General features: G+C 43.4%; 1 protein-coding gene and 1 long non-coding RNA gene across 2 annotated transcripts; one reads left to right on the top strand and one right to left on the bottom strand.

Moving 5' to 3' along the window:
- Positions 1-16282: 16282 nt before the first annotated feature.
- Positions 16283-45511, bottom strand: EGLN3 (egl-9 family hypoxia inducible factor 3). Its single transcript, XM_029951334.1, has 5 exons — positions 44834-45511; positions 23151-23270; positions 21446-21582; positions 19186-19259; positions 16283-17971 (listed from the first exon to the last, which is right to left on the bottom strand). The coding sequence occupies exons 1-5, from the start codon at positions 45188-45190 to the stop codon at positions 17940-17942; spliced, it is 720 nt and encodes a 239-aa protein (XP_029807194.1). The 5' UTR covers positions 45191-45511; the 3' UTR covers positions 16283-17939.
- On the top strand, positions 40592-51197 carry LOC115301443. Its single transcript, XR_003913118.1, has 5 exons — positions 40592-40657; positions 42827-42921; positions 44975-45100; positions 48534-48573; positions 51107-51197. It is a non-coding gene; the product is annotated as an uncharacterized LOC115301443 (long non-coding RNA).
- The last annotated feature ends 20892 nt before the right edge of the window (positions 51198-72089 follow it).

The following is a 72089-nucleotide window of genomic DNA, read 5'->3' as shown; positions in this document are numbered from 1 at the left end:
CATAAGACTTCAGTCTCTGTAATAACAGACTACGGCATTTGAACACGCTCTCTTGATAACAAAACTAACAAAAACGAACAAAATCTCTTGGTAAAATGTAGAAAAATAAACAGACATACATTTCTTAAAAGAAAGAGGAGCTAACAACACAGACATAACCAGAACAGGAGCGCCTGGGGGGGCTCAGTCGGTTAAGCATCGGACTTCGGCTCAGGTCATGCTCTCAGGTTCATGGGTTCGAGCCCCGCATCAGGTTCTGTGCTGACAGCTAGCTCAGAGCCTGGAGCCTGCTTCAGATTCTGTGTCTCCCTCTCTCTCTGACCCTCCCCTGCTCATGCTGTCTCTCTCAAAAATAAATAACAAACATTAAAACAACAACCACCACGAAATAACCAGAACAAAGGGAACTCTAGAGATCAAATGAACACTGAAGCCACTTTTGTCCTGAGACTTGAACTTGCCCTCATTAGACTTGAACTTGCATTGTTAAAGACTTTTGGTCACAGAACGGCCATATGTCAAAGTTCAGACTCACACAAGATGGGATGTCTAAGTGAAGACCATCCCCTCAATAAGCTAGGACCCAAAGGGGAGGGTGAACCAGAGGAATCCAGGCCTTATGCGATATCTTATAACCGAGATAGACCCAGAACTCAAGGCTTGAAGTAGGCGTAGAGTGGTCCTGGACTGGAATTGCCCTCGGGTGCCAAGTAGAAGCACTCAAATGCTCTCTGGAGGACTGTAGCTTTAGTCTAGTTCTCCACTCGTCCGAGAGGTAGTTTCAAGTACAATAGTCTGGAACCGATGAGGAGGATGTACGCTAAAAACAAGTTATCTTTAGGGAGAAAAGCAGAATCAGTCACGTATGCATGCATACACACACGCGCGCGCATGCGTTGGCACACAAATCCACTCAAGATTTCTGCTCATTATGTTTAATGAAACATGTAAGCTACACATCTGCAGGGAACAGGAAATTTTTATCAAGTGATATTGCAAATGAGAAAAAGAATCCAGTACAACTTCTGGAATTAAAAAATACGATAACCAAAGTGAAGAATTTGGTGGATGAGTCAACAGAATATTGTGAAAAAGGTTAAAAATCAAAACAAGCTATTCAGATTGTAGCCAGGGAGACAAACAGAAGAACTGGGAAGAAGTAGGAGGTACAAATGTTAAGATCAAGGTTATTAGGGCCTCAAAGAAAAGAGTAGTATTTGAAGAGATATGGCTGAAAATTTTCCTTAACCAATTCAGATTCAAGAAGCTCATAAATTCCAATTATGATAAAAAAATCAATCCATATCTAGACACAGCATAAATTTCTAAATACCAGAGTCAAGGAGGATACTCTGATATCAAGTCTGAGAAAAAGAACAACAGATTTTTCTTAAAGAGAGTGTTGGACTGACAGGAACAAGACAAAAAACAGAACAATCTTTTAGTTTGTTGAAGATCATGATCAACCTAAAATCCCCCGTGAAAATATTTCTAGAACCAAGGTGAAATAAAGACATTTTCAGAAAACAAAAACAAAGTTTATCACCCAAAGAAAGAAGAATCTAACAAACGCCCTTTAGGTAGCAGCAAATATGATCCAAAACTGATGATCAGAGAAGTGACAAGGATTTGTGAAGTCATGTAAATAAAATGAACACATAAACGAGGCCTTGTGTGCTCTAACCACAGAAAGGCCATTACTCTAAGGAGAGTAAAGTTACAAATTACCTTTAGACTTATGTTGATACACAACTTGATAGCTTGTATTTTTTAGTATAAGATTTAAAAGGAATAGAAAAAGAATGTATAATGCCAAAACTAGTAGAGGAAAACTGGAATTATAAAAAACTTAAGAGACACAAGAAAGGAAAATTTCCACAACACAGGAGAAAAACAAAGCACAAAGTAAAGTTAGATTTAAGCCAGATGAAAAAGTGATCACATTTTATTTGAAACAAAGAATGAGGAAAATCCCTATAAGCTGATAAAAATATATCCTGAAAATGGGGGCACTTGAGTGACTCAGTCGGCTGAGCATTGAACTTTAGCTCAGGTCATAAGCTCAAGGTTCACACATGGGTTCAAGCCCCGCCTGAGGCTCTGAGCTGACAGCTAAGAGCCTGGAGCCTACTTTGGATTCAGTGACTCCCTCTCTTGCTCTCTGCCCCTACCCCACTCGTGCCATGTCTCTAGCTCTCAAAAATAAACATTAAAAATGAATTATATATAAAATTATAAATTATATATAAAATTATATATATATACACATATATACATATACATACACCCTGGAAATCACCTTATACATGGAAAAAAAAGGCAAAAACATTACCTGTTACCTTGTGTGGAAGAAAGGAACAATAGAAATGAGCATACTTATTTTTGAAAAATAAAGTATAAATGAGAAATAAAATCAGTGTCCTACAGGGGTGGAGAGGGTTGGTATCTATGAAGTAGAAGGATAGAGAAAGGAATGAGACTTCTAAGTATACCTTTTCATGTAGTTTTGACTTTTGAACCATATTAATATTTTATGCATTCAAAAAATAAATTGCAACATGAATGGGGAAAACATGAAAGTTGAATGCAAATAGAAACAAAAGAACCCAACCATATATCACCGTGGCCATATCCATAATTATACACCTAATTACACAAAAGGAAAAAGACTAATCCAAACAACTTCTGAACACAGTACTGTGACAAACCCTCAACGAAATACAGTTTAGTCTAAGGACAAAAAGAAAGCTGTAAAGAAGCATTTTAAATGACTTAGCTTATTATTGACAAAGTCATTAGGCAATATTCTGAATGTATCACAGGACTCAACAAATATACTCTTGGGAACCTATGTTCCCATTGTGGGAGAAGACAAGTACAAATGTCAAAGTTGGATAGGAGAGGAAAAAAATCATGCAGTATCAGGATAGAATTAGAAACCTCATTAGCATAGGGTCACCTGGGTGGCTCAGTGGGGTTAAGTGTCCAACATTTGATTTTGGCTCAGGTCATGATCTCCTGGTTTGTGAGATTGAGCCCACTTTAGGCTCTATGCTGACAGCACAGAGCCTGTTTGGGATTCCTTCTCTCCCTTTCTCTGTGCCCCTCCCCACTTCATTCTCTCTCTCTCTCTCTCTCTCTCTCTCTCTCTCTCTCTCTCTCTCTCTCTCAGGAGTGAATGAATGAATGAATGAATACCTCATTAATGTAAATGAGATTTCTTAGCTTTCCACAGAAGGATTTAAGCAGATTTCAGACCCAGGCTGGATCCCTGCCAGAGGCCCAATCTCATGACCTCAGCCAAAGTCAAGAGTCAGGTGCTTTACCAATTGGGCCACCAGGCACCCCCTAAAACTTTATTTTAAAAGGGATGGGGCAAGAAGAGAGAGAAAGGGAAAGCTTTTCTTCAGAACACCAATTACTAGGTGGAGAAGGAAAGATGATAATCGAAAAATCATTATTTTCCAACAGTAAAAATCACCAATGGAAGGTAAAATATGGGGGAAGAGATTGCTGGGGACCACAGTGTAGGTAACCCAGCAGACACCTACCTTAACCAAGGCATCAAACTTATTATAATGGGCTAAACTATACTATTAGCCCCTAACAGCCCACTGATGAGAACACAGCCTCATCTATGTAGTATTCCTGCCAGAACTATTTCCCCAGACCTAAACTTAAAGACAGACGGGTCAGACAAATACAAATAGAGGGCTATCCTTCAAAGCAACCAAGCTGGATTCTCAACAAAAGAGAAAGACAGTAGACAGACACACAGAGATGGAAAAAAAACAAAGAAAACAAAGTCTGGGTCTCTGTTCTACATTAGTGAAAACTAAATGGAGTTCAAGAACGTTGTTTGAATCCTGAGTGGAGGAGAATTTTTAAAAGACCTTATTGGGACAACTGAGGATATCTACATATGGATATTAGAAAATAATGGATCAGTGTTAAAATTTCAAAGTGGGTAATTATATTGTGGTAGGAGGAGGTCCATGGTTCTTATGAAATAAAGGCTCAGCTCTCATCAAATTCAAAAACATTTAAGTGTATGTATTTGTGAATTTTATGAATACATGCATTTGCATACAAATTCATACGTAAAGAGAATTTGGCAAAGTGCCAATCATTGGTGAATCTGGTGTTTTTCCTTGCAAATTTTCTGTAGATTTGAAATTTTTCAAAATCAAAAGTTGGGGAAAAGGTAACTGAAATATACATTTAAAGGACACATGATTATATTAAATGTAAAAAAGAAAAATATCCAACTATATGCAGTATATAAGAGGCATATTCAAATCTCAGGATACTGAAGACTGAAAATGAAGATGTTTTAAAAAGGTAGCTCAGGTGGCTCTATAAACAAGATAAATTGTAAGCAAAAAGCATTACCAGAAAAATTCATCAATGACTTTTCAAAAAGTTCAGTTCACAAATGTATTTCAGAATTCCCAGACTGTGTATGTCTAATAAAATGGCTTCAATATAAAGAGCCAAAGTGACATAAGTACAAGGAGAAATAGAAAGATCTACATTTGTAATGAGAGGTCTAACCTAAACCTCAGTTGTTGATAGACCAAGTGGCCACAGCAGAACTCAAACGAGTGGAAATATCCACATATGCAAGAACCTGAAGTTTAGCATCCATAAACATCTTCTGAAATACTAGGAGATAGTCTCTTGCTAAAGAAAATAAATAAATCCAAAAGGAAGACCTTGAATATAGTAAACAAGGGCAATCAAGAAAGCAATTAAAAAAAAAACCCACTAAAAATTCATTACAGAAAAAAGTAATCCTAGAACTAGCTCATATATATATATATATATATATGAGAGGGGGGGGGGGAGAGAGAGAGAGAGAGAGAGAGAGAGAGAGAGAGAGAGAGAGAGAGAGAGAGAGAGGGTTTGCACACATGCAGGGGAATGGCAGAGAGAGAGGGAGACAGAATCCGAAGTGGGCTCCAGGCTCTGAGCTGTCAGCACAGAGCCTAATGCAGGGCTTGAGCTCAAGAGAGGGGAGATCATGACCTGAGCCGAAGTCGGACACTTAACCAACTAAGCCTCCCAGGTGCCCCACTAGATTATCTTAATATGAGAGGTGGATGGAATCAAAAAGGAACTAAAAGCATGCAGACATGGTTATTTTGTACGAAAGGAAGCTATAGATTCTGATTAAGTCTCCAGGATAAAAAACAAATATTTACATACACGTCAAAAGTGTAAGATTAATAACTAGAAAAATACAGTGTATTGTTTCTAAATGACGAGTAAAAAACAGGAGCAGGAACAAAAACAAAATTAGTCAAAGACAGGAAAAATAACAAAACAAGAAAATAAGAAGCATGGTAAAATATGGTATGTCAATCCAAACACGTCTGTGACTCTAACAGGCGTAGGAGGAGAAACAAAGCTAGGAGCTACTTACAAGAGATACCCCTAAAATAAAATGGCACCACAAAGTTGAAAATAAGGACATGAAAAAAAATACCAGAAAAATACTAAAAGGAACACAATAATAATCTCAAACAATACAGAGTTTGAGGTAATTATCAATAATAGAAGATAAAGAAGTCTATTTTTTAAAAATTATAATCCACAATAATCATAATAAAACATTTCTGCATTATCCCCACAATTTCAAAGTAGAGAAAGCAAAAAAGCCTCATAAAAACATAAGGAAAATCTAGAACCACAGTAGGTCTAATACCCTTAGAATCCACTCCTCTGCATCTTTTCCAAGTTTCTCCTGACCAGCAAAATCTTACTATTTTAGTGTGTAAGTTACTTTTTCTCAGGTCTCAGTAGATCTGTCCCTAGAACATGCTAGGAACTGAACCTAGTGATACAGCAAATGGTAACAAGATGACTGTGGTGGGTCTTAAGGAGAATGACAGCCCATTTCAAGACACCGGCACTGGTTGAGGTGATCACATACATTTCACGCAAAGAAGAGCACCTCTCTTCAGATTTTGCTGGACAAGATACCTCCACCGGCAAGGGAAGCTTGGGGTGACTTGGGGCCTCGAGACTTTTAGTTTCATCAAAGTCTAATAAGACATTTCTATTCCAAGTTCTGGGATCCCATTTTTGCCCAGTCAATGCCCTAAGCTTTAATGTAAGAAACTTGCCACACTGTGAATTTATTACTCACAGGTCTACAATCCACGCCATTTTGTACCTGACTTTTATTTAGCAATATCAGGCCCATAAGTACAAGAAATAATAATTCTGGCAGGGCTATAACAGACACTCTGACTTCCTATAGTCCGATCATGATTTGAGCTGAGAACTAGCGAGCCTGAGCTTGTCCTTTCCTCTCTGTAAATATTCTAGTATACGCAGGGCAAGCCACCTCCACGGTTCTGTTCTTTAGTCCTCATTACTGCCCGGACAGTCAGGTCCAGCACTTGCTTGAGATCTCAAGGCATTTGCATCCATTGGTATTGCATCACAATTAACCACAAGTGATAGCTTGATTAATTGGGATTCCACAACATGCCAGATATTACCAGCATCCCATTTTCCATGAGCAAGGATCGGAGCACTGCATTTAAGCCTAGAGAAATCCCCAAATATCGTGTGTGTGTGCGTGTGCATGTGTGCACGTGGGTGCACGCGGTATGTATCTTCTGTACCAATTCTTCCAGTACCAATTCTACTACTCAGGGGCCAGGCAAGAGACAAACTACATACGAATTTGATGAGGGAAGATTAATACGAGGAAACATCTACAGGAGTGTATACTAATGGAGAACAGGGCAGAGGGAGCGCTGCCAAGGAAGGAACAAACATGGAAGAGCAGCCCCTTCCGCAGAGTGGGATTCAAATCTCCTAGACAAGTCTACAGCCCACTGGATAGTGAGAAGCATTCTAGATGCCTAGGGCCAGACCTGGTCCAAAGTGGGTGAGCTGAGGCGGGTCCACTGTGAGGCCTCCTGCTGGGGGCCCACAAGCAAATCAGACGGGCTGGGCACAGGCAACACAACTTGCTGGAGAATAAGTACCACCCTGTGTCCTGCATATTCCACGGACATTGAGGCCAGCTGAATAGGAGCTCACTTGATTCAAACAAGGTGCCCCTGCCTCCTGCAATGTCCCTCCAGCACCCTCTACTGGCAAAGGCTGGCATCATGCCGGATGGCAGAAGAGGAAGGTTTCCAGTGGGGGGGCTCCACCATCAAGGCAGGAAAGGGCACATTTGGAGCCGAGAGGCAGTAAATTGGTAGCTAACACTTATTTACACTCGCTATTGCACCCTCTTTTCTTTCACCCAGCCCATTAGCTGTCTGGGGCTCTTTACCTGACTCACTACCCTAAACCCTCATTCCCAGTGGGGTTAGCCCCGGGTAATACTGCGTAGGGAGTTCCACTAGAGCAGTCTGCTAACCCTCATCATGGACATAGCAGTCCCAGGACAGGGCAGAGCCGAGGGGGCGCCCTAGATATCTGCCATCCATATTTCTCTACATCCTCCTTGGACAAGGAAACTCTCCCTTGATGGTTTATCAATATTCCGGTCTTAGACGTGGGTTGTGTTGTTGTTCATTTTTGTCCATTTGCCTGGTCGTGACTCCTGCAGCCACGAATGGCCAGGTGGCTCTGTCAATATCCACATTCAATAGACCTAGCCCTGTGCCTCCTGGAGGAAGCCTTTGTCCTTTGGGCACTGAAACCTCTAAGCTGGCCCAGCCGAAAATCGCAGGGACAGGAAACACTTCATGAGTTACCATATAACCATTCGAGGGAGTGGGGAGGGTCCAGAGGAGAAGGCTGAAGCACATAGAGGTTAGATACCTCACACAGGTTACACAGTTCCAAACAGCTAATCTGGAAATCAAAATTACGCCCTCCGGACTCTAAAGTCCACATTGTTTCCAAAATACCAGGCGGCCTCCCTACTATCCTGCAGGCAGCTGTGAAGCATTAGCGATAAACACCACGTCAGGCCCCAAACCTCCAGGGCTCTGTCTCAACCTCTCAGAGAATCGCCTGCATCTCACAGACACACAACGCCCAGAGCTGGGCTTAGCTGCCTGCAGGCCTCCCTGCCAGTTTGCGCGGGCGTCACCCCAAACCCAGCATCATTCACCCAAGAATGTTGAAACCGTGGGTCTTACCTTTGTGGCTAGAGTTTTCTTTCCTTAGCTCAGAGCGGCTGTGCTTTTTCCAAGCTCGAGAACATCACAGCAGCACGAGCTCATGGGTCCAGACCTTCGGCGGCTGTTTTACCACACTTTCTACCCCGCGGGCCATGGACACGTAGTCCGGCTCAACGGAGGCCATAGCAGCTTTGCATGGGGTGGGGGCGGGAAGCACAACTGGCGAGAGTGGTGGAAATTTAAGCTTCTCGGGGAGGAACAGGTGACCCTTAAGAATGCCTCCATGCGCAAGCGTGGCTATTGGGAAAAGGAGCAGCAGCTGCGAAGGAGTGAGGCGTCCTCACGAGTGGTTAACCGTCATTAATGCCTCTCCTTCGAGATGCTGGGCGTGGCTGGCCCAGCCTCAGTGATGATCTCTACCTTCATGGCAGGCTAATGGGATGGCTCAGCTCTGGGGAAAATACTAACTTACACCTATGTTAATACAGAGTCTAATACAGAGTCCTCCTTTTTTTTTTTTTTTAAGAAGCAGCTGGCCATAACCTAATGGTGAAAGAAGTGATCATAATGTAGCTACTCTCCTTGAAGATGAAACTTCATAAAAATATAACTTAATGCATACAGGTCACCCCCCAAGACCAGGCTCCACTGTGGGATTTTTTCTGTTTTGTTGTTGTTGTTGTTTTGAGAGACAGAGAGACAGTGTGAGCAGGGGAGGGTCAGAGAGAGAGGGAGATACAGAATCTGAAGCAGCCTCCAGGCTCTGAGCTAGCTGTCAGCACAGAGCCCGAAACGGGGCTTGAACCCACGAACTGTGAGATTATGACCTGAGCCAAAGCCAGACGTTTAACCAACTGAGCCACCCAGGTGCCCCCACTGTAGGTTTTAGAAACATGATCTCATGTGTGTAGCTCTAAGCACTCAGTCAGGGTCAGGCATTACTCGTCCACTTTTTCCATTTTACTACTGAGTCAAGTGAGCACACCTGGGGAAATGGTGCGAAATGAAATGAAGAAAAGTATCTTCAGCTCTGCCAGTTCCTGGAGTCTCCCCTCCCTCTGCTCTGCTTTCCACTAGTCGGAACCTATTTCCTGTGTCTCATGCTCTCAGACCTCAGACGTCAAGCAGTGGATGTGATTCACAAATCAGTGTTCGTGCAAAGAGACAAATAGGCAATGTACCATCATTTAAGTACATTGTTAGGAAAATCTAGCTCTCATTTTTATTAAGTGACTTTGGTTCTGCTTTTTAAAAAGACCAAAAGAGTGAGTGTGATGCTGTGTGTTCTGGAAGGGCCTGCTCTGCCCACATCCCCTTTCTTTTTTTTTTTTTTCCCATAATATTTTATTGTCAAATTGTTTTCCATACAACACCCAGTGCTCTTCCCCTCAAGTGCCCTCCACCATCACCACCACCTGTCTTCCCCCCTCCCCCCTCCCCCCCAACCCTCAGTTCATTCTCAGCTTTCAATAGTTCTAAAGAAGCAACTTATAGGGAACTATGTGATTCTACCCCATCCCCTCCATCCACAGCACTGACAAATGCCCGACCATAGGGTGGTCAGCCTAGACTTCTGGTCTGGCCCCAAAAGATGAACTTTGCAAATCATATTTTTTCCCCTTGGAATTGGAACACTGAAAGCAGCTAGAATGGCACATAGCTTGGGTACCATGGTCTAGAAGAGACTCTCCAGCCAAGAGAAGGGAGAACAGGAGAGAGACAGGGAGGGTGTGGCTGCCCTGGGAGTTTCCTTAGTCCCTGGCCATTTTCTAGGCTTTCAGAGCTAGTCCAATGAGACTTCCACTTCTCTTAGCCTGTTCTTGGATGTCCATGACACTTCTTCTTGAATTTCAACACCAACGAGAGCGCTACCTAGAGGGTGAACGAGCTGTCCACCAGTTAGCAGCAGAATGTCAAGCAAAATCCTGCCCTCCAAACCCACACTGATGCATCTGTCCTCAAAAGTAGGAGTGATCATGAAAATACCCAACGATTGTATGGCAGAGACCCCACTCATCAGAATGGAGGTCCCCCCTGTAAGATGCCCTCTTAGGATGGGTCCTGGCCTCTAGCTTCAGTCAGGATAATCATGGCAATTGGAAGAAGGCCATCAAAAATGACTTCACACCCTCTCTAACAGAGATGCTGCTGCAAGAACTTACCATAAATTATCAGGTGTGATACAGTCTTCACATTTTTCCCGCCCAGACTTGGCCCCTTTGGCCTCCCTGTACTTCCCATGGTGCCAGAAAGGGGAGGGACAGGCCCTTCTGAAAGACAGGGAAAGTCACCCTGGTCTGGCACACATTCCAAATCCTTAGGTGGAACTCAAGTAGTCGTTTCCATTTTGGTCAGTCTGTATCCACATGAGTTAGGAGTCAGGGTGTGGCCCTCAGAGCAGGCAGAAAAATCTCTCTGAAGCTCTTGGGGGAGATTTTATAGGTCCCTGTAGAGAAAGACATACTTCGTTGGTGGCCATGGTAAAAAGTCACGGGCATGCTGCCTCCATGTACAGGCAGAGGACCACTCACTCCTTCACACAGCCCCTGTGGAGCCCGTGGGCTCTGCCAGTGATGTCCACTTTTGCACAAACTCGAACGAAATTTGTGAAAACTAGGTACCCCTTGCATATTTCTAAGCTAATATCTAAATTTTTCAATTTGAGTTTAAAGTTAGAAACAGTGTTACTTAAAATACAAATATTGGTGATTTAAAACTATTCCATATTCTCTTAAATGTAAATGTAGAAATGGATTGTGAGATAGAATGTGACTGGAGGGTGAGAAATCCTCTTTAAGGAGCTGAGATTGTCAGTATCTGGGCAAAGTTGTTGGGCAAAAATGCTCTAAGCAGAGGGAACAAGTGCAAAGGCCCTGAGGCAGGAACAGACCTGACTTGTTTGAAGAACAGGAGACTGTTAGTGTTGCAGAAACACAGAAAACAAATAAAAGAGTGGTAAGAGAAAGACTGTAAGAGAGAGGGGTAGGCAGAGGCCAGATGGAGCAGAACTCTGGAGGCCACTTGTGTTTACTTCTTTTTGCCCCTGCACACTCTCCACCCCTATGCCTCTGCCTTGGGCCACAGGAGTCTGACCTGTGTCTCTCTCAGTGGACATTGTTGACTGGTGACTTTTAGAAGTGCTTAGCCAAAGGTGTGCTCCAGCAGGTCTGCAGAGTAAAAAGCAGGAGGGTGGGGGGTTTATCCCCCTGGCTCCCTTCTTACAGGGTCCCATGAGCCAGGTGGGTTCCTCCAGCGAGGGTCCCCGCTCCTGTCAGGGAGTCTCTCTACCCTGGCCCTGGTTCTGGTTACCACTTTCTTTCCCCGCCTCTCCAACCCCTCCATGTCTGGGGCGATGCCACTTGCTGTCACAGCCTTGAGTATGGCACTCTTGTGGTTTCCCTAACACCCTCCCCATTGGTAAAAAGTCCTCCTATTTAAGTCTTCTCCAATCAGCCTCATTTTTGTGGGTCATCTATTTCCTCCTGGGATCCCGCTTGGCACGCCATGATAAAGTGCTTACATTTTATTAGCAGTATTCTGAAATCCTTTGGTAATCATCATCTGTCCTGCGAAATTATAAAGTCGTGTTTCAGACCTTTGTTACTCTAGCTTTCACTTCCAGTGCTTCTGTGGTGTTACAGGAAATGCAGTGACTCTATACGTGATGCCTGACACAGCTACACGACACTTGAGAGACAACCGGTCCATTGAGAACAAAATGCAGTTGGAGGCCACGAAGTTCAAGTCTCGAGCGCCATTCCCATGCACAACCCTCTCTGGGGAATGCACTGCAAAGTCCATTCCCCTCTCCAGGTTAAAAACTTCCTCTTCACCCTCGTGTCGTTATTTGGAAGGCTTTCAGCCATGACCATATTTAGTCATATTTGGGGAGGGGTGGGAAGGGGTGGGCTGAGCACTCAAAAGAAAAATAAAGTCTGTATACATACTTCCATAGCTGAGTTTGGTTTGCTCCTAGCATACTTGTCTGGGAAAGCCTCAGCCAGAGGCCGAGCGACTAACAAAACAAACCAGAATGAAAACCTTTCCTCTCCGCCGGGTGGACACTGGCTGCTTTCATTCATCTCCATCCAAGAATCCTCATGTCACGTCATGGCTTTGTCACACTGCAGGAGCCGAAAGGGGCTGCGAGGCCACCGCTGATGGAAGACGGTCCACGCTAATCACTGCAAGTCACAACTGTCTTATTTTGTTTTTTTTAAAGCGTGTTTCCTTCATCAAGATAACATAAATGTACTGACAAAGGGAAGCGCACAGACAGCCCAGAGAGGAAGCAGGAGGTAAGAGCGGATTGCCCAGTTAAAAACAGGAACATGTGCAGAGGAGAAAGTGTCCGTCCCCTTGCAGGCCGAGCCAGGTTCCCAGCACCCTGAGTGGCCGCTCCAGGACGGGAAAAACCCCTGGTGCAATATACTGAAACCAGACGTTCCGCTCACACCTTCTGAGAAAGCCAGGGAAGGCCAAGAAGTGTGTGGGCTCCTGAAAATAAGAAGCGAAGAAGAAAGGATGTAGAGGCTGGTTAAAAATAAAACTTATCAGATGAGAATTAAGTCCGCAGAATGTTATCTCTCCCCGCAGGAGGGCGGAAAAAAATATAGGCATGTCAAGGAGAACACGGGCCACAGGATGAATAAGCAGAAAAATAGGAGGAAATGACCAAGCAAAGGAGTCAACCCTGCAGGGGGAGGGCCTTTCTTGAGGTGCTGACTTTCCAGGACAGGCTGATAACCCTCAAGGGCCACAAGAGAAACCAGCCAGGGCACCATTTCTCGTGCAGAGATCTATTTTTGTTCCTTCTGTACCTTTTTCAGATCGATTGCTTTTTTTCGCCCCCCCCCCATGTACATTTATTGTATTTTCAGAAGAAAAAAAATAACGGTCTGTGGAAGAGGTTCTTGGGGAATTCCTACTTCCCGGCATTCTTACAGCAGGTAACCTTGTCCCCAATGAATTTCTCAAAATCCAGAGTGTCAGCAAGTACTTGAGCCCTGGCCCAGCTGCACGCTCCTGCTTCGCTCATCCTCACCCAGCCTTCCCCCCCCACGGCTAGGAACAGCTGCCCCCACCTCCCCCCACCACCCACCTACTGATCGTCTGGGATCTGGAAGGAATTTGGGTTCCTCCCAAAACGGCCTTCCCAACAGGCCTACCACACCCAGATTCTGTTCTCTTTTCACTTCCATTCCCCTGGAAGTTCACAAATGATAAATAAAGTGCTCCTTCCATTTCTCAATCCTGAGTTACCTTCCGCCTGTACATCGGCCAGGCATCTGTCACGGGGGCTACGCCGTTCTCCCTCAAATAACAGACACAAAACAAGGACTACTTGTTAAATTAATGTTTAATGACCCAGCGTTGATCTGCTCCTAAAATAATGAATTTCATTCCACAACTGCTCTTAAATCTGTGAGGCGAAACTGTGACAATAAAACACAACCGCCATTCTCTGGGATGGTGCTCTAATTTAAAAAAAAAATAAAAGAACCACAAAAATGATCTTTCTACGTTTTCTTAAGCAATCTCAGCACTCAAGAGTATGAGCAGCAGCCACTTCCAAAAACGCTGACTTTTCTAAGTGCTAAGTTTATCAAAGGTCAAACAAACAGGATTCAAGAAAGAAATCTGGTGCTTTTTCAGCTCTCCTAGTTTTTAAGAAAGCAAAAGAGCTGGTATAAAGAAATTAAAATGACATCCTCCTAGAGGCCACCTTAAAGACACTCGGCAGAGACTGTCCAAGTGCCTCTGAGAATTAAAAATGTTTATAAATCTCCACTCGATGTCATTCAGAGGTGATGAAAGCACTGAAGACAACAGAGCCTTGCTCAGTCTCTTCCCTTAGTTGCTATTTCTCAGATGGAGAATTGTCAGCAACAGAACTACCCTGACATCTCAGCTCTAACTCAACCCCGAAGTGGGAAGGTAGGTGTGCCAAAAAAGGAAATTCTGCTCTCCTCCCCCAGAGAGCATCAAGACAGGGACAGGAGGGCAGCAGCTTACACACTGCCCAAATGTCACGGTGATGCCCTGTGGCACTCCTCCACATGGCACCCAGGGAATCCAATCTGCTTTCCCTTCGTGGCCCACCCTGCATAACTCTGCTGTATGGATGATGGCATGCCCCATCCTGCTCATGCCCCGCGTTAGCACGAGAGGCCAACATTGGACATATGCCTAAAGGCCCTCCGCCATCCTGAGGGGCAGGCACAAAGAACCCATTACAAAGTCAAGGGAGAATTCAACTATGAAGTTGGTGATGTCTGTTCATGGGGTTTACACTGAATAACCGACATTCCTTTACGAGGCGGGCACTAGACCCCTGTCGATAACCAAAACATTACGTAAAATGCAAGCAGCTAGCATTTAAAGCCCCCCTTCTCCCGACTCCACGCTTTCCTCTTCTGTTTTACCTTCCCCTCTGTGGGAAGGAGATATCACAGATAACAAGTACTGAGGAGCTGGAAGTCCCACGTCAAACCCGACCCCGTTGAGCTACTCCATTACCCTGTAACCTTGGACAAGCCACTGAACCGTCTGGAGAACACTCCCTCCTGTGTAGAGAAGAGCAGTATCACAGTGGCTGCAAAGAAGAAACACGCGAGAGCCTGAAGCACGGTCTGGCCATAGCGGTATTTCTGAGTATGCAGTCATTTTGCTGGTTGTTCTGTGTCAAGAATCTTTAACCGCCGAGCCTGGCCTTGTAAATGTAAAGGAGCTGGGCCATGATAAATGCAGCCTCGCGAACGACCTAACCTACCAACATGGAGAATCAGCAATATCTTAAAAAAAAAATCACATTCGGATGGGAGTGGGTCTGAACGTCGATTGCTTCTTTAATGTAAACCAGCGTATATGACCCAACAGAGCTCCACGATGACCAGCTTCATTTGGAGAACTATTTGTCTCCGCCGTTTCGACAACAGTCTCTCACCACTTCGTGAACCAAAATTCTTTTCATATCATCCAAAGGCTTTAAGACTGAAGCTAAGTCGATCTTCGATGATTTTTATTTAAAATAACTTTACCAAGAACAACCTTTGGGCTAGTCCTCGTCGTTAATCAAATAAAAAAGGACCTGACACGTCCAAACTCCTGTTTCATACAAACTGCTGACCCAGCCTGGCATTCCCCATCATTGCTTTCTAAAACTCGGGAAATTTCAGGACTGAATGACCCAAAGAAATTAGGAAGACCCAACCTCTAAAAAACCTGAGGTATTTAAAGAAGAAAAAAATCACGTCTGAATGGAAAATTCATGATTCAGACAGCCCAGCATTTAATTGGTATTAACTACTCTACTAAAGATCTATTTAATGCACTTAGGTAAGACTTTTTATTTCCATGAAGTAGGATCTTTGGCTCAAAATTTAATCTCCTGCCAAAGACTCTGTGCTATATAGGTGACGTAACACTGAGGTAGGCTCTTAACATTTCATTGCCAGGAATATAGAGGAAATTGATCAGATTATTTGCCAAATGATGTTTCTTCAGCAGGGCTAAGTCTTCCCCTAAGTGGGCTGTCAAAGACAGTAGCAAAAAGCAGACCCTATTAAAGTTTTATTTTCCAGGTTAAATCTTCTAGGGCTCAAATTCAACCATGAAAAAAAAATCAGTGTATTAAAAACTGATGTGATATATAGTTTATAGGACCTTTGTCTGAAAGACATAAGCAAGGCCTAAGAGGCCAGATGATCTGGCATGTCAAAATATTGGCTAAAATGAAAGATACAAGACATAGAATTAGAATGACAGGATATTCCGTCAGAATCTTGTCACTAGCACCCTCATGCCATTAGCAACCATGGGGAAAAGTTACAATTTTATAGAATATACAATTCCTAGCAAATGACGTTCTTTCCTTCTCTCTTACTGATGTATTTCACCAAAAACGGTGAAGGATGTGCTCTGTCCTATCAGAGGTTATTCTTATGTTACTCCGTAAGTCCCAGGCTATTAAAGGGAAGAATGTTTCTTGGTTCAATTTTCAGATTCACTGTGGTCAACAACCTATTCCAAAAGATAAACAAATACAGAATGACACTATGACCAAAGCTTTAGGAAACTCCTAGCATCGATTTGTACGTCAACGAGAGAAAGATGTGTGTAAAAAAATTCTAGTGAGCCCTTTCTGCCAAAGATGGAGGAAATGAATCAAACCATTAAGACACTAAGGTGGGAGAGCAAGTTTATTCAACCAGTATTTATGGAGCCCTTAATATGCCAGGCACTGTTTTAGGTGCTGGGAATACATTCCATTGATTAAAAACATACAAAAATCTCTGTCTTCATTGTGCTTACACTCTAGAGAAAGGATACAAGACAATAAACACAATAAATAAGTAAATTACATAGTAAGTTAGAAGGTGATAAGTACTATGAAAAAAATAGAGCAGTCATGAGAATGAAGAACAGCCTTATCTGGAAATTTTCCAAAACCAGAAGCGGAAAAAAGTAAGCCTCTTTCTTGGAAAGTGTATGTATGTATCTCTAAGTGACAAAAGAATGTATTTCTGGCTCTTTTAATGTTCATGAGATTTGCAAAGAAGAAATTTAAACCTATGAAAATGGAACTGAAAACCAGGAAGAATAACTTTCATAAAATAGGTGGACAATTCAGGGTTCCTGAGACAGTGGAATCTGTAGGTCTACTGTAGTGGACTCTTCCATAGTTCTAGCAAATTCCATGATTCTGGACATACTGCCAACCACAGTGGATCTGAAGAGTCAATTCTGTTGAAGAAAGGCTACTAGGGACAGAAAATGTAGACAAACTCAAATAGCTTTTCAGGATTTTTTTGTTTTATTTCCATTTCCATTTTAAAATACAAAGCCCAATTTTTTGTTATTTTCTCATTCTGTTAAAGAAGAAGGGTGAGCTCATTAAAAAGGAAAACTGAAACACAGGAAGGCCTACATTTCCAACCCCACTGGCACTCTCAAATTGTTTAAGATGCACACTTGAAGATTATTGTATTTTGTCAGATCCACATCTTTTGATACTATTTTTAGAGCTTGTGGTCTCTGAATTACCTTCCAGGTAGGTTCTTTCCCCCTTTGATTTAAATTCAAAATCCACTTCAACAAAGTAACCCAAACAATTTATGCCTAGTTTTTGCCTCTGGGGAACTAGGTTCTCCATGTAAGGAGTGGAAATAAAAAATAAATGGTGTATCATCGTTGATCAGAAAGTCCTATTTTCAGCCAAATGGGGCAGTGGCAGAAAAGTCCAGGTTAAAGACCAGGAAGAAAAAGAGTGTCCACCCACAGGATACTTACAAATTGCCCTTTCTAGAGGTAATAATGTCATTGGGTTGTGATAGTTCTCCAGAAACCCCAAAAGTCCTGGATTAAGAATATCTGGATATTGTTCCAATGACACAAATTTCTGTTTCCTGCTGTTAAGGCTTCAATGATGCCTCTCTATGGCATCTGTCACCATTGTTTTTTCTTTGCAAACCTCCTCCTTTCAAATCAGGAAGTGTACATAACGTGCAAGTAAGATTCATTCCCTTGCCCTTGCTTCCAGGATCTTGTTTTGATAGCCAGTATGACCAAACCTATCCATTAAACTGCTGGCCAGCGTCTGCAGGTGTTTCTGGAGTTAACAAATGAGTTCATCTTGCAAGGAGAGTGTCTGAAGGTGGACACAGTCTCGGCAAGAAAACAGAAAAGTACCGTATGTAAGACAGGGATGTGAAGGATGTAAGTAGGAGGGGGGTTTCTTGTCACCAAGTAACTGAAGAGGCCTTCTTTGGATTTCAACTCTTAAAGAGAATTTAGGAACCATTACTAAAATGGATGAGTCCAGCGGATTTCAGAGCACAGTCAGTCTTCAGTGAGGGCAGATTCAGTCTCCCCTGGGTTGGGGACAAGAAAGAAAATAAAAAAGGATAAGAAGCCAAATCTGATGAGTTTAATGTCATGAATGTCACCAAAAAAGCTTCCAGTGAATACCTCCCATCTTATAATACAAAGTTGAACACAGTGCCCCCTGACAGGACTTAGCAAAATGGGTTTTCTTTGGTTTTTTGATATAAATACAGTCCAAATGGGTCAGGGGTTAGCCAATGTTACATACATCTTTATTTTAATCTTAGATTAGCTTTTCTTGATTAATATGCCAATGACCACAGTGACTCTTCAAGAGAAGGGATATAGTATGTAACATTTCCCACATTTAAGGGGCCAGAAATTTATCTTTCGAAAACCAACTTGGCAAGATTGGCAAGATGTGGATTGCCACAGATTTTGGGAAATGCTGCCCTACAACTGGATGCAGGACAGGAATGGTGTTGAGGCAGGAAGGGACAGAAATGACGTGAAGTCATACTCAGTTTGTATTACCTGAACCCAGTGTCTGTACACAGAGTCACAGTCCCACACCAATAGAATAAATCAACCATTCTAACGGGCCTCCATTGCATCCCCTATGAAATGTGCCAAAATCATGGGCCACAATGAACGTTGTGATTGATGGGCAAATATTAATGATAAAAAGTTAACTATTTCCCATCTGTTATAAACTGTCACACCATCAGTGGACATTCACAGGGGATGTCCTTTGCATTTTTTCTGATGTTTTTCCAGCAGAGCTCAGGCCTGGGTTTCAGAATTAAGCCCATCAAGATGTCAGGGCATCTGAAGCTAAGCCAAGGCTGAGACAGAACAGAGTACAGATGACCCCTGAACAATATGGGTTCACTTCTACACAGATTTGTTTCAATAAATACAGCACCGTGCTGTAAATGTATTTTCTCTTCCTTAGGCTTTTTCTTAATGGCATTTTCTTTTCTATAGCTTCCTTTGCTGTAAACATATAGCACATAAATACACAGAACATATGAAAATGTGTTGACTGTTTAATGCTTCCTATCAACAGTAGGCAATAAGTAGTCAAGCTCTGGTGAGTCAAAAGGTATATGCAGATTTTCAAGTGCAGGGAGGTCGGCACCTCTAACCGACTAACCACCGCCCCCTGCATTGTTCAAGGGCCAACTGTATGTTACAACATATACAACAAAAGTCAAAGGTTGACTTGATGAAAAGTCGCCGAAAATTTTCAAACACGTACTGGTTAAATTCCTGAATTTCTTTTTGGCTTCCGCCCTTTCTTCGGCATCAAAGTACCAAACAGTCAAAGCGTATCTGTGAAAGATAAGCAGATGTAAGAAAAGAAGATGAAAAATACTACCAAAAAATTTAAAAAATGCTATGAATTTCACTCCAGAGTCATTTATAAAGCCAACATTTAAAGTTGTCCCAGTTATTAGAAATCCATCCCGATTTCAATTTAAAATAAACTTCTCCGGTTTCAATTCTATTTAAATGTAATAAAGCACGTAAGGAATTCCAAGTATGCACCAGGCATTATCCTGAGCAATGGGAATTCAAATGATCGTGTGAATACATCTGCCCCTTTCTCAAGGAGTGCAGGCTTCCACAGGGGAGACAGGCCATTTCACAAATAATGTAACAGTCAAGATGATCTACACAGAAAGGACTAGAAGGGTGTTGTTCTGCTAAAAACTGGAAGACCCAAGATGTTGGGGAGAGCACAGAGAAGAGGAGGGGTCCATTGAGTAAACCTTTGAGGAGTAATTTATTTAAATGACGGAACACTTAATGCTCTTGGCTGGCTTTCCTTAGTTTGGGATACTAAGGCAAAGATACAGCGGAATGATGATGCCCTCAAGCTGTCTACAGTGTTCCCATTAATTTGCTTTAGCCCATCTATGGGATAGACTGTAACAGGAGTCATTTCATGCATGAGTTTTCAAAAAGTTTCATTTTATAATTACTATTAGCTACTGGAATTTCTAGAATAGCATTCAAATTTCTTTTCAGGTGTTCCCCATCAGCGTCTAATGTTTCTCCTGTGACTCTGGTCATCAAGGGATTGGGGAATGACGAGGGAATTCTGGCAGAAACGACAGGTTCCAATTATCACACCCCATTAAACCAGCCACAGGCAGGCTCTGGGGGCAGAATTGGTTACCTGCTCACCTAGGGCACATTCCAGTTTGACATTTAATATGCAGCTCTGTGTGGGATGTGGGTCCATGATTTCTGGAGGGGAACAACTCTTAAGTCTTAAATACTTTACACAGGTGATTCTAATTTAATTAGGCTTGTTAGGGTTCAGTCATTATCCTACCCAAGTTCTCTTCCCTTGCCCCCAGCTGACTCCCTGTTCAAACTGCACCGCCACAGCATGCCGGCTGCAGGTGGTTTACGGCACTGGTCACAAAACAAAGGTAATGAGAGGCAGAATCTGAAATGAGGATTGTGTCAAGAGTTTCTAGATTATTACTAAACAAGGTTTTTTGTTTTAAGAATTTTTTATTTTTCTTTAATGTTTGTTTTAATTTTTTTTTTTACATTTATTTATTTTTGAGAGACAGAGACAGAGCACCAGTGGAGGAGGAGCAGCGAGAGGAGACACAGAATCTCAGCTGTCAGCACAGAGCCTGCTGTGGGGCTCAAACTCACAAGCCGCGAGATCATGACCTCAGCCAAAGTTGGATGCTTAACTGACTGAGCCACCAGGCACCCCAGATGTTTGTTTTTAAGAGAGATAGAGAGCACAAGCCGGGGAGAGGCAGCGAGAGCTGGGAAGAGCGGATCTGAAGTAGGCTCGGTGCTGACAGCAGAGAGACCAACGTGAGGCTCAAACTTGCAAACCGTGAGATCATGACCCAAGCCCTAAGTCGGACGTTTCACTGACTGAGCCACCCAGGTGCCCTCTAAACGATACTAGTTATTCAGTTAATCTGAAAATCTTCTCGTGCTTGATCTAAAGACGGGGCTTTTAAAAATCCAACACAGAATTTACCGGCACAGGACTGGTATGGTGGGCCTAAACCAATTTTAAGCAAAGGAAAGGGTAAAAAGGAAAAGTAGAAACAAATTCCTCTTTCTTTCCTCAAGATTCTTTCTCTGTTTGGAACTGGCAACTCATAAATTCATCCCAAGTTAACCATCAGAATTTCTGATATGTGATGGCCAGCATTCTCTAGGGACAGTTCATCATTAAATTTGTTTATGGTAGAAGTGGCAAAGAAAGAAGAATAAAATACTGTGGGGAATCTGGAATCCACTGTGCTCACCTGACAGTCAACAATTTGTTAATAGTTCAAAATGACATGAGGTTTTGTAAAGAACCAAAGGACTCTAGTTTCCCCTTTAACTATTTTTGCCTCCAAACAGGTTTGCTATCAGCTTCGGGGTGTGGTTGGTTTCTCAGACACACAGGACACGACTTTAGGGAATTCTGTGGGAAGTGAGTTTTGTAGGAAAAGCTTGCCAGGAGGAATCGTGGCCTTGGCTATTACCTGGTCGAGTAGGAAGGCTGGACTTCATGTGGATTCCTGCGGTCTGACCAGAAGAACAAGAGTCTATCGAAAATGGGCTCCACGTCCGCTACGAATGATTTCCCTTCTGGAAAAATCCGCAGGATCCCACCATGTACCTGAAGGCCACAAAGGAGATGGATTATTTCCTAGCCTCGCACATAATTAACGAACATGGTATTTCAGCCTCATCTAGAAACAACCTCATCTTCCAACCTCCACTCCAGGTGTGTATTACAAATGCTCTTCAATCTTATACCCTGTACTAAATTTTATTTCAGACCTATCTAGTCATATCTCCTTAACCACCTCATACCAAATGAATCCTTCCTACCCCCGTCATGAAATCCATGGGCACAAAATGGGAGTGCTATTAGGTCCAATCTCACAAAATTGCCAACACTTGACTGGTTTTGACCTACAATTTTGTATGGTTCACTTTAATATTACGAACTTCCTAGGAGAGCCCTCACACAGAACATTCCATTCTGTTAGAATTTATAGTTTTCTTTTGAAATCCTCCAGCTCCTGTGTGATCTCATCAGCTGGAACTTACATGCTCTTTTTTCTGAACTCAGACCGCCTTATCTGTACCTTGAATTAGATGGATCCCTCTTTTCCTCGGATTACTTTTTACAAATACACCCACCCAACCCTCCTGTTAGGATAACCACATCAAGGTAGAATTTAGGTCTCACACATCAGTGTCTCCGTACAGCACAATGCCTGGCATTAGCAGGCACTCCCATATTTGTTGAATGGTTTCATACTTTGTGATTTATGATCACTGACGTGATAACTCTACTCTCTTGCCTATAACACTACCTTTCAAGATTTTAAAAGACAACTAAGGGACCTATTCCAGTCATGATACCAAATAGGGCGAAGAGACGAGCCTGGTCTCTTCTGACTCGCTGGTGTTCCAGGTTTTGTTTTCCTGATGCCAGAGAAAATATCTTTGCTTTAGGACAACCGTATCTGCCCTAATGAACAGGAAACGGAGATGCAAAAGGTTCAAAAGCCAAATGAGCTTGAAAAGTTCTCTGACTTCTCAGACTCCTAAATCATCCTTAACTTTCAGAAAGCATACAAATTCCAGACAAATGTTTGTAAGCGTGGAACCAGATTTCATATCTCTATCTATCTATATGTTCAAAAGTACTAAAATAAGCCAGAAAGCCTTTGGCGGTCACAAACCATGGTGAGCCATGGCAAGCGGCCACCAGCGAAACATATCACCCCAAGAGGACTGTGTGGGAAACCTCGCCGGGGGCCGGTTTTATATCCTACAGTTAGTTCTATTTTTGTGGCATTCTCTCAATGTTGCTGCTGGAAGGGGAAAGTATATATCTTACTGTGTGCACTGAAAATCCTATCAGCTCTGGAGTAGACAAAAAAAAAGAACTGATCCCCATTCTTAAAATAATAAATTACCTTCTATCAACCACCCTTCCCATAACCTAGTAATGACCCTTCCTTCCCCGCTTCCCCATCAAATTAGCTTCATATCTGTTATTTTCATCTTGTTAACTTAAGTACTAATGCCACAGTAGGAGAAAAAAGGGAAGTGGTGACGTAGAAAAGATTCATTCATGGGAATTAAGAATTCCAAACTCCTCTCTAAGTCATCTGAATTAGCTTCCTATAGTTTCTAACTCCACACTCCACTCCCTTTAGTCCAAAGTACCTTGGCATCCCAATTCTTGTTCAGATAGTAGATACAGGTGATGCAGCGGCCGTCACCGTTGGGGTTGTCCACGTGTCGAACATAACCCGTTCCATTTCCCGGGTAGCAAGCCACCATTGCCTGCGGAGAAATCCCGAGAGAGCTGGGTAACAAAGCGGAGACAATCCATGCCTGACGGGGAACAGCTGGGGAACAGAGGTCTCTGGGTGCTGCGTGACATTTACAGGTGGCTGCTGGCTTCTTAATTGCACGTACGATACATACATTTAGACTCATCATAGAAGATTAACAGCCAAGTCATACCTTAGGTTCAGCCCAAGTGGAAAGTGGTTCAGCAATATTCCCACTGTTCTAGAACATTTCAGACAGTAGCCCAGCTATCTCATTAGGACGCCCTGCTTTTCTCCAATCCTTCTTTTGGCAAAAGCAGGTTCTGAGCTCCCACCCTAGACCCACGAAATCAGAATGGCTAGGTAATGGAGTTTAGGGATTATGCCTGGTGTAATAAATGCTCCTGAATCCCCAAATTACCCCGTCTTCGAACAATGGCGATGGCTGCATTGACAAGAAGACTGGAACCAACCGCAAAGGAGGGAAAGATCAGGCTTGCTTGATAAAATGCGTAGGATAGAAAGAGCAGGAAAGGAAGGGTCCAATCAGAAGGAATCTATGCCCCAATTTGTTAGGACAGGCAGCGTGATCAGGTGCAATTCACAGAAAAAGCCCCAGACATATCTTAGTGTGTTTCTCAATACTCTCCTACTGTCTTCTCTCCTACTGGTAATTATCACATCAGATGATAACCTGAAGTCTTCTTCCTTTGTCCAAGCAACTACCTGTATCAGCCAGGTGGAGGCATAAACTAGAAAGCCATACAAACAAATCCTACTGAAAATTACTATTAAAGAAGTACTATTACTAGGGCACCAAAACTCTAATTGTTCCACGGGAAAATTAGAGGAAGGAGTAGAAAAAAATGGGCAAAGTGCAAAAGCTAGTTCTTTCCACAGGACACTGCCTTATTTCTAAAATATTTTCATAGGGATGAGATCTATGCAGGGAAGATATTGGAACATAAAATGAAGAATGGTATGTTTTTTCCTGTTTTTTTTGTCTGATGCAACTTAGTGCCCAGAACAGTGCCCGACACATGAAAGGTATCTGTTTAAGATTTGGTAAGTGCAGGGGTGGGGAGGGCACATGGGGGGCTCAGTGGGTTAAGCATCCTACTTCAGCTCAGGTCATGATCTCTTGCTGGGTTCAAGCCCCACATCGAGCTCTGTGCTCAAAGCTCAGACCCTAGAGCCTGCTTCAGATTCTGTGTCTCCCTCTTTTCTCCCTCTCCCTCTCTCTCTGCCACTCCCCAACTCATGCTTGCTCACTGCCTCTCTCTCTCAAAAGTGAATATTTTAAAAAACTAAAAATAAAAAAATAATAAAATTTGATAAGTCAATGAAATAGCAAGTGGCTTTGTCCTTTAAAGAGCAAATTTACATTCTACCTAAATCAATAGAGATTTGTCATTTTTTTTAAACTTTATTTTGAGAGTGAGCGAGAGAAAGAGAGAGAATGAATCCCAAGCAGGCTCCACACTCACAGTGCAGAGCCTGATGCAGGGCTCGATCCCATGAACTGTGAGATCATGACCTGAGCCGAAATCAAGAGCTGGATGCTTTACTGGCAATCACCCAGGTGTCCTAAGATTTTCGTCATTTTAAAAACCTATCTTCAAACATACATGTAGTGATCCAGTAGGTATTTTCCCTCATAAAGGGCATAGTTGTTTTACTGGTTAAATGATCAGTCACGTAGAGGCCCAAACTAAAGCATTAGTGGCTCGAAGAAACAGCTTCAATGCTATGGGTGCCAAGTCCCTCCCAGCAGGAGCATGAACCCATGAATGAAGCATGTAGCTTGAAAGGCATCACACACACTACGCACTAGCACAACAATAAGGCTGAAGAGGACCTCGGCTTTACAATGATCTTGACACTTAATTCACTGTCTCCCTCGCACAGCTATCAATCCCCACATCCTGCCTCTGAACATCAAAAATGTCAATGCAACGTCATCTCGGAGCTGCAGTTCGGCTGTTAGCCTGAACCCTGTCCAAACAGTGGAATTTTGAGGCCACTGCCATCAAGACTTAACCAATGTGGTACCGTCAAGCAAAGGATGGCTTGGAGGAAGCTGACCGGTAGCAGGCAGAAATGATGGGCCTGGCTGGGAAGAAGAGATAAATGAAGTCACCTATAATGACTAAAGAATTACTCATCCCTGGAAGCAGCTATTAGGATTATAAGAGCCACCACTGAGCCAATAATGAAAGTCACTTAAGCCACAAACAATTATAGGCTAGATTCCCTACCATCTCAGCCTCTCCCCACTCTGAGGCCCTGAAAAGAAGCAGCACTCCATCGATGCTATATAATCTTATATTCTTGAACAGCTCTAGTCTAAGGAAAAGGTCAGTGGTCTGGATGCCTGCCATCTGGCCCACTCAGCAATGAATTGTGTGAACCCAGGCACAGTCTCTTTTCTATAAAGAAGGGCTTTAGTCAGAGGGCCTCTGAAGGTCTAAGACTATATCTAAGCAGCAACCCCAGAAGGAGGAACAGGGTTCTTTGGGGCATTAGGAAGCACTGATCTGCCTCAGAATTCAGTTTGTATTAAGTAGTTAAAAAAACAGACACAAATTCACAAAAGTACATCCTTTACGAATTGCTGCATCTATAAAACTTATACACCGAAAAAGAGCTAGCACGTCCCGGGGACTTATTAAGACAAAGCCCCTAAGTGCCAGCAAAGTATCTGATTGCTTCAGGAAGGGGAACAGAGGGCATGTTTCTGGCCAGGGTGAATCTTCACCCTCTCTCCTGGTTTCTGAAGCCACAGCATCAAGTTGGAAACAATGGAAGGAAATTATTGTGGGCCTCAGTGGGCCTGTCGTAACGACATAGGCCAATTTTGTCAGTGTTTTCTGGACAAGAGCCACTGAAGACAGGTCTTGGCTTGGGCACGTTCCCAACTCTTTGTTGGTCTCTGATCTAGTCTAGAACCAGGAGGCTAAGGATGTGCTGAGAAGCAAGGCTCACTTCAACAACTAGTCGTGCATTCCTGTGCCAATTTGCGCACGGGGCCGAAACAAACCCCGGAAACCGACTGGTTCAACTGTGTTGCTGTCTAAACCTCATCAAGCCTGGGAAGGGATTTATAACGTATAAAGGAGGAGCATGCTTCCGCACAGTAAGAACAGGGCCAGAGTGCTTGAATTACCGTGCGACCAACATGCCAAGCAATGACACTGACACTGACCAGAGGATGACTCATTTATTGTGGGTCTTTTATTTGCCAACACTTCCTGACTGGATTACTATTTGAAATTTATAGAAGTTTAATAACACATGAGTGTGGTCCACAAGAGCACATACAATATAGCCCTATAGTTGTATTCTTGGGTGTGTAAACAAATCCACATGTCCCCTTGCGCACTCACCATTCTTTCCTCTGACCCCACTGTGCCCCCCACCCAGCCCCCAACCACTCCAGGAGGCCTTTCCAGAGCTCTTTAGCAGAAGGAAATGAGCAGAGGGGGGAACCCCTCCCAGGCTGGCTCTAGACCAGAGACACGTGCTCCAGCCATCTAGACAGCCATGTTCAGGCAGGAACTGTGTATGCACTCTCTAAAGATGCATGCAGATACACAGTAATAGCCAAATCCAAGGAACCCAATCTGTTCCCTGAATGCCACAGACAGAAAAGAGAACTGTGGTTCTCCTGGAATTATCGTTGAACTGGCTTCATAAAAAACCATACATCAAAAAAATAAATAAATAAAAAATAAGCAAAGAAAAAAGGCCAACAAAAACCCTTATTTCATCAATCCAAAAGGTAAGGTTGAAAAATAAAGATCGAAGATTTCCCTTCCAATCCCTACACAGAACACGCTTGACTGAAACTAGCCACAGCTTGATTGTACTTATAAACCATTTCCAGTGTCACCAGCAACGCCCACAGTCCACTCAGCAATGATGATCATTTTAGACCCGCAGGTGGGAACGGGGTGCATCTGCCCCCCAGCCTCCACTTAGACTCACCGCTTCTCTAACAACAACCAACGGCCTAGATTTTTATACAAATGTATTTCACATTGCTCATGACTTTGCAGTCAGATTCATCAGTCTGACTTGATCTTAAACAAGTAAAAAAGGGGCCTTTTATGCAAAATTTAACTTAACAAATTAAAATATCAATCAGCTCATTTTATTTGTAAAAGTTATAATAGATGTGAATCCGTGTTTTAAAAAGTGGCAAGAATAGCATAACTTCAAAGCTACCTGGCTGAGGGACCTTTATACTGGTATTTTGGTCCACAGCTAGGCCCCTCTAACTAGTAGGCAGAAATACCAGTCCATCTTTGTAAGGATTTGTTTTGAATTATGAATGGTCTTGAGCACAGCTACTTTGAATAAAATGTCACCTAAGTTCAGGATAACCTGTGCATAACCTCTTCATGCCTCCGTTTTCTCATCAGTAAAATTGGCGTATGAGGGGTGAAGGAGGTAATCCACGTGAAATGCTTAACACATGGCCTGGCCTACACTAAACACTGCTTCCTTAGCTATTCCTAATTTTTTAATGTTTATTTATTTTTGAGAGAGAACTGAGCATGAGCAGGGGAGGGCAGAGAGAGAAAGAGACACAGAATCAGAAGCAGGCTCCAGGCTCTGAGCTGTCAGCACAGAGCCTGACGCGGGGCTTGAACCCACGAACAGTGAGATCTTGACCTGAGCCAAAGTCAGCCACTTAACAGACTGAGCCACCCAGGCGCCCCTGTAACTGTTTTTAAAGTTGATGGTATGCACACTGTCTTCCTCTCAACTGGGTCTCCTGATACCTCCTCTTCAGGGCGCTGATTCTACTTCAGTGCTCTGTAGCTTCAAATCCAAGACTAGCAAACTCAAATCGCTTCTGGCACTTCCAGGTAACAAAATGATTGAAGCCAGTCAGGCACATCTGTGTCAGAACTCCGGAGCATGTGCTACGCTGCCTACAGCCAGGGAATCTGATGTCCTTTGCGATTTTTGAAGGCCCAGTGTCCCAAATCTTCAGATTTTAAGAGGGATACAAGCAACTGAACCAGATTTGCATGGAAACTCTCCTGAATAGCTTTCACCCCAATTGTATAGTCAGGGCCACAAAAAAACACATCAGGCTGTACTCTGAGGTCACTCTCGGCTGTCTCCTAAGAGGTCAAGCTACTCAGGGCACCTGGGTGGCTCAGTTGGTTGAGGATCTGACTTTTGATCTTGGCTCAGGTTAAGATCTCACGGTTTGTGAGTTTCTAGCCCTGTGTCGGGCTCGGCACTGACAGTGTGCAGCCTGCTTGAAATTCTCTCTCTCTCTGCCCTCACCCCACTCGTGCTCTCGCTCTCAAAATAAGTCAAGCTACTTTGTGGTAGCTCCTGGGCTACAGGCGGGCACCTCCCCCATCTCTCTTCACAGGGCTCAGAAGCATCCTGTCAAAAGGCACAGCCTTGTCCTTCAGCACCATCCCCATTCCACATGTCTCCTCCACTCCTCCCATGTTGACCCTGGACGGGATCCTTCCTCTCTCCACCATGAGACACTCTACATGGAGAACTCGATGTGTAAAAGCTTGAGAAGAAATACACGAGACCAGGCCCCTTCTTCAGCTTGGAAAAACAGCCAAGCCCCTCATCACAGTAGGGACCATAATAGCTCAAATCTTCTGGCTACAAATGGGTCCGGTTTATAGTTGGGTGACAACAGCCAGGGCAATCAACTTGCCATTTTTCTAGTCAGCTGTGGGTAGAAGAGGTGAAGGCTATACATACTCCCAGGGGCATTTTTCTGGGTGCTGTGTGTTCGGCACATATTTTAATACACACGTGATGGGGACAGAGAGCAGGGCAGCCCTGTGGCTGGACACTTTACGTCCGATATTGACAAAGGCACCACTGAGAAAGGGGCCCCATCGGGTCATTTGGGGTGTGGTGAGGGAATTGTCAACCACTGCAACAAAGGCAGTAGCTCTAAAATTGAACTTGTCCTATTTAAAAAGAAAAGCAAAGGTGCCTGGGTGGCTCCGTCAGTTAAGCGTCCGACACTTGATCTTGACTCAGGTCATGATCTCACAGTTAGTTAATCCAAGTGCTGCATCAGGCTCTGCACTGACAATGTGGGGCCTGCCTGGGATTCTCTCTCCTCTCTCTGCCTCTCTCCTGCTCAAGTAAACTTAAAAAAAAAAGCAAATATAAAAAAGAAGTCTTCAGACTGCTATATGCAGGTATACCATAAGAAAGTCTAGAGAGGAAAACTGGAAGAGGTATGATCTTTGCCAAGTTTTGTTCTTTAAAAAACAAACAAACAAACAAACAAAAAACTAAGGATAAATTAAGCCAAAATGTTATTTTCCATTTGGTTCTAACAAGGACTGAGAGAAGAGAACCATAAAAATCCTTTTCAAGGGCGAGTAACTTAAATCCAGAGGAAGAAAGCAAACTGGGATTATTGCTTTAGACTTTCTCAGTCTTCCTTGTCCAGGGGTATATAATCTTCAAGGATACCTTGTAGGACCCACTATTGTCACTTAATTCCCCACTGTACGGGGCGCCTGGGTGGGTCAGTCAGTTGGACGCCCAACTTTTGGCTCAGGTCATGATCTCACAGTTCTTGGGTGCACGCTTGGCATCGGGCTCTGTGCTGACAGCTCAGAGGCTGAAGCCTGCTTCAAAAATCTGTCTCCCTCTCTCTCTGCCGCTGCCCTGCTCCTCCTCTGTCTCTCTCTCTAAAAAATAAACAAACATAAAAAATAAATAAAATCCAACTGTACACTCTTCATAAGACATCTCGACAAGATAAAGGCAACTGTGCAAAGCTTTCTCCAAGAGTTTCCAGAAAATGTTACTCTGCAAAGGTCACACTGTTGCCAGTCCCATCCTTTATCTGAAACTGAACAACAGAGCAAGCTTTCCGGGTGATGATGAACAGCTCATAAACATAAAAAGTGCATTTGAATCTTTATACATTCATTCTAACTTCATCCAGATTGACCTAAAGAAATTATTTTCAATAATGGAGGTACTTTAGAGAAAAAAGTAGGAAACTCTGTGCAAACTGTCACTTATTATCTTGGTATCTTGCTTGTTATCTGTCTCATTGGTTAAGAGCAAACCTAGCTATTTCCTTCCTCCTAGTATCTCTAGTTAAAGACTGATGTAACCAAATGAGGGGAAAATAGGAAATAGGCTTTTGGTGGGCAGTAACATGAGCCGTGGCCAAGCTACCATGTTCCACTTCCCAAAGTTTCAGTATCTGACCAGACAAATCAGAAGAATCAAAACACCGGACAGTCCAGACAAATATATCTGTAAGGCAAGGAAGCCTTTCAACGAACCTCAAGTTATTCATTCAAATGTTTTCGGTTATTCCATTTGTACATGGAGACTCACTTCTGCCTTCCTCGTTTGTTCTAAATCCACACTAGGGGTGCCTGGGTGGCTCAGTCGGTTAAGCATCCAGCTTCAACTCAGGTCATGATCTCACAGCTCCTGGGTTCGAGCCCCGTGTCAGGCTCTATGCTGACAGCTCAGAGTCTGGAGCCTCCTCTGATTCTGTGTCTCCCTCTCTCTCTCTGCCCTTTTCCCACTCGAGAATCTCTCCCTCAAAAACAATAAATAAACATAAAAAAAAGAAAGAAAGAAAAAAATGCCTCTACCTGAACCTATGTACCCAGAACACTGCTACACAAAACCTCCCCTTCAGTTTAGAGCAATGATCGTCATGCCCCTCGTGCATTAATTTTTTTGAAATGTGAGCGCTTCCGTAATTCTGGAAAAGAAAAGCAAGAATGTAGAGCCGACTCTTGGTTGCTCTGGTGATGTGGATCTACCAAGCCCTTCAGGTCATGGGAGAGCATCATGCCCATGAAGACTAGAATGTACCATCTTCACTTGAAAACCTGTCCCCAGGCAGATCTTTCCATCAGTGCCCTTGTTGGTCTCAGGAATTTGGCCCCAGCTATGGGATCATTCAAACCATCAACAACTACTCCGACTCTAGAACATTCGATTTAGTTCTCCTAGCTCAGCAATGACAGTTTTACCGATGCCAAAGCCCCCTGAGATTCTTACATTAAAGAGAAAGGCTCCCACCCAGACCCCAGAAATATGCACACATGTACACACACAGAAGTCTCCATAAAATCACAGGGGATTCGCAGCCTTGTAAAGTCTAACTGCACTAGATCAAGAGTCTATTACAGGGAATCCTGCACTTCATGCATGAACTAGAGTGAATCATCCTCCCCGGAGAAGCTATAGAAGCTATTGAAACTCTGCAAGGCCAAGAATTTAAGAAACTATTGTCATTCCTTTCTGAATTGTGGTTAATTCCTCTCCTTGGAGAGGATTCAGCCAGGGCTCTGCAATTAAGCACTGTAAACAGGCCGGGAACATCGACATATCAATACAGGCCGTTTGGGTTTGGAAAGGCGGCCCTTCCCCCAGGCCTGGCTCTTGGCCAGCAGGGTGACGGCTGAGTGACAGGGCTACGTGCGCTGCGTGAGGGTGGCAGCCAGCCCACACCGGAGCACACCGCAGGGCAGACTGCGGAGGGAACCGGCTCAGGACAGCCCTCCCCCAGCACTACTCCAGTCACCAGAGAAATGTTTTGAATACGGCCTTCCTTGCACTTATGAAATCAGCCACAGTCAGCCAGACTCAGGGTGAAGGACATTAAGACGGGCGTTTAGCCATATCCTTTCTGATGCCTTTCCCCATATAGTAACTGCTGCCATTTCCTGAGGACCTATGTCGCCAGGTGGCACTTGGGGGTGGCGCCTTACACATACCATCCCATTTAATTTCCCGATTATGGGGAAGGCGAGCAACAGCTGTCCTCCCGAGTCACAAGGCTCACCAAGCTCTCAGAAGTCATTAACCCTGGAAGTTATCATGGGAACCTAGAAGTTATCTTTGTTGTCTAGAAAAACAAATTCATGAGTAATCCCTGAGGCAATATGGGGGTAGGGACTCACAATATTTAACTTCTTTTGATGTGAGAAATAGCCTTATCAGGAAAACAAAACTTTACCTGCGGCTCTCTGAAGTCTTTGAAAACATGTGTGGTTGCAGGATTGTAGGAAAATTAAGTGTGGCTGTCCTTAAATTCGTTATCTGTAATGAATCCTAAGATATTTCAGGGAATCCATGGTAACTCAAATATAACTGTTCAGACAAGACTTTATAAATGGGTAATAGAAAAAAAAAATAGTTACCAGTCAAAACACATCATGAAAAATGCCTTGAAACAATATTGTTAAGCTAAGAAAAACCAGGAAAACACTTTCTCTGCAATTCCCAATGAATTTTCAGAGTATTAACAACGGACACTGCAACTGTGCTGGAAAAAATAAAAGCCAAAGAACTTTCTAGGGAACTAGATCTTATATTTACGTGTGCATTTCAGCAGCTGGGAATATATATCTCCTCAATGAAAGAAAGGACACACAGCCAATCAGTTAGAAGGAGAACTCATGAAATTCAGGAGACACATCCGCTTACGGAACAAACCTTTGTAGAGAGCCCTTCCCAGGTGCCAGCCTGGCGTTGTTTGAGCGCCACAAACAATCCCGCGTTCCATATTCACAAAAACCCCACAAGGCAGGGACCGTCATTATCTCCGTTTTACACATAGGAAACTGAGGCACAAGGTTGGGTAACTTCCCTCTTCGAACCCCATTAGTCTGGTTAAAGAGAGTGAGGCCTTCCTCATCAAGTCATGCTTTATCTGCACAGCTTACCTAACATCCAACATTAACCAATTCATCTGTTTTTGAGGGACAAAAGATCAGTTCTACTGGAAGCATTTGAAGCCCTTCTTACCCTTGTCTATCACTTTTTCCGTAATCCTAGAAAACTGTAAAATGCAAAAAAAAAAAAAAATCACAAAAATATGAAAAAGCAGTGTGCTTGGTATGGAGTCTGGGAACCAAAGCTCCAAGGTGGTGGAGGGTGGGCGGCAGTGAACAAACAGCAGAGCCATGGAAACTGACTCTGAATCTTGCCTCAAAGTACCGGCTGTCCACACGGCCTTTGCTTCAGTTACTCCCACTGGAGGACAAGTTCACTCCCAGTCTAAACTCCGTGAAGCCCCAGCAGGGCCCACCTCTACTTTGGATGCACTGCTCAACAACTCGCCCCCATCATCCCCAGGCCCAGTTCTAAGGGAGGAAATCAGCCTCTCCAGACCTTTTCTTGTTAGCTTACGTCAGCACCAGCCAAGGTTTCCAGACTTGTTCCCAAATCAAGGGCACACCTAGGTGGCTCAGTCGGTTAAGCCTCCAACTTCGGCTGAAGTCATGATCTCACATTTGTGGGTTCGAGCCCCACGTCAGGCTCTGTGCTAACAGCGCAGAGTCTGGAACCTGCTTCAGATTCTGTATCTCCCTGTCTCTCTGCCACTCCCCCTCTCATGTTCTGTCTCTATCTGTCTCAAAAATAAATAAAAAAAATTAGTAAACATTAAAAACAGTTATTTAAGAAAAAATTTTAGGGGTTCCTGGGTGGCTCAGGTGGTTGAATATCAACTCGGTTTTAGCTCAAGTCATGATCCCAGGTTCATGACAGACATGAGGCTCTGTCCTTAAATGTGGAGCCTACTTAAGAGACTCTTTCTCTCTACCCCCCTGCCCCTCTCCCTCACTTGCACGAGTTCTCTCACTCTCAAAAATGCAAATGAAAACACTTAAAGAATTAAAAATATATTTACAAAAATTTTAAAGCAAATACAAAAATGTATTTGTAAAAGGAGCGGCACCTGGTAAACTCAGAGGATTCCCAGGGATGAGGTGAATTTTCCTTCCTCATGGCCAAAGCTTGTTTAGGAGACAAACCCACTACTACCCTGTAACCTGGAACTCACTGTATACAGAACTTCCTAAAATCATGTTGATTAGAATACAATGGACACACATCTGCTGAGGCTTAGAGGAGGGTGAGATCTAGGAGGAGGAACTTAGAGGAGTAGAAAGTAAAAGGCTCCTCTGAGAATAAAGTATAAACTATTTTAGGAGTGGCAAGGGGACTAGAAATAAAGGAGTGCCTGGCTCTGAATTTGGGGGGCAGGAGTCATGAATTTAATTGCCCCCATGCTCTCCTGAGATATATACAAGCCCCATTTTACAAACAAAGAAATCGAGTCGGAAACCAAAAGTAACTCCTAGAACATTATAGAACTAAGCATGACCTTTCCACCACGAAACACTGCTTCTAAAATATCAGGAAACATGTGTTAACTGAAAACAGGTGCTCTCACTTCCAGAGCGGCTGCTTCCACTCCATGGTAAAGCGACAAGGAGGATCCTCAGAGGGCTGTCATGACTTACCAAATACAGGCTCGAACCTTGAACCGGGGAAATCAAGGAAGGGCTCCAAACGCAAGCAGTGAGGAGAAGCTACTACTTCAAGCTACTCTCCAACCTCCTCCCAGGCACAGCTTTGATTCCCCTCGAGCTGGACTGGGTTGTCCGCTTTCCCCTCCCTCAGGCCCAAGGGCTCCTCGGCGTGGGCTTCCCAGATCTCCCACGGGGCGGCCACCTGCCGCGAGAGGCCGGCGCCCACCTCAGGCTTCTGAGTGGCGTCCGCAGGTAGCACAGAGGAGTTAGCACGTAAGCAAGGCAACCTGGGCCTCCAGCCTGCGCTCATCCCAAACCACCAGGATTCTTTCCGCTTCCTCCTCGTGCCTTCAGCTCACCCTTCTCACAAGACTGTTGGACACAGGAGGGACAGCCACACTGCTCTTACTCCCAAAGATTCCTCCTTCCACCGCCATTTAATGTTAGCAGGAGGGAACCAGTTCCCAATTTTGCTCCCATTCTGGCTCTAGAAAATGTAACTTAACTTATACAAATACTAGAAAACAATGTGTGAACATGTTAACATGTGGTGGCTTCTTCTCAAAAATGTCCCCCCAAAAACTACACATGCTTGTATGTTCTAGTTTTAGCAATGAATTAGCTCAGATCTGATCCAATGGCTGCACTTGGAGTTTCTTACTAACAAAGTGTCACAAGATATACCACCACCCCTATTTGGCCGCCCCTTACTAATTTTCCTCAGTGCTTCTCAGACTTTAGCATGTGTGAGAATCACCTGGAGGACTCGGAGTCTCTGATTCACTAGGTTTAGGGGGAGGCCCAAGAACTTGCATTTATGTAGCAAATTTCCAGATAATCATGAGGCGCCCAGTCCAAGCACGTGTTGAGAACCACAGCGAGTCTGTGGCAAAACCAAGAGATTTTGTGCAGCACCTCACCTGGATGCTAAAAGGTAAAGCGTAATTAGGCACTAGGGAATCTGGGGCGGGGGGTCGGTAGGTAGGCAGGAGGCGGCGCCTGAGCAGGAAGTTAGGAGTTCCTCAGGCAGCTTCTGGCACAAGCGCGGTGTGATGCCTAAAGCTGGCAGGAAACATTCCAATTGGAACTCTGTAGCATTGTTGAGGATTACTGTCAGGTCTGCGCTGGAGTGTGACTGCTGGGAGGAGTCTTCTTCCGGATGCAAATAAGAGGCTCTGAGAGCACCTATTTGCCCTCTCGGATGGAAATTTCATCTCAATTTTCATTTAATTCCTCGTGATCCTCCAGGTAGTTAAATATTATTGTATCCATGTCCTGGAGGAGGATAGTAAGGCTCAGAAAACTGACTCGCCCAAGATCACAAAACTGGCCAAGCTTTTCAGACTTGTTTCAAAGTTGGAAGATAAATGACCAATTAAGAAAAAAACTTAGGGGCACCTGGGTGGCTCAAGCCAGTGAGCATCAGACTCTAGATTTCGGCTCAGGTCACTGAAATAAAACGTAAAATGCCCATCCTGGGGCCTAGTGGTAGCTTCCAACAAAACTATTAAACTATAAAAATAAAAATCCATCTCATTCATCTAGAAGTGGAAAGTGAGGTCCTAAGGTACCACTTCCCAGAGCCAGGATCAGAAGCCAGGGCTCCAACCTCACAGTCCTGGGTTTTCTTGCTTCTCTGAGCCGGACCCCTATGTATGAGCCGCAAGGATCTGGGTGTGACTTGGATACTTTACTTCCTGGAGCCAAGAAGAAAATTTCAGAACTGAAGGAAAAAAAAAAACCAAAAAAACCTTAGAAAGCCAAAGTCCTTTCGTTGAGATGCTCCTTCATAGCACGTTAATATAATATAATAAATATCTAATATTTATTTTATTTATATATTTTTATATAATAAAATATTTAAGCACTTTGACATGAAATTAGGGGCCACACGGCAAAATCTTTTTTTCTCACCTAACAAAATATTTATAGCTTTTTTAACACCCTGACATCCTTTGAAATAAAAGTTTCTTTTGAAGATGAAATTAAGTCAAACACCTATGAATTTTAACAGACTATGTATCAAGTTTGAGTCTCTGCCTTGAAGGAATTAATAAGTAAACGGAGGGCAACAGAGGGCAGGATAAGCAAGTAAGTAGGCAAATAAATACATGTATGGATGCATGCATGTAGTGGGAGGCATGGCCTGAGCTACCCATAGAGCTCTAGGCTGCAGAAGGGAAGACTTCACGGAAAAGGCATTAAAATGGATTCTGAAGAGTTCAAGACAATAGGGAAGCTCACTGGGCCTGGCAGATCCGCTTGGAGCATTTCCGGGACTGGCAGGGAAGGTAGTTGGTCAGCAGGAGTTTATGGGTAAAAGGGTCAGATGAGGTCACACGTGGAGGGCCTTAAATGACATGGTAAGAAATTCACAGCACATACAGTGGATAATGGGGTGAGAGTGTGGTTGGGTTTTTTTTTTTTAAAGCATGTAGACTACATGATTGGTGTTGGGTTTTATACTACTTAATTCTGGCAAAATTGCATTAAAATGGATCACAGGGAGAATGAGAAACAAAGGCAGGTGAGCTGTGGTTAAAATAAGTCTCTTGAAAATAATTCCCACCTCAGGGATTTCTACTATGAAAGCAAAACAAAATTTTGCTAAAAGAAAAAAATAAAAAAGACAAATCTTGAGGTTCCACAGTGACCCTAAAACAAAACAAAGATTAAAAACCAAAACAGTACAAAATCGCCCCCAATATTTTATGTTTTAAAAAGATTTTGTAGGGCGCCTGGGTGGCTCGGGCGGTTAAGCATACGGCTTCGGCTCAGGTCATGATCTCACGGTTCGTGGGTTCGAGCCCTGCGTTGGGCTCTGTACCGACAGCTAGCTCAGAGCCTGGAGCCTGCTTCAGATTCTGTATCTCCCTCTCTTTCTGACCCTCCACTGCTCGCACTGTCTCTCTCTGTCTCTCAAAAATAAATTTTAAAAAATTAAAAAAATTTTTTAAATATTAAAAATAAAAAGATTTTGCTGAGGGACACCTCGCTGGCTGGCTCAGTCCGTACAGCACGTGACACCTGATCTTGGGGTTGTGAGTTTGAGCCCCAAAATGGGGGTAAAGGTTATGTAAAAAATAAAATCTTACGGAAAAACATAAATAAAACGTTTTGTTTATCCCCTCCAATCATTCAAATTACCCTGCAAAACAGTGTAAATCCGAAAGAAGTCAATCCAAGCACACACAGACACACAAGACTCAGTGTCAAATCTGTGTGGGGTATGAAACTCTGAGTAACAGCCCCCCAGGTTTAACTAGAAAGATGAGATGGAAATAGGAGGGGACATGGAGGGAGGGGCACAAGCAGGTCTCCGTTCTGTGTGCGGTGTCCGGAGAACACAGCAACCTCCAGAGGTGTTCAGTCTGTCAAACAGCCATGTCCTTACTACTCCCACACAATGCTCAGAATCGTATCCTGAACACTTCAAAACAATGTCACGTCCCCCCTCGTAGAGCCCAAAAGAGATGTCCCTGACACCTGGAATTGAGTTTTTCATTTTGTTTTCTTCCCAGTGAAGAAATAATCAGGATGATTATCCTATTCTTTGAGTCTCTGTATCCCGGAACTGGTTTACATGGTAATAGTATTTGGCCTCATTTTGGAAGGAAAGACAGTATCTACTAGGAATTAGGCACCTGTATTCCAGAACTTGAGAAACACTGATCACTATTATCTCCCCTGCAGAATAAAAAACTGGCTTGGCCTAATAAGGAGGTGTACATAACAATATGGCACTGATGAAGGACACTCAGTAAGTAGGTACCGAATGAGGGAACCAAGTACAGGATCTGAAAGCCTGCATTACAAGACTCTAAACCACAGGTCTGGAGGCTGGGATTGGGTGGGGGAGGGGGTACAAAACATAACCCACAGTCACTGCCAGCTCACCAAAACCAGGAAAAGGAGTGAACCCACAGATCATTAACAAAAGAAGATACAAAATTAAGGCAAGTCCCATGTCGGTTTAAGATGGAAATAATCGCTGGAAACAGGGTATAAATTCTACGTATAATGAACCAAGCTAACTAATCTTGCTTGGCAAACAGACACAGGGCTCTGAATCCGGGCCAAATCAACGACTCCTGGCAATCTGCCAAAACCGAATTCCTTAGTCTGGCATCATAAACTGATTTGTCTGTCGCATTTACAATTCCAGTGCCTCTGGATTCCACTACCCGCTGGGCACCCCTGGCAGTTGCCCAGCAAAAGACATCCAAACTATCGTGATTGTCAGAACGGCAGTATTTGACAAACATTGGAGAAAAATGACACCCATTTCTTAGAGCACTATTAGTTAACAGCTACAAAGTGACACTACAAAGGAATTAGCAAATCCGTTGCTGTAATAATTAACAAAGAATTAATAACCCCTTCCAAAGCGCTAACCTGTAAGCTGCTCCTTGGTGCTAATAGACTTGGGTCAGAGTGTCACTTACTGTACCCAAGACCACAAAGGTGAGTCAGAAGAAGAGGTCTTACCAAACTGAGCAAACGTGGCCCACAGGCAAGGTCCTGAAGGGCACGATGCTCGAAGGGCCCAGAGATGCTTCTCAGACGTGCTCTGCTCCTTTGGGGTTAACTCCACCCCACTTTTAAGCTCCAGCAGAGAAATCTTCCATACATGGTGTGTTTTCAGAATGGGGTTGTAAAATGCAAGGCTGCTTGGTATTTACAAATTTGACATTTTTCTAGCCAGAATCAGGATTCAGGGAGGAAATTTACAAATCTGGCTTTAGCTGAGCAAGGTCAGAAAAGGGAAATAATTCATGACACCCAAAAAGTCGAATACACATCATTCTACTTAGACGTATTTATTAACTTAAAGTCATAATTATATTTAAAATTCCCAAATAACATGCTGATGCAGCTGAATTAACCTAACGACCCTGTCTCTTAGTCTACCTGACTCTGGAAGCAAGCCCCGCCAGGAGAGCCCCTCTGCAGAGCACCTTTGCTCAGGCCCATGACACACCCCCGTCCCTCCCCAAGGGCCCGCATAAGGTCTCATCTTTCCAAATATAAAAACACCTTACCTGTGGAGTGATTGATGGACTGCCTAGGCGTGATTTCTCATACCTCTTTAGCTCTAAAAACCCATACTATTAAAGTTCTGTGCATTTTGGGTCGCTTACTTTAAGTATATATTGTCACTTCTCATTTTAAGTAAATAGAGAAATTGCTGAGAGCCCAAAGAAGAAAAACAAGAATGACAAATCACTGGATGAGTGGGCTGTTTAACCAGAAAAAAGAGAAAGCAAAGTTGGTGACAACTATCTTGGCCCACTCTCTATTTTCAGTGTACTTCTTTAGGTAGTTTTATAATCACTCCCTACCTCCCTGTGCCCATCTATGTACAGGTCCACCTCAACACAAGACATTTAATGACTTGTGAAGAAAAAAAACCTCATAGCCCCTGATTTGCCACTGCACTGCAAGCAGATGAGGTGGTGGTGGAGGCGCCAGGCCCAAAACTGAGCAAAAGAAATTGTAATGTAAACACACACACACCCCTATTGTCTTTTCTTTGCTCCTAAATGTCATTCAACAAAATCGACCAGGAACATGATAAAAACTCACCCAATGGGGAAACTGCTTCACTGCCCCTGAGGCCGTATTTTATAAATTATTTCCTTGAATGAATACCCTTCCTCCAGGAGCTAAGTTATTTTTAAATACAAAACCTTTTCTAGAAATTCCTCACATCCTTACAAGAAGATATTCCAGTGCTTCAAACTCTGGGCCTCCTCCCCCTAAAGTGCCTTATTCACAGGCAGCCTTTTAAGATCCTAATTACAGAGACACCACACGCGGTGTCTAGTCCTCAAACACCATATTCTAAGAACGGGACCTTTTACGGGCCCTGGCGACCACGGCTCACATGATTCTACATGTCCCACTACCACCCTCAACCCAGGCTGTTAGGTCCCCTGGGCCAAACCATCAGACTTTACTCTAGAGAATGTAAACAGGGATTCTAGAACGTTAGTCAAGTCTCTGTTGATCTAGACTGAGGCTGAGGTGGCCACTGTGGGGCCGCCATCTTGAGCCACACGCATGGAGAAGCCCCCAAAGCTAGATGGTAAGTAGACTGGGGAAGAAGTCCAGAGTGAAGCAAAGACAAAGGCCGTAACGCTCCAGAGAAAAGAACTAACAAACCAGCTGTTCTTAGGACTTTCTGGTTCCTAGTTCATGACTCTGGTCTTCTGTGAACCCTGATGGTGTTTCTGAGGCTCGGGTCCTGAGACATATCCTGATTTGTGAAGTATTTGATCCCATTTTTATTTAAAGTAGCTTTCAACCATGATAATAAGCCCCCTTGAAAAGAAGATATTCCTGACATCACATGAGAAGGGTGGGCCATAACTGTTACTGCTCAGCAGCAGATGGACAAACCCACCACCTGCAACACATCTTTTATTCCTAACTTATTGCTGTGTCATCGTTTGGACGGGCTCGGGACCGATCTATCTGCTCACAATACAGCTTCCTCCCCTGAGTGCATCGTCCAGAACTACTCCAGTCAGGATCCCAACAACCAACCTTGTTAACCAATACGTTAGCACAGCACTCCACACTTTCTTCTTCAATCTTTGGGGTTCATCTGTTTGCTGTTTTAGGCTTGAAAATCAGTTGTGAACTAGGGGATGCTACAATTCACCAGCACATGGGGATGGAAGCCCCGTGAGGCAGGGTCCATGCCTATTTACCTTTGTACCCTCCCCCACCCCCAGCCCCGCCCCGCACAGTACCCCATGCAGAGTGTACACCGGCTAAATAAATGAAGTGACAAAAAGTAGAAGCATTATAGTCAAGAACACAAACTCTGGAGTCCAACAGATCCAGGTTAGAATTCTAAATCTAAAAAAAAGAATTCTAAATCTTCCACTTACAAGCTTCGTAACATTTAGAGGGCACAGAATTCTGCTAAGAATTTTATGTACATTATCTTGTTTAATGCTTCTTCCCCCTGAAAGGCTTTAAGGTCTTATTATCCACCATTTTACATTTGGTGCAAATGAAGCAACTTACCTAAGGCCACAATGTTACTGGGCTCAAGCCTAAGCCCCTAACCCCTATCATAAACTGTTTCTTACGGCTCCCTTTGTGACCTTGGGGAAATGACTTAATCTCTCGGTGTGCTGAAGATTGCGGTTCTGAAGACTACATCAGATAGACTGTGTTTATAAAGTGCTTAGCACAGCGCCAGACAGGGCAAACCGCTCAATAAAAAGTAGTTCTTATTCTTAAAGTTACTAGTGAGCCTGCAGTGAGATGCTTCAAGCAGGAGAACATTTGGTTCTGTAAATTACACGTTCTCTGGAAAAGAGCCATTTTCAAGATCTAGTCCGCCAAAGCGAAAGGAGCAAATTATGACCAATATTTATCTTGGATACAGTCTAAATTCTCCAAAAGGGAGTAATAGATAAGAAATCTCCCGATAGCCTGAAAGCAATGACCCTGCTTGAAGTTAGGGGGCGTCATGCTGCTGTACATTTTCGGAATCAGCTTCCCTAGAGGGTCTCTAGCACCCTTGGATTGTTCTCCAACAAACTGGAGGAAGATAAATTCTGACTGGCAGGGAGAGGGAACCTTTTAGTATTTCTTTCCATACTCTTCCACAATTCCAATTTGAGGTCCAATATATATACCTCTATTTTACTCCCAAAGACTTTGCTTTTGCTTCACTGAGATAAAGGGCATTCCTGCATTATTCAATGAACTTTAAAAATCCAGGGGGGAAATGTATTTAATTAGGATGAATGGGTTAACAGACGTAACCCCAAGAAATATCTAAAAGAAATTGGTCTAAAATAAATGTACAAATTGGCAATTGTTGAAAATGGGTCCTACGAGCATAATTCATTATACTAGCCTCTCCGCATTATATACATGCTTGAAATTTTCCACAATAAAAGGTTACAAATAAATTTTCTGCCTTTTAAAAATTTAGTTTCTTCTGAAAACCTTCTTGGAAGATATGCAGCAGGAAACCGGGTCTATTTCACTAACCTTGGAAATGGCACCTAGTAAGGCACCCAGTTGAGGGAAGAGAAGAAAGTTAAATTAACTTGAAACTAATATAAATCACGTATTAACGGGCTGTTTTTCTACCTTGCTTTAAGAATGAACATCAAACAAGAGACCCAAGTCACAAAGCTAGGGAGAATTCTTTATACAAGCAAATCAAACTTTTTTATTTTTGACTGTAATAATTGTTTGCTCAATAATGGCTGACATTTGGTTCCAGTTGACCAGGGAATATCCCCGTCTAGAGGTGATTCTCCTAAAGGACAGGATGGAAGAGTTTGTGCCACAACAACCAAAGAAAAGCTGGAAATCTAGGTATGGACAAAAGATGAATTTTCTCTTTTCAATTCACAGTTACCTTCTGAAAGGGTTAGCTGAGAAGTTACTTGTTCTACCCAGAAGATAATATATAACTAAAGAATCTTATCTAAAGATCTTTCTTCTTCCTCACCCAGATGTACACAGTGTCTTTCACTCAATTTGGGTGAAGTCTAGCCTAAAACCCAACCACTGTTCTTTAAGTCAAAGCTAAATACAAATAACTTAACTTTGAAATATGTTAGTCATGTCTTTCTACCAATTAATTCTGACCTCCCTCATAACACATTATGTTCCTAGAATGCCGGGGGTAAAATTCTTAGCACCTGAGTTAAATGAAACTTTTAAAACGGATAAGAAGCCATCTGCTCTTCCAGATTAAAGCAACAAGCACTCGGGTGACACTGAGGCTAGCCCTTCCCCCCTCCCCATTCCCAGCCTGGTAAGCAAGGTCAGTCAGCGCAAAAAAACAAAGCTAACCAAGACAAACAGCTTTCTAATGCACACCAAAATGACAGATGAAGAGTAAAGAAACATCAGTCTTCTAGAGAGTCCAGGTAACTCTGGATTTTCCCCAAATCAAAATAAAATTTAGAAAGCAGCATTTTCTCCTAACATTTACTTTATTTGTGTCCAATTAACAGCAGTGATTTCACACATTCTATTCATGTCCTCCTGGCTTGAAAGGCATACAGCAATCTGCTTCTCCCCTAGTCTGTTCCCCCACTCCAACCCCTTCGTTTCTACACATTTCCAGTCTTCACCACTTGCCCTTTATTAAAAGTGTCCCCTACACCTATGAGACAAATGTGACAATAAGGGTATGTTTCACCAAAAGGTCAGTCTTAAAACTGGGATTATACTGCGTATGTTGTTAGAGAAGAGTGCACCTTCCCTCCTGGGAAGCATGCTTTGCCTCTCTGTGTTCAAGTTTTCTACAGTTCTGAGTGCCTCTTGACCAGTCCCCAAATTAAAGTGCAAATCACTCAGAACTGCCTCTGGAAAATGGCTGGATTATCATTTGTAGAAAAGACTGAGTAGACAGGACTACCCCAAAGTAATGTACATGGACCAGTATCATGGTGCCACACATTCCCTGTTCGTGCCAACCTACCTGCAAATGTTTCCAAGATAACTTACCACCCAGGGAGTCACTTTGGGTGGTGTGAACAAAAACATGGTTTCTTTCCAGAGGTACTTGCCTAGCTCTCTCCATCTCTTAATTAGTTCTGAGAGGATTTCTCCATCAATTGATAGTTAGGAAAGGGAAGGCGGTGTAGGGCTCAGGACCAAGAGAATTTTCCCAGCCAAGGAGATGATCCAATAGTGTCCTAGGTGCAACAAGCCAAGGGCTGCACTCGAAAGTGAAAGAGGAGCTTGACTCTTTCACAGGTCAGACTTTTACCACACCTGCCAAAATCCACAAACCAAACGCTACATTGCAAAATCACAACCACCTCCAGAATCCTTTAAGAGTGCTTTTGCAGGAAGACCCTCTGAACACAGTGAAGTACATTATTAGGGGGCTTTAAAGTAGACAGGGAATTATCAATAATTCACACCTGTCTCAGGTCATACACAATGTTCCTAATAACCTGACCCTCCTCCGGACCTTCGGGAACCTCCATGTATTAAAATCACACCCAAAACCCACAGCTTATCCGGTCCGTACGACCCACCAGAGCCATTATTTCAGTTAACAGAAGGTCAACGGAATTAAACACCTGAGTCCTTAGCATAGATTTTCGCTCCGTGGAGGTGTGGGGGAGGGGGAACCAGACCGACGTCTCGCTTCTTGGTTAAAAACTAAAGTTCACTTGCAGCCCTGCGAAGGCAACAGACAACGGGCCCCGAATATCCCGGGTCCCCGTGGGCTACAGCGGTGGCGGGGAGCCCGCGCGCGTCCTACCTTGGACCTTTCCTTGACGTAGTATTTGCCCAGCCGGCTCCCGCAGTACAGGACAAGCCTGTCAATGAGGGACAGGAGGAAGCTGATGGCCTCGCAGCCCTCCTCATTGCCCCCGATCCACGTGATTTGGTCTCCCCGCAGGTGCCGCTTGGAGACGCCGGCGCGGGGCCCAGCCAACTGGCCGTCCCGCAGGGCCCCGTTGCTGTGCAGCTGCTTGACGCGCTCCAGGATGCAATCGCCCACCACCTCGCCCAGGAAGTTGTCCAGGTAACAGAAGCCGACCTCGTGCAGACAGGGCACGATGTACTCCAGGGCGATTTTCTCCAAATCCAGACTCATGATGTGTCCCAAGGGCATCTCGCCCGCAGAGCCGGGCCCGGGGATCCCCAGCGTGCAAAGAGACCCGGAGCGACCGACGCGCGCGCGCAGCCGAGGCTCCAGGAGCGTGGCTCCGGGTTCAGCTACCTGCGGCTGCCACGGTCCCCGAGCAGCCGCCGCGCTAGGCGGAGGGGAAAGTTGCTCGAAACTCTGGAGGAGAGATCCCTTCAGAAGCCAGCGGGAGTTGCGCGCGCTTCCACGACCCAGCACCGGACTGGCCCAGAGAGGAGTCGGAGGGGCCCTTTTGGAGATGCGGAGCCACCACTGGAGCGGCCGCGGCCCCAGGCGGGGAGAAGCTGAGGTCCAGCCCCCAAGCCGGCCGACTAGGCGCGTCACCGGCCCCGCCCAGGCCCCGCCCCGGGACCGCCTCTGGGACAGCCCCTCCCCGGGCCAGTCACCCACTCCCAGTCTACCACTGGCCGGCGCCAGCCTTACTTGTTTGTGACTAGGGGAGGGGCTGGAGAACACAGGGAATTTTTAGAATGCTATCTATTTGCATATGTTTTGCATAAACTCCCATAACAAACTTGAAAACCTGGATCCCAACTCTTAAAATGTAAATAAAATGAGCACAGTTGACTGCCACGTTCTGGGCTAGTCACCTCTTGAACAGAGTAACAGCCCCACGAACAAATCTGTACATTAAACAGTGACCTCCTGCTTTACCTGGTGCCTTTCCTTATTCCCCTTTCCTCTGCTGTTTGACGAGGTCAGGAGGCTCAAGCTCCTGAGAGATTGGGAGAAATCGAGTTTTAACTAAAATTAACAAACATTTCCCTAATTCCTACTATGTGCAAAGCCCTGTGCCCTCTCAATGGGGGGCCGGGGAGGAGGAAGATTGGATGTGCACAATGAGAAAATGCTGGATATTATCTGATTGAACCCTGAAAATGCTGTGTTTTGCTTTGCTGGATATTTTCATCGACTTCTTTTTAAAGCTTCTTACTGAAATACGATATTCTGAAAGTCTGCCTTCAAAACTAATCACACGTTCATGTAACAGCCCTATAGGTAAATCCCCCCCCAAAAAATAGACTAAATTCTAGGTTTCCAATCTCACTTTTTCCACAAGAATCTACACCTACAAAGGAGGGACAGATACCCCTAGAGCACTTTTTAGTTGCCCAAAGATAAGCTGACTGCTTTATGGATTTTTCATTCCCTTTCCTACCAAACACCAGAGATCAGAATCAGGGGGAAAAGATTCGTAAATTGCATGCAAAATCATTTCCATATTTTAAATTTTACATTAGATCGCATTCAGGTTCTTCATTTAAGTAGAACAAAAGAACATACCGGCTTTATAGGCATTGTGTATTTTGTACAGAATCCTTTACAGCTTTTTCACTGTTCTGCTCCTTCCAGTAGCCCTTTCTCTCTCTGCGTGCTAGAGGCGAGATATGAAAGGAAGAAACATGAAATCCAGGCCGAGAACAAAGAGTAGGATAGGAAGATGCCGCTGGTACACGGCGGAAAGAAGCAGACAGGGGCACTTGGTGGACTAAGCACCAGAGGAATGTTCAGGAAGAGCAGTCCAGAAGAAACCTTTGGTGAAACTTCTATTTTATTGATGTTTTATTTATTATCCCTGCCAGGACGGGGATTAGTTGGCACTGTTCGCATGACCTTTCAACAGGAGCTGCACCAACTGGGGTAAAGGCTTGACTTGGCCGGCCTCGAGCTGTTGTGCAAATTTATTTCCACAGCAGCTCTGCCATGACAGGAGCCCATCATCCTGGGACCCCCAGCCTCTGGTACCAATTAGGTGCCTAATAATAGTTACTGGAAATCTGGTGTGCAACCTTGAGCCCTGGCAACCTCCACGAGGGTCCAGGGCATGTCTGCACTTGTCTGAAAGTTGCAGGAGAGGTCTATTGGCTTGAGGGCCTGGGGGACCCTCCCCAAAGAAAGGTCACTGTAAGAGTGTCCAGCAGATCAGCCTGGTCTGGAACAAAAACCTCAGAGGCCAGTGAAGGAGAGAGTAAGGCATTCTGTGCGGTATTGGTCTCTTGGCTTTATCTCCCAATCCAGCCATGGTAAGTGTTCAAATCCTGGGGGCAGGAAACCTGAAGTCAAAGCTGAAGGACTGTTCATTTGCAGCAAAGAGTGAAATGGATATGCATATCCAGTGATGGACAGGGAGGAAAGCCCTTTGCCTACTTCTGCTTGAACCATCCCCCCCCCACCGCCCCCCCCCACCTCCCGTGCCCCACCCTTAGCCAGGAACTGCTTTGACCCATTCAATGATCTCTACTCAGGGGGACATTATATATATAATGAGGAAACCAGGAGAAGTGTGGCCTGAGATGGCCTGAATATGGGCTCTGTTAGGCGGTGGCTTGTAGTTTTTGCAGATTTTAGTCAGTTGTAGACCTTAGAAGTAGATATTCCCCCCAAAAAAAGAAAGAAAGAAAGAAAGAAAGAAAGAAAGAAAGAAAGAAAGAAAGAAAAAAAAAAAAAAAAGAAAAATGACAGATAGTCCTTGGTCATTGGAGGAAATTTTTCTAGCTAAAGGTTCTTTCTAGATATACCTGACACTCATAGGAATAATTAGGAGGGAAGTTACAAAGAACTGAAATCTGTAGTAGCAGATGGAGGAAGTGGCAGTCAGCAAAATATGGAAAATCGCACACCTATCTCCCAGAATGAACACATTGACCCAGCACTTGAAATCCCAGGCCTGGGTAAATTTGGCTTAGTAGGTAAATGTTTCAATAGTATTAAGGTAAAGTTATAAACTAGAGCAACAGTCTATAAACAGGTTCTAGGGACTGATAGCCCTACACTATTCCAGATTATTCGGTTGCAAAATGTGGGCAGTTTAAAAGGGTATTATCCCTTGCCACCCTCCCTGCTTGGCAAGGGCACCTATTAAACAATGAAGCGCCTCCTGATCAACTTGGGGCTGCCAGCCCTGCACTTGGCAAAAGTGCCTGAGATACTGTGACTGGCAAAAAGCACAGTGTGTGATTACACAGAGGGGCACAGACAGGCTGGAGCCACGTGCAAGCTCAGAGTCCGACATCAGCGTGGCAAACCCCAAGCCAGACGTTCAAGTACATTTGTTTTAGTTATTATTTGTCCATTAATTTGTGGTGTTATAATATTAAAATATTTTCATGTTCATAACTAAAACAAATGAATCTTGCTGTCATTTAATTACAATACTGTCATCTTCCAGGGGACATCTGTGGTACAAATGCATCTGTTTTCAACCAAGTGGTGGAGTCAGGGAGAAAGCAGGATTGGGAATTTCTTTGCCTTAGAATTTGAACTCAAAGGGATCCTCGTGGTCACTTCATCCAGTGTCGTTTTCCTACAGATGAGAAAACAAAGGCCCGAAAGGACTGGACATTAATCAGGTAACTTTCCTATGTAAGGAGTCTCTGGTGAGTGGCAGGGGAAGCCTGGAGCACCTCTGGCTCCTCAACTAGAATAAAGAGAGCACTCTCTCATCCTGGGATGTAGTTGGGTTGTTTTTAAGGAGGTAAAATTGACCAAACATAATACTCTTTTAAAGTGAACAATGGGGGCACCTGGCTGGCTCAGTCGGTTGAGCAACAGACTTCGGCTCAGGTCATGATCTCACAGTTCGTGGGTTCGAGCCCCGCGTCAGGCTCTGTACTGACAGCTAGTTCAGAGCCTGGACCCTGCTTCGGATTCTGTTCCCTGCTCGCTCTTGCGCGAGCACTCTCTCTCTCTCTCTCTCTCTCTCTCTCTCTCTCTCTCTCTCTTTCTCTCTCAAAAATAAATAAAACATTAAAAAAAAAAAGAAAGTGAACAATGCAGCGGCACTTAGTACAGTCGTATGGTGTACAACCGCCATCTCTCTAACGCCAAAAATTTTCACTACTCCAAATGAAAACCCTGTACTCGCTAAGCAGTTACTCCCCAATTCCCACCTACCCCAAACCCTTGACAACCACTAATCTGTTTTCAATCTGGATATTCCCCATAAGTGGAATCATAGAAGATGTGATCTTTTGTGATGAACTTCTTTCCCTCGGCATGTTTTCCAGTTTCATCCATGTTATTCCATGTTATCAGTACTTCATTCCTTTCTATGGCTGAATAATATTCCATTGTATGGATATACCCCTTGTGTTTATCCATTCATAAGCTAATGGACATTTGGGTTGTTTCCACTTTGGGGTTGTTTTCGCAATGCTGTTAGAAGCATATGAGTGTAAGTATTTGGGTACCTGCTTGCAATTCTTTTGAAATTTCCACCAACTTCCAAGAACCCATACATGTAGGGTCATGTGGCAATCCTATGTTTAACTTTTTTGAGGAACCATCAAACTGTTTTCCACAGCAGCAGCACCATTTTACATTCCCACCAATAATATGGGAGAGTCCCATCATATCCTTTTTTATTTCTGATGGAGACTGGGGACATTTCTCCTGCGCCTTCAGTGTCCCACTGTGCCTGGGGCTCCCTCTCTCCTAGCTGCTACCCAAACACTCTCTTCTGTGTTTTTGCCATGCCATAACAAGAGGTTGGTCATTATATTTGGTTCACTTTAATGTGGGCAAGGGCTGTTCTATTTATTGATTTACCAAGCAAACAGTTGTGCAACATTTACCACATTCCAGGCACTGTGCTGAAGTGTTACATTACTTCTAATAATTCTGATGACCTCACCAAGCAATAGATACTGTTATTATTCTGCATCATGAAGCTGATGAAAATGAGACAGAGAGAGGCTAAGGAACTTGTCCAAGTCACACTGTAAGAGAGTACCACTGGACAAAATCAGAGAGATTCCATTGCAGTAAGATCGGGGGTAAAAAATCATCTTGAGCAACTTGCTTGGCATAGCAATGTTTTTGCCCTTAAGTACTCTCTTTTGTTATAACTCTTAATTATAACACTCTCACCTGCAATGACAATTTTAATTATCGGTTCCCTTACGGATACTCAGTGCAGAAGGGAGATAAGCAAAACTTAGCATCAATTAGTTAGTCGCCTACATTAAGAGTAATCTTCCAAACTACAAATTAGGAGTTGCTCCTTGCTCCATTCCAATTATGATCCAATGTTTCCAGAAATCCCACATAATTCCAGTGATAGACAGTCTGTTGCTGGTAGTCGTGTAGTCCTTGGTAATAAGCCACACTTCAGTCCACCGGGGTGCCTGGCTCACCCCTCAGGACACAGGAAGTACATTTAATTTAAATGAAGCTGGTGAAACAAGAGGGTGCCTGCGGGGAATTTATGCTTCAGCTCACTGCTATGAATTGGGTTTAGAGAAAGATGCATATGATTATGTCCCACTCCCTGTGAGTCAAGCCATCCTTTTCCTTTCCAGGTCTAGGGGGATGGAGAAGAAAGTGACTTTCTATATGGGTTTTTAATTGTTCTAACATATGGACAACCTTAGCCTCTCTCATTTGTTCTTTTGATAATTCAGGCCATGTGCAGATTCTGGGAAGTGTGAAATATCAGGAATCTTTATTAATATTTTCCAATTCAACTCTTGTTTAAGCTAAAAATGTTTTAAAAGCATTTGCTCTGGCTAAAAGCATGACACTGATCATAAAAATACGGCAGGGTCAAGTTCATATTATCATGGAATATTTTAAAGAATGTTTTATGCTAAATTTTATTAAAGCTTTTCTAAAAGCATTTTCATTCATTCAAATTTCACATCTTGATGTATTGTATTTTTTTATGTTTTGTTTTATAATAGTAGATTTACAGGAAAGCTTGTGAAGATTTATACAGTGTTCCCATATGCCCCATGTCCGGTTTCCACTATTAATTTCTAACTTAGTACAGCTATGGTATATTGTGACAATTTATGAACCAGTATTGATATATTATTTTTAACAAAAGTCCTTATTGTGTTCAAATTTCCTGTGTTTTTACCTAATGACCTTTTTCTTTTCTAGGATCCTGCTGAAACTGTACAGTGGTTGAAATAAGTTCACAGTGTTTTGGGGAAAATATAGACCAGGGCAGTCTTTTCAGCCCTTGAGCTCCTACGGAAACTTGCGCTCTTACAGAACATGTCTTCTTTCCATCCTATTCCAGCCCATTGCTGTGGCTGAGGCTTGTTGGCACCATTGGGAGACCATCTCTGCACAACCAGGAGTCCCTGGGGTTCAGATCACTAATCCTTCCTCTCTCACCCCTCTGCCAGGCTGTCAAAGGAGGGAAAGTTACAGGCTGCAGGGACTTGGGGCTCACTGTTCCCACAGACCTTGATTTTGTTCACATATTTACCTCCTCACTAACTCCACAGAAGGAGCCTGATTGGTCTAAGGCTGTGTGTCTCAAACCTTAGCATCCATCAGAATCCCCTGCCAAGCTGGCTAAAGCACAGATTACGGAGCCTCACCCCCAGGACCCAGTAGGTCTGGGTGAGGCTCAATAATCTGCATCTCTGACAGGTTCCCAGTAGCTGCTTCTGCCTGTCTAGGTCACGCTTTGAGATCCACGTGTCTAAGCCAATCAGTTCATGACATTCACCTGGCAATTGTTAGCCCAAGGGGTGAGCAGGTGACCTACACCAGCCTGATCCAGTGGTTCTCTGCCCTGGCTGTACATTAGACTTGCTTGAGAGCTCCTAAAAACTACCTCCAGCTGGGAAATTAATACTTTCTGCAATAAGGCCTAGGCATCCAGCAGCTTAAAAGTTAAAATGCATACTACATCATTATCACCATCGCCATCATAAATTAATAAGTAGTAATTAATAAAAATCAATCAGTTATAATGAAATAATAGCAGGGAATAAATAAATAAATAATAAAGCACCCCTGATGATCTTAATGGGTAGCAGTATTTGAACTGGAAAAAATTTATATTGGAAGATGTCTATTTTTCTCTATGCTAACACGTGGAGAAGACAAAGACAAACTGGCGGCCCAGTGGCCTCTGGCAGCCATCTCGTCACCATGAAGAGACCCAGCCTCAGGACGAAGCCAACACGGAGGAAGACAGAACAGAGTGTTGAAAGAACTTGGGACCTTGGTGACATCACTGAGCGGCTTATCTTACTGTTCCGGGAGTCTGTCCTACCTCTGGACTTCGAGTTATGCCAGAATGTGAGATAACACATTTTCTCATTTTAAAAGCCAATTCAAGTCACAGTTTTCAGCTATGAGTCCTCAGAAACGTTCTAACAGGTAACCCCAGGGAAATGGTCCCCCTGGAGCCGTAATAAAGAGCCTCTGCTCTTAAAGGACACATCAGCTCCGTGGCACCGCTTCTGTGCACTCCAGGGGACCAGTTTCTTTGTCAGAAATCTGACTCATGGAGACCAGACGGACGAGGCAAGTACAGTGTGCGGCTAAGCACCTCACCCTCTCCAGTTAACTCTGCGGTTAGTTCTGTTTCCTTCTCCCCAGCAGGGAGAAAAAGACCTGGCGTTTTACCTTCTGTTCAAAATAATTAGTTTTCTCTATCTACCTAAGCAAACAATCTCATAATAGTCAAATTGGAGGTTACAATTCTCCAATTCCTCTAATTGAAGAATTGGAGGTATTCTTCGTGAACTGTTTTCTTAAATTGCAAATTTGTTTTCAGGCAATAATTCCTTTTTTATATTTATAATAGGAAAAGGTTAATAAAACATAAATATTCAACACTGGGAGATAGTTGAAACAAAGGAAATGTCCAGCAAATACTTATTGCATAAATTTAGTGCAATAGGTTACAAACCGAATGTAGAGTAAGAGCCCCTTTTTGAGGGAGAAAAAGAGAGAGATTGAGACCAAGATGTTATTAATAATTATTTCTGAGTAAGTGGGACTATGAAAGTTTTTTTAATGTTCTATTGTTTGTAGTTTCTAGTTTTTCTCCAATGGGCACATATTGTTTTCATAAAAATAAAGGAATATGTATTTGTAAAGGATATGGGATTGTTTTTCCTACATAAAACAAATCTTTAATTCTTCCATGTGCTGGTCCTTGGCCTGTTGGTGCCAAGTACTATTCCCGCCATACTCTGTCGGAGGTGACTGGGATCCTGTGAATTGCATTTCCCAGACTCCCTTGCCCGCTGGCCAAGTTAGATGCTGCCAGTGGGAAGCATTGGTGGGAAATGGAATGAAATGATGGAGAGACCCCCCTCCCCTTTGTTAAAAGCTTCTCGCAGTGGCTGTGGCAGTGACCAGCAGCTAGGGGCTCCAGTAGCCTTCCACAGCTCCGCAAGGGCATCAGTGGTTGGGGCAGTGGCTGGTCCAAGGTCACGGAGCATTAGGAGTCGTCCTGACTTCCTCCAGGTTGCCACACCTTCCCCTTTGTGCTCCTCTAATCTTTGCAACATTTGTAACTGATTCCTTAAGCTGAATTCCCTCTGTCTGAAATACCTAGAATGATTTCTGTTTTCCCAGTTAGATACTGACTGATACGCTTAAGGACTCTCAGTTGCTGCATCCAATTCACCGGTAAGTCCTCTCCTCCCTACCTCCATTGCCACGACCTGTCTGGACCACCTCTGTTTCCCATGTACATTATTCAGCCTTATCTCCGGTCTCCCTTCTTTTATACTTGCCCTACAACAATCCATTCTCTACACAGAAGCTAGAGCAATCTTCCCTTAGACATAAATGAGGTGACATCATTCTCCTTTGTGAAACCCCTGCCTTTCAAGTCCAAACTCATGAACATGACCTACGAAGGCCCGGTGACCAGGTTGTCATTATGCCTTATCTTCTTCACTCACTGTAATACAGTCACACCACTTTTCTTTCAGGTTTTGAAACAAGCTAAGCTCTCTCCTACCTCAGTGTTATTGCATATGTGGTGGTATCTTCACCTTGGAATACATTTCCCCTACCCTACGTAAAACTAGCTTCTCCTGATCATTTCCTAGATTTCATGTCTTCAAAAAGACCTCTTTTATCACCCTGACAAAAACAGGCTTTGCCCATCTCAGCTCCTTGTTTATTTCCTTCGTAGTAACTATCAAAACTTGACTTTGTTTGTCTGTTTGTTTTACATCCTTTTCTCCCAGAAGTCTGCAGGCAGGGACATGTTCACTGTGGTATTTTCCAATGCCCAGCACAGTGCCTGACACAAATCAGACGTTTGCTATACACTGAACGAATGTGCTGCATATTTAACTGTGTTTCTAAATTCATGTGTGGAACTCAAGGAAACCTGATTTTCTCAATAATTTTTTTCATTGGATGTTTACATTATGTTTCTGTAGAGAATAAGCCAAAAGTTAATTAAAATCTAAGAAATAGAAAGAAAAAAGTAAACATTTTGGGAAAAGAGACCAAATTGACAAAAGATAAATAAAGAGCTGAAAAATCTTCCCATGATGTTGTTGCAAAAATGTTCTACCAAATCTAATTCAGTCCCAAATCTTCTGCTGACAGATTTGCTTTTGCCTAAATTGATTTAAGTCCATTAACTAAAGCTGATTCAGTTTTCCAACCTGGGTTCTGAGTCACTTTTAAGGCTCTACAAAGGTCAAGAAGATAATTTCACATAGGATCAGCTCTCACTCTTGAAACGCTTTTACTCTTGCATTCTTATATTCATTGAGTCAGTCAGTCAGTCAACAAATATTTTCTTGCATGTTTTCCCTGTGCCACACACTATACTGGGTGCAGGTTATAGAGGTAAACAAGACAGATGGGATTCCTGAGATTCGGAGGCCTACATGCAAAAGGGAGTCAGTCAACAGGGAGCACATAAAAAGCACAACAATCTCAAAAACAAGAAAAAAAGAAAAACATAGTCTAGGGGCACCTGGGTGGCTCAGTTGGTTCAGCATCTGACTTCAGCTCAGGTCATGATCTCACAGTTCGTGGGTTCATATCCAGCATTGGGCTCTGATAGCTTGGAGCCTGAAGCCTGCTTTGGATTGTGTCTCCCATTCTCTCTCTCTGCCCCTCCCTCACATGTGCTCTCTCAAAAATAAATTAAAGAAAAAAACACAACAATTTCAAGTAGTGAGTAAGTGCAATGGGAAAATACAACAGCAGAATGTGATGGGTGGTGGAGGGGCACCATTGAGGCACCTGTCAAAGAAACCTTCCCTAAGAAGGCCACATGAGCAGGGCCACACCGAGACTTGAATACGTCAAAATTAGGATGTCTTCTCTCCTTCCCACTCCCCATGTCATTAAAGCTTTAAAAAGCCAACCAAGTCTTAAAATAAGTGTAAAGAAGGTCAACAAAGCCCTGATCTCCCCCGACCCGTACCCTCAATGACAACTATTTGAATACTTTTGGGGAAATATCTAAAATCAAATTCATTTCAAAATGTTTTCTCGTTTTTAGGGCTCTTTTTTTGGTGAGTCTCCAAGCATACTTTTAATCATTTTACTGAGTTATCTAACACTGAGAGCCATCTATGCAAAAATCTGAGGAAAAAGCATCCGGGAAGAAGGGAGAGTGAATGCAGAGACTCTTAGAACTTGGTGCAGACAGCCTGTGGGCCAAATACAGTTTTACTAGAACACGGCCAAACCCATTCTTGGTGGAAGTCCTACCTCCCCACTTGCGTGACAGCTTTGTTCCCTTAGGCAACGTGTTTGCTTCGCCCTGGGTTTCACCCTAGCACAGCCCATCACTGCACAATAGCTACCAGGTCAGACAAAACCTAAAATATTGAGTGGCCCATTACAGAAAAAGTTTGCTGATGCATGGATTTTTTTTTAAATTTATGAAATAATATCGAGAGTTGTTGGAGAATTTTCAGTTGTGGAGAGAGCATGATTTCATCTTCCCTTTTTCTTATTTTTTCAAATGTTCATCTATTTTTGAGAGAGAGAGCATGCCCTAGTCAGGGGAAGGGCAGAGAGAGAGGGAGAGGACCCCAAGTAGGCTCCGAGTCGGCAGTGCAGAGCCTGATGCAGGGCTCGAACCCAAAGCCCATGAGATTATGACCTGAGCTGAAAACAAGAGTGGGACACTCAACTGACTGAGCCACTTGAGCGCCCCTCACTTTCCTTCTTTAAGAGAGGTCTACAGCAGCTGTGCAGGGAATGTGTGGTGGAGGCTGGAGATGGCAGAGACCAGAGTGAGGCTTTGACAGCAGTTGTGGGCAGCCCTGGAGGCCTGGACTTGTGCGGTGGGAACAGTAGGCATCAAGTCTGCCGAAAAGCCAATCCTGCTGTAGCTGCAGCAACATGGGCTTACTTTTCTCCTGAAAGAGCTCAAGGTGTCCTCCCCAGTGTCTAGCTCTTATCAGGAGAAAAAGGCACCATCTTATCTGAGAGGTCTCTGATGTACTTCTACCCATGTCAGGCCTTCACAGGAACCTCTGGAACTCTGGTATCCCCATTAGTCCCCAGATGCCTTCGAAGTCCGCCCAGACCCCCTGCCAGCTGCCCGAGCCATGAGAAACACACTGTGGATGTTGGTGTCACTCTCCAGCTTCTCCTGGTGACAAGCTGGTGGGAACCCTGGGAGGCGAAGGGCAACGTTCTGGTGCTGTGACCCCACGCTGGTCCTCATCACAGGCCACAGAGTCTTCTGAGGCTCTGCCAATGGGCCTACCTGCCTGGGCTTCCCCGGTCAAGAGCGGAGACTTCCTTCAAAGCAGGTCAGTGTCTCTTTAGTGCCATCCACAGCCATGTGGCCTCTTTTCTCTTAATTAGGGAGCCGTGAGTCTGCTGCGCATCCGGCGGCTGCTTTCTTCGGAGTGTTGGCTCCTACTGGCGAGGGAAGGAGATGGGGCTGTTTCTGACAAAACTTCCAGGACTGACTGAGAGCGGCTGGTTACCACCCTATCCCATTTCTTCATCTTCATACTACATAACTGTAGTCAAGGTTCAATTCAGTTTTTAAAAAATATATTGCTTTCCTCAAGTTATCGTGGCTTTGGGTTGTGATCTTCAGTGTGGGGCCTGCCTGAGGATGCCTTTGTCTTCTATGTGTGAAGGCAAAGCAGAGGAATACAGAGCCTGGGAAGTACCCCCGAATCACACTCATAAACAGAAGAAGAAATCTTTATAGAGTGTTTTCAGCTAATTTTACTCATTCAAAGAAAGGAAGGGAGAGAAGGGGAATATTTAGGAAAATAAATGGAATCACATCTGACTAAATATGGTGGAGTTACTTCTGAGTGTAGCTCCCTTTTTCAAAGTTCTAGGCCTCATTCACCTTAAAAAATAAATGTAATTTAAAAAAAAGCACGTAACTTCACTTCTTGATTTATGAGACTGTAATCCTTCTCACCAGCCTCCTCAAAATTCTCCAAACCTCCCCACCAGCCATATGCATTTATCTGACAACTGGCAGAAAGGAGACAAACCGAAAGAGAATACCCAGGTGATTTTAAAAAGATAGGAACTGTTTAGAGGCTGCTTGCTTCCAGAAGACTGAGTGGCTTAGAGAATGATCTGGGAACTTCTTTACATCACCTTACATCGCCTTTTGATAAACATGCGGTGAATGTTGTTTCAAATTAGAGGTGGGAAAAGCCAGAGAGGGAGAGAGGGAAAACTCTGGAGGTAGCGTGGCTGGTCTGACTTCCCGGGGCACCTCCAGGGCCCAGAGAGCCAGGCTGACGAGGCTGGGAGGTGCCATGAAACAGAGCCACCTGGACTGTAGCTGGGAGGTTAGTCTTCATCTGAGAGTGAGAGTGGTTTTAGAGCCTTAAAGGAGAAGGGCAGGCGGCCGTGCAGGATGGGGGCCTGGGGGTTGAACACAGCAGTAGTGCATTTCAAAAGGGGGAAGCATATCAGAATCACCCGTGAAACTTTTTCAAACTTGTCGTTTGGCTCCAACCCTGTCCACCATGGCCCCTCCCATGTCCGTATCCTCCCCTTCCTCCTTATCCCGCAGAATGGACCTCTGTTACTCACAGGAGTGTGTCTGTCTCCCGGGTGTGTTGGGGCCAGGAATAGATCCAGATTTTGTGGGGCCTGAAGCTGATACAATTTTAGAGGCTATCCTTAAAAAAAAAAAAAAAAAGGCAGATATAAAATGCCTGTAAGCTAATATAAAATGCACCCAAAGCACTCCAGTGCCACAAACATCTGCCTCATTCTTTTTAATAACTGCATACTATTTCGTTGTAAGGATGCACTATAATTTATTTATCCATTCCCCTATTGATAGATCCATATATTGTTTCCAACCTCTTATTATTATATAAAATGCTGCCGTGAGTACCTTTGTACATACATCAATTCCCACATTCAAGAACATATCTGTAGGGCAAATTTCTAGAAGTAAAAAATCACTAGCTGGAAGGAGCATTTGTTTATTTGTAATTTTGATAAACATGAAAGTACCTTTATAAAAATTGTTCCAGTTTACACTGTTAGCAGGATACAGGGTACCTGTTTCTCACAGCCTTGCTGGTATAATACTATTATTTATTTATCTTTGCCAATGTGATAGACGAAAGTATCTCTTGCTCTCTTTTTTCTGAGTACTTTTTCATATATTTGAGCAGCATATGTGGGTTATTTGAACTGCTCCTATCTTTTGCCTGCTGTTTTCTTTTGTTGTTGTTGTTTTACAGTAAACCAATAACCTACTTGGGCTTTTGCTTTTTTTTTAAATTTATTTAATGTTTGTTCTTGTTTTTGTGAGAGAGGTGGGGGTAAGGGGTTGAGAGAGGGAGACACAGAATCCAAAGCGGGCTCCAGGCTCTGAGCTGTCAGCACAGAGCCCGACGCGTGGCTCAGACTCACAAACCGTGAGATCAAGACCTGAGCCGAAGTTGGACGCTCAGCTGACTGAGCCACCCCCCTAATTGGTCCTTTTCTTACTAAATTGTAGAAATGTTCTCTATTTTAGGGAAGTATCACTGTAATATGTAACATGCAAATATTTTTTCCCAGTTTTTTATTGGTTTTCTGATTCATAGAAGGCATATAGGGGCTTTGCCATCAGATTTGTTTTAATGTCATCAAATTTAGCCTTCCAAGAGTGTGCTGTTTTAGCTACGGCAGTGCAGGCAGGCTCCTCTCAAAAGGTGGCACTGGAGCTGCAACCTAAAGGGTCTCACGTGCACCTATTTGTGCAGGTGTCTCATGCAGAGAGCAGGAGACGGAGCCCTTGTCAGGAGGTGTTCAGGAAGGAGTGTGCTTAGTGTGTTAGAGGAACTGCAAAGCAAACATATGTGTTTCTCACACATATGCAAGAGCTAGACAGCACCCAAACCATAGAGGTTTCGAAGGCCACGGAAAGCAGTGTGGGTTAGCCCTGAAGGCCCCAGAGGGGAACCACAATCAATGGGGGAAAAACAATAAGAAGCAATTTTAGATTCTACAGATAATTAAATGAACATTCTGATAGTTATCACTGTCCAGCATGGACTGGGCTCCAGGGGTATTCATCAGTGAGTTGCTGGCCCTGGAATTTTCCAGGCAGAAGTATGACACAGCTGAGGAGATGCTAGGGGAAACTGAAGCATTTGATGGCAGTTCAATGCGGTGACATTTCTATCTTTACCCAAGAATACCAAGATTCGGAGGTTTCCCATAGTATATGATATACACACCCACTTTTCTCCTCCATCGTGGATTCTCCCTCTTTTTCTGTTCTTAAATCTTTCCTCCTTCTTCCCTTCCTTACCTTTATCCTCTCCCACTTGACAGTACTGCCAATGGTTCATTCTTGGCTCCACTGATAGCATTAAAGGACATAATGTAGCGTTTACATGGAAATAACTTTCTATTTTTAGTGACATCCATTTATAACGATGCCATGCATGTACCTGGCACTGGAGCCCTCTTTGACGCAGGAGTCCCCGGGAGCAGGAACCACATCTTTTCCCTCCTGTGTTGTTTTCTGGTGCAGGGACACAGATACACTATGTGCTCAAGAAACAGATGATGTTCATCTGCAGTCACAGGCTGGGTCTGTAAAATGGCTGCTTGCAAATAATACGGTGTCTTCTCTTATCAGGTCAGATCTAGGAACGGTGAGGGCAAACACTGGTCTGAAGAGTCAGGGTTGGAGATGGATTCGAGAGTCTTCCATAAAGATGAGGCAGAGCCACAGTTACCGATGGAATCACTAAGACTGAATGCAGTGGGAAAGGTACGGAGGGCAAGAAAACAAACCCTATCCATAGGATTTCTAGCAAAGGGATGTCTTTAAAACGTTAGGCAGACAGTATCATGTGATCCTAGTTTGGGAGAAAGGCCAAGGTAGGACTGGAAACTGAGAAGCTGTTCTCAGAACCTGGCCAGAACTGCAGCAGCCAGTTGGGGGGTCCGGGAGGAGGGACACAGAGCAGGCTGCACATAGTCGGTGCCTTTGCTGCACCAGACACTGCTAAGTGCTTTACATTCTTTCATTTCACATTTCACATTTTCACATTCTCCAAGGTACTAATTAATATCCTAGTTTTACAGTAGTGGAAACTGAGGCTAAGAAAAGTCAAGTGACTTCCCCCAAGTGGCACAGCTGGTAAGCAACAGTGCTGCGGTTTAGGCCCAGTCTACTTCCAAGGCCTCACACACCCGATCAGAGAAGAAGTGAAGTTCCCCATTATCACAAACATTGGCGGGACAGGCCCGGCCCAGATGGGAGGTCCAGGGTCGTGCGGGCTGTGCCTGGAGCCAGGGGAGATGGGCCCACAGATCTGCTCTGCTTTTGGCAGAAAAGGGAAAGAAGAACTGTAGTTACAAGTTTTCTCGGCTTCCTTCCCCAGCCAAGTCAACGTCATGTTTGATCTAGGACCATCTTTTATCCAAATAACATCGTAGTGTTTCCTCAAAGGAAGACATCAGTGTGCTTAGTTTGGATGCATCGACCTCTTTCCAATATCTGAGTTCCCTGTGGCCACATTCTCTTGACGCGTCTCTCTTCCACACATAGCAACCACGCTAACTTGGAACTGGAATCCTATACAAAGAGGGAAAACACTCAATAGGAAAACAAACCCTCAAAAAATTTTTTTAACCCACCATAGATTGAGTTGGAGATGAGAGAGGTTCTGCTTCAGACTCACTGCAGTACAATTAAATACAGAAGCAGAAAGAATCCTAAACGTTATGATTTGCTCACTGTTACATTACAAAATTCATTGAACGTAAGGACAAAGGCAAACATTTACAAATGGGAAAGAGGGGTAAGCAGCCAAAAATATACCAAGAAACAGGAGTTGGTTTTCTGCTTTTCAAAACAATTGATGAATCCATTCCACATGATTCCTTGCCTACCACACATTTTTCTGAGCAATGGGTGCATACATAAGGTACATCTAGAAAGCTGTTATGGAACAAGTTCAAGCAAAAAAGAAAAAAAATTACAGAACACAGAATAATCCTTATGTAAATCCAAATTAGAGAATGCCAAAAACCAATGGAAAATGAGAGTGTCAGGTGACTTGGGAATTGGAACGAGGTCCTCAAAGATGTTTCTACTTCCTAAGACTTCACATTTCAGCCTCTGTCTCACTCACTACTGGCCATTAGGGGCCCAGTTCTACCACCCATTCGCGCAGCGTGTGAGGCCTGGGGAAGCCACGTCTGCTCTCTGAGTGTCAGGATTCTCACCTACCAAGTGACGGGCACGGGAGTGCCAGATACTTTGGATACTACCTCCTGCTTCAATGCAAAGTGAACAGACCACTGCCTTGTCTCATTCGCTTTCTGGGCTAAGCCGTTGCCCAGATGTGTAACACGGGGGGTTCTGGAGGGGGAGGGGATGCATCTGGTCTTCCGGTGCTTTTCTTGAAGGAAAACCCTCTGTGCATATATCATTCCAGATCCCCCAGGTAGGAGTGCTTCCACACCGTCTCCTTACACAACAGGCAAACCATCTCACGTATGAAATAACTTAGAGGGAGGGGCTCCTGGGTGGCTCAGTCAGCTGAGCATCTGACTCTTAATCTCGGCTCGGGCCATGATCCCAGGGTCATGGGATCTAGTCCCGTGTTGGGCTCTGAGCTGAGCATGGGATCTCCTTGGAATTCTCTCTCTCTCTGCTCTTTCCCCTGCTCACTCGCTTTCTCTGTCTCTCTCTTTAAAAAAAAAATTAAAATTTCCTAGAATTTAGCTCACTAAACTGCCCCAATTTTTTTGGTCTATAAGTATTTTTATTTCTTCTTTAACACTAATGAAAATACTAGTACACTGTTCACCAAACCTCTGTTTGTGTGTCTTTGGTAATGTGCTTCCATCTGACGAACCTTGATAGTTGGTTAGGAAATGTGTAATCTCATAAGAGCAGGTTTCCTCAAGACAAACCACTCTTGAAAACAAGTGAGAAGTTTTTGTCTTTAATTCCTGTTTTAGACATGTTATAAACATGCAAATTTATTTCCCAGTTGATTCAATCTGCCACCTCTAAATCTTTAGGGAGAATTACAGAAATGGAGATAAAATCTTGGTAATTTATTCAATTTTATCACTTCTACTGATCCCATAAAAAGACTCCATCTGTCAAATTATCTTTTCTTTAAAAAAAAACAAAAACCCTTTTATAATTTTCTCTATATGGGAATGTTGAAAACGAGTACTTTAAGTATCTGTGTCATGAAAACTATTGACGTTCCAATAAAATCTGTTCTTTCTAAATTATCTGTTCCTTCGCCTCTTTTGAGAGGAAACTTCAGCTTCTATCATTTGTTTATAATTTGCTCATGCAGCTCGGGATTTATTGCTTTGGGTGAATATATTATGGCATGTTTGGGAAGTGGAGAATAAAATATTCTTATGTTAACATATTCTGTGATTTGGATTCCAAGCCATAATCAGTACATCTTTCTTTTTAAAATTTCTGCTGCCTTGGTTTTATTGAGAGCACAAATAGTAAGCATAAAAAGATGAGAACCCTAGTTGAATCCCATCTTTTATCATATATTTTAAACCTTGTTTCTGTAATCCTAGGCTGTGTGAATGCCAGTGCACCTGAGCCTCTGAGCTCCGTTAGAGAAATACCCGGCACCACCACCATCACGGGGCTTCTGGTGTCTAATCCTAACTGGGCCCTCATTGTACTAATCTTTGGTTAGCTTCTCAGTCTCTCAGGGACTGTTCTAGAGCTTCGCTTTTCTCTTGAAAGGCCCACCTAGGCTTGTGAGATGAAATACATAATGCCCAATTCAATTTGAATTGCAGATAAGCAGTGAATAATTTTTAGTGTAAGTATGTCCCTTGCCGTATTTAATATGGTCCATATTTTTATTTGCTGGAATCTGGCAACCCTACCCTTAATGTCTTTCTCTCACAGCCACCTTTGTCTCGTGGTAAAATCTGAAGTCCGAGGGCCCAGGTGGCCCAGTCCCTTAAGCATTTGACTCTTGCTTTTGGCTCAGGTCGCGATCCCACTGCCCCTCTATCTCTGCCCCCTGCCCCCCATGTGCTTGCGCGTGGGTGTGCGCTCGTGTGTGCACGTGCTCTTTCTCTCAAAATAAATAAAATAAGTAAACTCTGAAGTCATTACCACAAACTCCCTCGACTTCCTGCCATCTCCTCTTCAGATTCTCCAACTTCAATACTTACCTGTCTCTCTCCCACCCCAGTAACTAGCCTGTTCCAGACCAGCCTCCACACTGAGCTCTTGACAATTCCTGCATGAGGTGTAGCACTAAGTCCAGAGCCAGAGGCTCTACTAAAATATAAATGCACCCTATAGAGCTCAGCACTGGATACATGTGTTTAGTGGAGAAGCAGGTTTTAAATGTATGGAGCCAGAAGCTAGTCTATGGAAAACTCTTCCAATTTTTAAAGCTCAAGGAGGAAAAGAAGCCTGACAGTTTTCCCAGATTTGACAATAATCTGTAATGTTTACACGACATCATCAATAATGGTTGTGATGCTCAAAGAAGCCTTTCTCAACTATCAATTTTTAAAAGTTTAAACAACTATGCTAGAGGAAAGAGAAAATTACCTTTCTATTTAGTTTATAAAAAGTGATATTGCAAAATCATTACCATATGAATCATTGATTAAAACCATGAAGTCACAAATTTAGGGGGAAAGTATTTTAGAGGTCTTTGACGGAGTTAATTTTTTTAAACCGCCTGGTGACTTTCTAGATTTTGTGATGTTGTGGTACTTATCACCTTAAAAAAATTTGTAATTATTGTCATTTCTCTTTTCATTCCAAATAAATACTTTTTTAACGATTTTATTTTTAAGTAATCTGTACACCTAGTGTGGGGCTCAAACCCACAACCCCAAGGGGCACCTGGGTGGCTTGGTCAGTTAAGCATCTGACTTCAGCTCAGGTCATGATCTCGCGGTTCGTGGGTTTGAGCCCCGCATCTGAGCTCTGTGATGACAGCTCAGAGCCTAGAACCTGCTTCGAATTCTGTATCTCCCTCTCTCTCTGACCCTCCCCTGCTCACTATGTCTCTCTATTTCTCAAAAATAAATAAAACATTAAAAAAAAACCCACAACCCCAAGATCAAGAGTTGTACTCTCCAACTAAGCCAGCCAGGGGCCCCTAAATACTTTGTACATTATTTTCTTTTTATAATTTTGCATTTTTTCCCTTAAAATGGCCTCCACTATTGTGTGAACTTCAAGGTCCCATTCAAATCTGGATTCATCCCTGTGTGGAGAAACACCAGAACAGAAAGCACAACTGAGTCATTATTGATCAACGTGGAAATCTTATAAAACCCATACCAGGTGGAACTGGAAACAGACAAAGGGTGTAGAAAACGCCTTGAGGGAAACAATCAGTGAACTTGATAAATTCCAGAAACGAAAAACAAATGCCTTTGGCAGCTCTTGACACATTCCTGGAGTTCTCTTCACTGACAAGTCAGGTTTATTTTGGGAGAAATGGTTCCCTTTCCTTTGTTCAGCCTTCAAGTCATATTCTTCAGGATTCTGGGTTTGTCCTTCCTTCCTTACTCCACACAATTAAAAATTAACCACACCGTTTCATCTATTCCCATGTTTATAATCAACTCTTACAGTCTAATGGTGTCTGCCTGTCTCTGGGGCTCACCGCGGTCGCGAGCTTCATGCTCAGAGGGAGCTCTTCAGAGCATTTTCCCAACTCACAGCGACCCTCCAGCCACCGCCTCCCTGGCGGCCATCTTGCGTGATATGCTGGGCTTTCAAGCCACAGCTGGTTGAGGAAGGGGGCAGTCATCTGATCCAGACCAGAGTTCCTTTTTCTAGAAGTTTAGAATTGGGAGAGAGAGGCCAAAAATCAGCTGACTTTCTTTATTCAGAGAGCTGGACATGTAAAGGGTAAGTGAGGTTGAGCTGTGGGGCAACAGACCCAAGAGAGGCCGGTGCACAGCCAAAGAAGGTAAGGAGCTAGTCAGTGTGCATGGAGAAGCAGTGTTGACTCGTGGCCAAAGCAGTCAACCCAACTTTCCAGGTCTTTGTGTCAGAATGTCCCCAAGACCCCATAAGTTAGCATGAACCAGTTTCTGTACTTGGAAAACTGAAAGGTACACCAAACTAGCATAGTTCAGGTCATACATGAACTCAGATTAATCAACCCCAAAGCATTAACAGAGAATTATCTTTCCAGAGGAAATCCTGCATCAGATTTGAGGGCATCCGAGAATTTTTTCTAGGTAGAATTTTTGGAGCTCGCTTCAACTTAATTACAGAAAACTTTACTGTTAAATATCATCAGCTTCATTACAGTCATTTGGATCATAGTCCAGCTGTTTCTTTATGGACATATAACTTCATGTAAAGTGGATTTCCCTGTAGGAGATTGAGATTATTCCAACTTTTCCTGGAGTGATAGAATGAGCTGCAATTGATAAAAATTATCCTTACGAGGTTTACCAATAACAATTACAGGAGTATTTTCTAAAATGGTATATATTACATTGGAGTGTATGCAAATAAAACCTTTATTTAAATTTTTAAAGAGCCACATTTACCTAATGATGCAACAACATAGCATTGTTTTGGTAATATTTTCATTTTCTAAAATGACTTTACAACTCCATCTTAAAGACCTTAAGAAAGTGAAGAAAATTAGATGTCTATAAGTGTAAAATGTGTGGTAGAGTGGTTAATTTCAAAAGTTTTCAGGAAAGGGAAACGTTAGAAACTCTATAAGTGCTACATGCGAGATTCTTAATTACTACATGATCTAAAAAAACTGGAAACAACCTAAATGTCCAACAATAGGGTGTTAGTTAAGTACGCCACAGAAATCTATGTAGCTAACAAAAATGATGTGGGCTATAATTGTTGATGTGGAGATAAATTCATCAAAAACAGGTTATAAAGTGGCAGGTTCAATCTCATTTTTATAAAATAAGTAAATAAACAGATAAGACTATGAATCTGGAGTTTCAAATGATGTATGCCAAAATGTAAATGGCAGTGTTTTTTTCTGGGTGAAGGAAATACAGGTAAATTATTTAAATTTCTATATTTTTGTATTATCTGTTTTTTTAAACAATGTACACTTATCACTTCCATCATTAGAACCAATAGTAATATTATTTTTATTTTTAAAAATCTCAAGTTCAAGAGTAGAGTCCAAGAGTTTTGATATAGAAGGAACTGTAAAGTCTTCCCTAATCCAACCTCCCCAACTTGCTACTGCCAGGGCTGGAATCCCTTCTGGATGGTTCTGACAGACCCTTACCCAGATGTAATGAATAGGAAACTCACTACTTTCCAAGTATAACAAGATAATTCTGATGGCAACAGAATTCCATTTGGGATGGGAATAGTTCGGAGAAATACAGAATACTGCAGGGCACTGGGGTGTGGTGAGGAGACAAGGAGAATAACTTGTGTTCTTCCTGAAGCGGATAGGGGAGAGCTTTGCAGAGAAAGATGAGGGGAGAGGGCACTTCACAACTTAGAGAGAGGCTGGGACCATTGCAGCCGTCTCTGAGAGGGGCGGGCGGGAGGGTTTTCTACCTAGTGCACCATGAGACTGTTACCTGGCTTGCTTGGGGCTTCTTCCCCCTGATATTAACAGCTTCTGGTCTTTTCTGCTTTGCTTCCTCCCACTCTAATTTTTTAGTGAAAATTAAAATTGTGGGTGACTTTAAACCTCGAGTGACATGCTGCAAAACAGACACAGCACAACTGAAGGCAGGCACCCACAGTCAGCATTCACCACAAGACAAGAACTTGCCAAACTCTTGCTCACAGGTCTGGACTCTCACCTGGTGCAAACCGAGGGAGGAGGGCAAGTCTATCTTGCTTGGTTTCCACGGTAGAGGCCCCAGTGGTGTGGGGGTTACACGGGGCAGCCCCTCCCAGCACCTCACAGCTGGGCATCTGCCGCCATCCCTTTGGTTCTGCTCTGTAAGAATTCAGTCCGTTTAAGCTCTGTTCCAAATGAAAGATAAAGGAAAGATGATGCCCTTGAAATATTAAACCAAAGTAATTTTCATTCCCCATAAGCGGTGCTGTCCTATAACCCCTCACTCGTTGAATCAAGGGGTTTGACTACTTCAGGGAAAGGCTGAATACTTAAGTAGAACAAAGTCATTACTCAGCTTAGAGTGTCAAACTAAATTTCTTAAGTTCACAGCAAGATAATTCCAGGCTTTGTTAAGAGAAAAAAGGGTTTTGCCTAAATTCAAAAAGTTTTCTTTTTCAGCGTTTAAAGAGGGAAGCTAAGGGGTCTGAGCACAGAACTTCACAGAGCTTTGGTCTTCACACTGGTGCGTGGGTACCTCCGAGAGAGAACCAAGATGCGCTAAGAGATGTGTGGTCACTGGGAATTTCAAGGAGACAGTTTTCAGAATGGTTTGCTTCCCCGTATATTATTTCCTAAAATTAACCTGCTTTCAGAACTTGTAGAGTAACACTTTTTCCAAGCATCCTCCTCCTTTACAAAAGAAAATCATACCTCTCAGTATCCAAAATCCTAAGGGTACAATGACCGCTGGGTCACCGAATGACTGGACAGTTGGAGAATGCACACCCCCAAGGAGGGATCTCTGGGAGCTGTACCAGGTGAGCTCCCAGGAAAATACTGAGGGCCTGGGGGCCTTATTTCACCCAGGGTGCATCGTCATGCATGACTAATTGCCTCATCTATTTATCTTTGTTTCTATGTATTAGAATTGAGAAGTGATATGCTTGTCATGAGGACTTACATTGAAACACTGACTTAAATTGAGAAATACAATCTAGACTTGTCCTGACAGAAAGTATGGCAGCTTTGGCTGACTTGGCTAGATAACAGAAACTGACTTTGCCTGTTCAGTTCTGTGTGGTTATTTGCCATGTGTTGAATGAGCAAAATCTAATATTCTAAGGTTTTAAATGTTTCTTTTTTTAATTTATTTTTGAGAGACAGAGAGAGACAGTGCAAGCAGGGGAGGAGCAGAGAGAGAGAGAGACACAGAATCTGAAACAGGCTCCAGGCTCCGAGCTGTCAGCACAGAGCCTGACGCGGGGCTTGAGCCCACAAACTGTGAGATCATGACCTGAGTCGAAGCCACAAACTGTGAGATCATGACCTGAGTCGAAGCCCAACACTTAACCGACTGAGCCACCCAGGCGCCCCTCTAAGGCTTTAACAAAAATGTATTTAGAGCATACGTACAACATAAAATACACCAGGGATAACATCTTTTGGAACTATTAAATGGAGATAAAAATGTTCAGATGTCAACCTAAAAATATGGAAGTTTTTCAGAATTTCTTTGAAAGTCTGAGAGAAAAAAAATTTGTTAAAAACAGTGTAGGGAGGCAAGGTACGGTGGAAACCCATTTGGGGTCAAACATGAAGTCAAAGTGAAGCAAAGGGCAAGAAGTCATCTCTCAATGTCGAAGCGCCTTCTCCCATCCCTGCCCTGGGGCAAACCTTAAGATCCAAGAGCCCATGGGAAGCAAGAAGTACTTGGAATGAACAGATAAATGTGAGAGAATCCAAAGCACAAGGACCTATTCCTTGCCTTCCAAGACAGTCACTCGGGAAAACCTCAAGCATCTTAGCCCACTATATGAAGTATCCCTGGGGCAGTGGAAATGGTGGTAAAACATCCTTAGAAAGAGAAAGCACTAAGAGACCATGAGCCCTGACTCCCTATGGCAGAGCCACATGATGTGAAAGAAATGCCCACAGCCCTACAAGACTCACTGAGAGATATACAAGATGACTAGGAGTAGGAATGGCCTGATCTTTAGAGGAGGGTGGCTGAACTCACAAGGTACAACCCTATGCCCTTTCCCCTTCTCCTTTCTGGGCCCTGATATCATACAAGAAGAAGAAAGGAGACCAGATGCAGAGGAAACCTGAAAGAGGCAGGTTTTTTGGTTTTTGTTTTTTAAGTTTATTTATTTTGAGAGACAAAGTGAGTAAGCACAAGTCAGGTAGGGGTAGAGAGAGAGGGAGAAAGAATCTGAAGCAGGCTCCATGCTGTTAACACAGAGCCTGACACAGGGCTCGAACTCATGAATCATGAGATCATGACCTGAGCCGAGATTAAGAGCCAGATGCTTAAATGACTAAGTCACCCAGGTGCCCCAAGGAGGCAGTTTCACACCAGGTGTAGGACTCCTACCTTGCATCTGTGAGTCACCAAATAGTTTACACAGACAACAGCTTTTTCATTCGAGCACTATATATAGTCATTGAGTTTTAAAGCTGGAAGGAACTTGAGAGATTGTTGGCCCTTTGCTCTCATTTGACAAATATGGAAAGTACAGCCCTGAGGTTGGCCTTTGTTTGGAAGCTGGTATCAGAAGTGGTGATTCCCGCCGGCTCACCTTAAGACTGAGTCTTTGGTAGTCCTTTATGGTACTAACCTTCCAGTGCTTCTTAGAACATAAATTCTCCCCACTCAGTTTGGATGCTCTGCAATGTGTTCAGAATACCTTCAGTTTGGCTGAGCTGCTGCTACCTCCAGAGGAGCCAGGAACACTAGACGTTTTACACTGCTTTCACTGTTCCTGAAGAGAACAAGAGTGAAACAAACTTCGTAACCATTGGTATTGGGAATCATGAAAACACTTTATAGTAGGACTGGCCAATAGAATCATCTGCAATTTTGGAAATGTTCTATATTGGCACTGTCCGATTTTGTGGCCACTGGCTATGGAGGCTTTTGAGCACTAGCGACAAGGCTAGTATGACTGAGGAACTGAATTTTAAATTTTATTCATTTTTAATTAATTTTAATTTGTACATGAATAATCACATGTGGCTAGCGGATTCTATATTGGACAGTATAGCTCTATAATATTCATAAAAATGAGGTTCCTTTTCTATTTCATCACAATTATCAGGAAATGGGTTGAAACATTTCATTTTTGGCCTACATAACACTTTTTGCCTCAGACCTTTTACCTCTCTGTCTTGAGGAGACATTATTTTTACACTGTGCCGGAACAACAGTCATTCTCCTGAAGATCAAACGTGTTTCTTTGAAGGTCAAAGTTTGAGAATAAATCTTAGTCACTAGACCAAGACTTATTGGTGTTGTTTACTTAATTTTTTGTTTACTTGTACTCTGCACATGACTTTCAAAATTAAATTCAATTTTAAGAGCTTTCACTTCTAAGTAATGTTTTCCTAATTCTCCTACATTTTTCAGATGATGTTGGGTCTTCAGTACTACTATCTATTGCTGCATAACAAATCATCCCAGAACTCTGTGGCTTAAAATATCAACATAATCATTATCACAAGTTTCTGAGGATCTGGAACCAGGGCACAGCTTAGGTGGGTTCCTTGGCTCAGAGTCTCTCAAGAGACTGCAGGACTGTAGTCATCTCGAAGCTCAAGTAAGGGAAGATGTGCCTCCAGGCCCCCTCCTACAGCTGTGGGCAGGCCCAGGTCCTGGCTGACTGTTGACTGGAGGCATCAATACCTTGCCATGCAAGGGTGCTACTCACAACATGGCAGCTGGCTGGTGGCCACTCCCCATTCCTTGCCACATGGGCCTCTACACAGAGCAGATCACAACATGGCATCTTGTTTCATCAGAGAGAAAACAAGAAAAGCCAAAGAAAGAATGGGAGCAAAAAGCCTGTACTTTTGTAACTCACTTAGAAGTGACCTCCCATTTCTTTCCTGTATTTTGTTAGAAGCAGTCATTAGGTACAGCCTGCACCGTAAGTGAAGGGATTAGACAAGGGGGTGGACACCAGACAGCAGGAATCATTGAAAATAATGTGAGAAGCTGATTTCCACAACTCCTTTAAAGAAGGCTCTTTGTCTTGCTGGTCTAGTCAATCCTGAATCTTTGCTTCAGGGTCAGCTCTACCCAGAGTCAGAGCATGGGTGTGTCGAATGTCACGCACCTAGCTAGTAGGGGAACTAGACCTAAAATCCAAGTCTCTTAAGTTCCTGATCAGTCCTCTGTTTTCTGTTGTATATGTTTGGTTAGGACTTCAGCACACTCACATGGAGCCCCACAATGTCAAGCAAAAGTATTTTGACTTTCAAACACGGGCACTCAGGTTTCTAAACAGAAGAGTACTATGACAGAAGTGATTTTTAAAGAAAGACTTTAGTATGATGTAAAGCAGATTGGAGAGGGAAAGACAGGAAATTACATTAATTCCAATTTATTTACCCTAAGCATATTTATGGCCTCGGTTTTAGAGTTTGTGATTATAAAGACATCCCGTGTGTTTTCATAAGTCCTAGTAAAATGGTCTTTGAAAGACTTACTTGGGCCAAAAATATATCATGTAAAATGCTACATTGGAAAGAATATGACCAAGTTTTATAATACACAATATTTTCAGGTGTGCACATTGAAATAAACTCTGAACGTTATCTCTGGTGAATCCACAGATGATGTTTCCTACTAACAGGAAGCTTCCAAGAGAGTCAGGACTCAAAATCCCTGAGAAGATACTGTAGTCCGTAAAATATTTTAAAGTACTGTCCTACTAAGTCTCTACCTCCAGCTATGACAATAACACACAAACTTACATTTATTTATTTTTTCTTCAAAATGTACCATTTATTTTATTTTTTTAATATAACACAATTTATTTTTTTTAACATATGCAATTATTTTCCCACAAACTTACATTTAAATACGTAGGATGGTGTGGCAAGGACTCCTAGTTATCCATCAA

Source organism: Suricata suricatta, chromosome 9 (assembly GCF_006229205.1).
Source record: "Suricata suricatta isolate VVHF042 chromosome 9, meerkat_22Aug2017_6uvM2_HiC, whole genome shotgun sequence".
Taxonomy (NCBI): domain Eukaryota; kingdom Metazoa; phylum Chordata; class Mammalia; order Carnivora; family Herpestidae; genus Suricata; species Suricata suricatta.
Note: the sequence above shows the minus strand (reverse complement) of the source record. Positions and strands in the feature narration are given on the sequence as shown.

Bases quoted from the DNA above. Each gene is read 5' to 3' on its own strand.
- EGLN3 (XM_029951334.1), bottom strand. From the start codon at position 45,190: ATGCCCTTGGGACACATCATGAGTCTGGATTTGGAGAAAATCGCCCTG. The intron at 23,271-44,833 runs GTAGGACGCGCG...ATTTCTCCGCAG, and splicing joins ACGTCAAGGAAAGGTCCAAG to GCAATGGTGGCTTGCTACCC. The intron at 17,972-19,185 runs GTACGTGTTTGA...TCCCCAACCCAG, and splicing joins GAAATTCAGGAATTTAACCA to GGGAGACTGAATCTGCCCTC.